The following is a 72,089-nucleotide window of genomic DNA, read 5'->3' on the forward strand; positions in this document are numbered from 1 at the left end:
GAATCGCAAGTCCACCATATTTAGCGGGCTTGCATTTAATTCATTGTCGAAATAAAGATTTACCTCTAAACTCAACAAGCTGTTCATCAACAGTTCTGTCAAAGCCTGGACTGCATAAGGAAGAAAGCCGTGAAAGGAATATTTCCCAGATGCAACAAATTTATCATGAATCCTGTGATCTGCCCTTGTTTCCTTATTGTTAAATGTGAGGGAACGTGTGATGGCGTGAAATCTTTTTAGACGCATTGTTGGCCTAAAAAAAAGGCCTACTATTTTTCTCATTCCACAGTTCACTCAAGTTCTCCCGCCCTGATGTGTAAGCTTCCGGATGTAATTATTAAAAGAAAGTCCTTATTCTGTGAATACTGCGATCGGCAACTGTAACAACCAATCCACTTATGTATGCCTACTCGCTGTAAGCAACACTTTTTTGTTATTATGTTATTAAAAATATTTATTAATCTTAATTTCGATATTGTTTAACCCTTTCAGACCCGAATTTTTTCTAGAGGAGAGAAAATTTTTCTTTATTTGTTCATTCTCTTAGGTGATTTTTTTAATGATTTCAAATGCAAGGTTTATGCAAAAATATGTGCCAGTTTTCAAAACATACCTTCAGTTTATGCACCAAAATAAATAATTAAGAAAAATTTTCTATTGAAATAAATATTAAAATAATCAGTCAATAATTGCTAAGCGAAATAACAATAACAATATTGTTATACAGTGAAATATAGCGAGCCAGTGACGTCCGTATATTTTGGTGGTGACAAGCTGCTGCGCACTGCTACATTGACTAGCTGATATGTTCATAGGGATGCCAAACAGTTGGCAGCACTTGCGCGAGATGATTATGTTGAACATTCACAATTGTATACCTCAGGTTTCCATTGGGAACAAATACTTCTGTTGCAGCTAAGACACAGTAAAAGTTAGTGTAGCTAATTGTAACCATTTAAAAGGTGGAATTACCTGGCACAAAGACTAGAAATAATAAAGAGTAAGTTCGGGGGGGGGGGGGAGGGGGGGGGGAAGATTCCTGAGAGCATTTTACTCTTGAGGCAAAGTTCCGGATTCGAATCCTGAACTGACACACAGGTTAAATCTGTTAGGAATTTTCAAAATAACGCACACTCCGTTGGAGAGTGAAAGGTTCTTTCTGGATCTGTAATATCCTGTATAATTTCTTGTTTACAGTAAAATCAACGTTAGAATTCCCACCTTGTACCGTTCCTCTGTAATACAAGGAATCGTAAAATACAAGACCAGATTTTAGATCTATCAGCTTTTCGCCGCACTTCTTATTACCCAGCTATATCCTGTTTGATATTTTAAAACTCCTCGTCCAACTACACTAATCTGTCTTCGCTTCCTGAAGCTCTACTGTTTATTATCCTTAAATAAAAAATAGAAAAAGCAGAATATTGATTCCAGTACGGGAACGCAGGCCTTGGTTTGGAACAGATCTGGATAACGTAGAGCTGTTAGTCAATAAAATACAGTAACGGAATAAATGTTGTTTTAAATCCTGAAGATGGCGCACGCACAAAAGAAACAGAAATAGAAAGAAACGCGGATGATAACATGCATTTCAGCACGATAAAAAATGGGAGACAAATAGTAGCAACGTTCATTATTAGATAACAAGGTAGATTATTCAAAGAAAGATCAATCAGCACAAACCATGATTAGCGATCTTCAACGAACGTATACATCGGCTACTGCCCAATGACGCATGCATATCTCTTGCAGCAAGGAGACCCACCAGAATGCAGTGTTTGCGGCGCCACACTTACGGTGTACCATGTTTTAACGTCGTTTGTGTTAAATGCTTATAGGGGGAAGTCTGTGGTCTACCGAGTGACTGCACCATCTATTTTAGTCGATGACAAAACAATGATACGTCAGTTGTTAAACATTTTTTGTGGCGTCAGGACTCCTGCTTAGTTTAACTGGGCGGAGATTTTAATATGTTTTTTTAGTGGCTGAGTCATCTATTTAGTTCCGCGATCAACCAGCCTTCTTACTGACCTTCACTGTTGTATAACTTCTTTTAACTTGTGACAACGGTATGTACATCTGCTGGAAAGTCTAAAGTGGCATTTTCGGTTGCTGTGGCTATTGTTATACGGCCTTTACTTTCGGTTTCAGCAAGAGTACTACTCATTCATGAATACCACGATATTGTGAAAGGATGCTGATGGCCAAGTTTTTTAACACACAATAATGTTGAATCCACCCAACCATCCACCCGTCCATCCGTCCATCCATCCATCCTCCCTGTTTCAGCCATGTAGATACAAACCAGTAAAAAATAAAAGAACTCAAAATGCTACAAGAATATGCAACAGATTCTAGTCTCCTAATGCAAAGAGATGATAGCAGTTGACTGCTAGGGAAAAACGTTGGCAGAACCTGTAGACGAAGTCTTAAATTGATTACAGGAACTCACGGCTGATAGTTAAATCACAAACCTCCATTAGGACAGAAATAAGTACGAGTTGAGGAAATGATGTTTAACTCTTTATTTTACACGTACAGAAATATTCTGAAAAAAGTGTTAAGTTACTTAAACTAGATGTATACGGTCACGTGAAGAATTTTACATGCATTTTTTTTCAAAATACCGTTTCTTGCATCTAAGTATCACATGGAAGCTACTATATAAGTACTACAATGTTTTACCTAAGGCTGAAAAAAATGGTTGTATTTTGCAGCATTTCATGTGAAATGTCTTAAAACAATTCATTTTTGGAACAAGGCACAGAGGCAGTCCACATTGTACACATTTCACAGACGAATACCTCTGAGGGCAGGCTTACACTTTCCCTTTTACCCCATATTCTGGCCAGTGACTAATATCATATGTTATAAGACTTTGCTTTCCGTTTATAGTCACTTTTTGTCGCATAAGAAAAGACAGCGCCACAATATACGAAGAAACGGCTACTCCAGCAACTGACGCTCACGTAACCTTACACGGTATCTGCTAAAGTTGCACACTATTCGGAAATTTTCGCTTTATTCAGAGCTCTAACGTTGCTTGCAAGCGCTATTGCCCATCCAAAGCCGAAACATTAAACATGTTGCAGGGAAGAGTGTGCGATTTTGATGTTCCTTGAGGCCAACATTGCCAGATAAAGGGTTAAACGTGTATGTCGCACCATACGAAAACACAACAAATTTCCCGATGAAGTACGTGAATGGTGGATCTGAATGTGTTCCCGCAGTAGAATAAGAACTCGAACGTAAAGTACTTCGAATAATTTAATGGCTACAATGCGGAACAATTTAAGATGTTGACATGAGAGGCGATAAAAAAGTAGAGTGAATTTAGTAGTTCTGACCCTTTAAGCTCAAACACACAGAGGACATTCGTGTAGACTTCTCTTAACTTGCGGAACTTTATTATACTTCCTTATTGCTTCAGTGCCGCTTAACGTCTGTAATATACAGGAGCTGGAGAAAGTGTTATAAATATCAAATTAATATGTTGGAAGGCCATCTTTTACACCCAAAAAGACGTGAATCCTGAATGGTACTTATTGATGGGTGTGTGTGATGTGAGGTTACTATCCTAGAAAATGGACTAACAACATGAAATCTAATTGATAAAAAACGTTTTGTGTAACATAGACTGTAGAGAGCGAGCTGAATATTTCAGTGCTTCTCCAGTCCATCACGATTAACTCTATGGAAATAATCTACCCGTTTAGCTGGAATCACCCATACCTAACAAGCCCCCCCATCCCCCCTCCCCCCCAACCCCAAGTCTGCTTTTCATTCAGCACTGTCTTTTTATTCCTTATTTACTTACTTTTTCCACTCGACTTACATGTTAATATGTTATGTCATTTCCTTGTCGGCTACATCGCATGGCGAATTCTTTCGCGCCTCAAATCGTAAGAGAAAATATTCGTAGCTGTAGTTCGTATTTTTTGTCAGTTTTTAATAATCTTGGGCTAAATCGGTAAATGAATATTATGATTACAGTTCCATTATATATTTATTTTGTATTCAGATTGTTTCACGAAAATTTAAAATATCTTCATGAATCCCGCACATAGAAGAAACATTGAACATTTGGAAAGAAGATGGATAATTACGCCTCTGAAGCGAAAAAAACAGTACAATTGTAATGGCAGGCCTCAGTGTCAGCAAACTGGTTAATAAGAAAGAGGGAAGAAGATCACTTTCGGTTATTATCTTTGTAGGTCAACGCTTGCGACTGCTTCGGGACGGATAAGTAGCGCGTATTCAGGGACGTGCGTGCTGAGCCGAGTTACTGCATTATTTAGTTACGTGCCGCCTGGTACCACCGACACGAGCGGAACATTGAAACTTCCTCCGCTATCGATCTGGTTACTTCGAAGCTGTATAGCGTGACCAGTTACACTAAATGAAATTATTCACTGCCTGTTTTGCCGCGTTAATATCCCACCACTGTATAATTAAAAGGTTTCGACAGTAATATAGTTTCATTTCGTATTGCTATCCTCATACTCAGGAACATAAATTCATTTGATCACTCCGGACACTACCGATACGATTTAGATAACATAGCTTCGCTTCAGGATAATGCTGAAACATTTACGCAGTTAATTAGCGAATGTTGTGCCTCTTCAGAGGATATCAAGAATCGCCGTGCCTCACAATAAAGAAACACATGCAGTTTTCGTCATTTACCAGGACGAGCCATCAGTTCAGCTACACTGTCGAAGAAAAAAAAATGTTGATGTATATTCAAATTTCGCAACGGTCGCATGAGTAGCGCCACTGTTGTTGTTGTGGTCTTCAGTCCTGAGACTGGTTTGATGAAGCTCTCCATGCTACTCTATCCTGTGCAAGCTTCTTCATCTCCCAGCACCTACTGCAACCTACATCCTTCTGAATCTGCTTAGTGTATTCATCTCTTGGTCTCCCCCTACGATTGTTACCCTCCACGCTGCCCTCCAATACTAAATTGGTGATCCCTTGATGCCTCAGAACATGTCCTACCAACCGATTCCTTCTTCTGGTCAAGTTGTGCTACAAACTTCTCTTCTCCCCAATCCTATTCAATACTTCCTCATTAGTTATGTGATCTACCCATCTAATCTTCAGCATTCTTCTGTAGCACCACATTTCGAAAGCTTCTATTCTCTTCTTGTCCAAACTATTTACCGTCCATGTTTCACTTCCATACATGGCTACACTCTATACAAATACTTTCAGAAACGACTTCCTGACACTTAAATCTATACTCGATGTTAACAAATTTCTCTTCTTCAGAAACGATTTCCTTGCCATTGCCAGTCTACATTTTATATCCTCTCTACTTCGACCATCATCAGTTATTTTGCTCCCCAAATAGCAAAACTCCTTTAGTACTTTAAGTGTCTCATTTCCGAATCTAATACCCTCAACATCACCCGACTTAATTCGACTACATTCCATTATCCTCGTTTTGCTTTTGTTGATGCTCATCTTATATCCTATCTTCAAGACACCATCCATTCCGTTCAACTGCTCTTCCAAGTCCTTTGCTGTCTCTGACAGAATTACAATGTATGAGGGTGCAAATTAGGTTTGCTTCAAATACAGTCTGTAAAGGTCGTGAGCGTTAGGTACCTTTGAGATTGGACGTAGTGAGTTGATGTTAGTCAGGAATGCCATTAAGGCGGTGACAAAGACGTCATTATCAACAGCTCATTGAGTTCGAGTGAGGTCATCGAATAGAGCTACGAGAAGCTGGAGGTTCCTTGTGCTATATTACAGAAAGATTTGGCAGGAATGTAGCCACTGTACTTAACTGCTGGCAGCGTTGGTCACGAGCACGTACAGTCGCAAGGAAACCGAGCCCCGGACGGTCACGTGGCACTACCGAGAGGAGAAGACCATCGTGTTCGGCGTATGGCTCTGCCGCACCGTACTGCATGTGTAGCAAGTATTTGGGCATCAGTTGACACCACTGTGACGCAATGAACGGTGGTTACTTCAAGGACAGCCCCGAGCCAGACGCCCTGTATTGTGCATTCCACTTACCCAAAACTACCATCATTTGTGATTTCGGTGGTTTCAAACGACAGCTCACTGGAAGATAGGGTGAACGTCTGTTGTGTTTTCTGATGACAGCTGGTTCTGCCTCGGTGCCAGTGATGGCCATCTGTTGGTTAGAAGAAGACCAGTTGAGGCTTGCAACCAACCTGTCTGCGTCCTAGACACTGGACCTATACTTGAGCTATGGACTGGAGTGCGGTTTCGTACGACAATAGAAGCACTCTCGTGGTTATCCCACGTACCCTGACTGCAAATTTGTACGTCAATCTGGTGTTTTGGCCTGTTGTTCTGCTATTCATGAGCAGGATTGCTGCGGGTATTTTCCAACAGGATAACGCTCGTCCACATACCACTGCTGTAACCCAATATGCTCTGCAGAGTGCCGACATGTTGCCTTGGCCTGTTCAATTGCCAGATCTGCCTCTAATCGAGCACATATGGGTCATCATTGGATGACAACTACAACCACATCCACAAGAAGCATCAAACGTGCCTGTATTGACCGACCAACTGCAACAGGCATGGAACTCTATCCCACATCCGGAACCTATACAACACAGTGTATGCACTTTTTGCATGCTTGCTTTCTACACTCTGGCTGTTACACCGGCTATTAATGGACCAGAATTTCACATTTGCAGTGGCTTATCTCGCGTTTACATTAACCTGTGATCTTGCAATGTTAATCACTTCAGTATGTTACCTAATCAAATATATTACCGAAATTTCATTATTCTATATTAATTACTTTTTGGAGTTGCAGTTTTTTCCGTCAGTATATTTTGGCTAGATGAGCAAGAAAGATGTGATTTTTGTCCACTTTCATAAAGCATTTCACATCATACAGTCATCTATGCCATAGCCTTTGGGAATGTTTACAGCAACAGGAGACGAAAAATCAGGAAGAAATGTATGCCTTGCACGATGCAAGAAACTCCCAAAAAAGAGTCTAAGTTGTTTAAATACGAGAAAGACTGTACACTTCGGAGGATTTTACCCTTCTTCGTTTTAGTTCCCAACTTTGCAATTAAATTATTTATCAGGCACATCACGATCACTCTACTGTATCCATTAGGATGGATTGATACGCTTCAAAGAGCCACAGTAAAATATCGGTTTGGCAAAATTTTATTTCCCAACGTAAACTCCATTTACGTCAATGCATTTTGTCCACAGAGATCTCCATATTTTTGTTTCACTCTGTCTGGAATTTCGATGCTGATTGTGCTCTGTCTCAACTCCACACATCCATGTTGACCCTCTGTGCTACCTACTCCATTTCCATTAGTTTGTTGTCCCAGTCTTTTCTTATAGCGCGGAATTCAGTGAAGTGCTTGATTGATCCATCGACTATCCCCTCCCCTGGCTTCATTCCATTTGTTTCCATTTCATTTCCATTACGGACATAGCTACCACGTTCATTCCTTTCCGTGCCCTGAGCCATTTGTGTATTTCTATGTATCTTTTAGTTGCACGTAACATACATCTCGGAACTAATCGCTTAGCAGCCCTCAAGTTTTGAAATGTTTCGGATTAAAAGTGTATGTCTCATTTCCGTAAGTGATCTCTGGTTAGATACACTGACTCTAAATTTTCATTTTCAGATGCATCGGTATCTTACACGGGAACCTGGCAGACTGACCCTCTCGGATTTTCTTAATACGTATAGAATTTTAAATTCAGTGCCTGATATCAATTTCCTATGTCAACACGCCACAACTCTCATAAACACTCGAAGAAAATGCCTCTTAAAATTAGAAGATTTCCAAGACCCGTCAAGTATAAAACATTTGATTCTGATTAACATAGACACGGCTAACTAAGACGCTCATGTAGAAGTCTACTGATCGCAAAGTCGCTAGTCTGGATCTTGCTAGTAGTAACTTAATTACTTTTGCAAGTACAAGACTTTATAACGGAGTACAAGAATTAAACATTAGAAGATCTTAGTGAGGTGAGATTCTATATGATGCCGAAACAATAAAAATAGTGCAGAAAGGTGGCATAAACAAATAACGAAAATAGGAAGAAGACTCGTTGGAAACATTCTTGGCTGAAGGACAACAGAAACAAATTACAACTGGCCACGACTTAACACAGAAAACCATGAACATGTAGAGAACGTAGCAAAAGAAAAATGTCGTTCTTCGTACATTTTGCTCCAATGCAAGATGCCAGACTACGAAGTAAGTCTACAGTAAAATTATGAAGCTGAAACGACAACCAGCACCTGTTACACAGACACTAGATGCTCTCAAAGAAGCAAACATCAACATAAAGGACGTACACAACACGAATTTATTTAGGAACAAAATTCAGAACTTGATCTTCAGAGAAGAAGCAGAAAGAAAAAGAAGACATACTTTTAATATCGAACAACCCCGAAGCGGAGATCGCAACATCTGAAACAACTGTAGGCGAAGAGGAAGTAAAACGCATGCAGCAAGAACTGAAATATTGATTTAACGTGCTCTGTAAACGGGTGTTCTAATAAAAAAAAATTATTAGCGGATGAAAATGCTAGTTAACAAATCATGTTTGTTGACACTGTCAACGTTGTAGATGAGCGATCTGTCCTAATTTCTGTAGATATCAACGATTAAAAATCCTCGAAGCCAAGATCGCAAATAAATTTAGTGGTGATTACTATTTTCAGCTACACACGATTCGTCTTCAGTTCATAAAAGAGAAACTTGGTTAGTGTGACTGCCATAATGGCTTAACACACCGTCATTAAATTTTGAGTGACACCATTAAATTATTCCACCCACACGTTCTATATGAATAGTATCACTCAAAATTTTATTGCAATGTGTTAACCCATTGTGGCTATTACACTAATCGAGAATGTTTTCTGTGACCTGAAGCTGGCTCTTATTTAGCTGAAACTCATAATAAAAATAAAATTTGTTTGCGATTTGGATATCGAGAGTTTTTAATCCTTAATATGTATAAAAAACTAATTAACAAATATTGTATCATAATTTTTAACAAAATTAGCATCATTCTACTTTTAGTTACTGATCACATGAATTTTCTAGTATTCGCGATATATTACAGTTTGGTACAAAAATGCGAAAAGTCAAACAGAAAATAAAATACTCTTTATTTCTAGAGATCGAGCAGTTAGCCTAATGACGCACAGTTTTTTTTTCATTTAACAGAAAGGCATTTCACGTGCCTGTTTAAAATTTAAATTTATTAACGTAAGAACAATAATTCAGAATACAATAGTGTTAATTAAATTCGAAAAAAATATGGACACGGAAATGGATTTGCGTATGCTTATGCCCTTTACGATGATTGCTAGTGGAGTGCAATGTTGTGTTTGTGTTGATGTGGTTGAGTTTGAAATACAGCAACCACACTTAAATGTAGTCCTATACACTGATGCGAATCAGAAATATAGAGACGCCCAGCGCCTCCGTTACGTCAGTTTTCGTACTGCAGTAACATTTTCAAGAGTATCGAACAGCAGGAAACATCCTCCCTTGTTATTGCCTTAAACACTGATTGTAAAGGAATACCAAATATTATGTGTCTTATTTGCAACTTCTGCGATACCTCCTTTATGCACTTCTGGCGCACTGTAAGATAGGATCGAAAGTATTTTTGAATCGTGACAGAATATCAGAAGTTTTTACAAATACTGTGTCGAAACTAACGTAAAGCTGCAGCAACAAATGATTCGATTGAGGACATCTGCTTAAAGTGCACAGAATGACATTGCGAACGTGCACTACGTAGTAAACAAAATGCTGCTCGACTCAGCGACGAACTTTGGACCCTGTTCTCACGAGACGCTGGTAAGCATAAAAGTACAGGAGTCAGTCTTCGCTTGTGTAGGCATTTCTTGTAATCCGAAACTCCGTCTCACCACCTGGCGCTGCGAAACAGTTTACGTGCACTTCCTCTAAAGGCTGAGTATCAATCAGCAACTAAACGACCTATGATCTTTCTCGTCCTCGTCTGCCCGTTTTTCCTTCCACAAGAAAATAGAAGTTTATTTTAGATGAATACAATTGAAGTAATGTACACAAAGACAAGTGTAGCTTTAGCTCAGAAATATCTATTACTAAATGCAGAAATTCCTCTTTTTAACTATTCAAATACTACATCGTAGATTGATGACTACGCCATCACACGTGAGACTCATAATAGATCGCGGCTTCGATTTATCTTATTTCTTTTCTGGAGTCGGCCACTGTGGCCGAGCGGTTCTAGGCGCTTCAGTCTGTAACCGCGCAACTACGGTCGCAGGTTCGAATCCTGCCTCGGGCATGGATGTGTGTGATGTCCTTAGGTTAGTTAGGTTTAAGTAGTTCTAAGTTCTAGGGGACTGATGACTTCCGATGTTAAGTTCCATAGTGCTCAGAGCCATTTGAATCATTTCTTTTCTGGTAATAATCATCGAGACTTTCACACTCGAAAATTTTGTGTAGCCTGTCTGAAAAAAACTCTTCCGCGGTTCGGATTCCGTGTTAGACAGTAAACTGTTGCTTGCATGGTAGAATCGCAGTCGAAGGGAGCCAGCAGAAGGTTGGTTAGTTTTATGTTCCATAGATCTTTTTCATGATAAACGTTATGTTTTTGAATGTGTATCAGTTTAACTAACTCTTTCTGTTCAGAAATTCCTCTATGGTATAGAAGGGATTCTTAAGGAAAAACAACTTTGGTTGGGTTCTGTTGTTTGGGGGAGGAGACCAAACAGCGAGGTCATCGGTCTCATCGAATTAGGGAAGGACGGAGAAGGAAGTCGGCCGTGCCCTTTCAAAGGAACCATCCCGGCATTTGCCTGGAGCGATTTAGGGAAATCACGGAAAACCTAAATCAGGTTGGCCGGACGCGGGATTGAACCGTCGTCCTCCCGAATGCAAAAACAACTTTAATTTGCATTTAGCTACTCTTCTGCTGTCACCCCTTTCATTTTAGTGGACAGCTTATCAAAAAGGTTTATAGCTGTGTATTTGACTGCTTTCTGTGCCAAAATGATAATTCAAATGGCTCTGAGCACTATGGGACTCAACTGCTGTGGTCATAAGTCCCCTAGAACTTAGAACTACTTAAACCTAACTAACCTAAGGACATCTCACACATCCATGCCCGAGGCAGGATTCGAACCTGCGACCGTAGCGGTCGTCCAGACTGTAGCGCCTTTAACCGCTCGGCCACTCCGGCCGGCAATGATAATTCAACACTATTATGTTGGTGAAGGCCTCTATCATTTTTAAACTGCAATGGATTGTTAACAACGAATTTCATTAGTGAATAAATGTACTTCGAGGTTATGGTTAATATTTCTACTTGTTTAAACAGATTCATGCAAGATATGTGTGTGGACTTCACACGTAATTCTAATTACTTTGTTTTGTGCAATGATGCAATGAATACGTTTTGCCTATGCGAAGAGCTAACGCAGGATAATTTCCTTTAGCACACTAGTTAATAAAATATGCAAAGTGTGTCAACATACTGATTTCTGTGTCCTCCAAGTTGGTTATTACGTTTATAAGTAGCTGAACCCAAATGTTCCAGCAAGTACTCTATGTGGTTTTTGTAATTTAATTTTTCACCAATATGTACACCCCAATACTTAGAGCTTCCCTTCCTGTTTATTATTTATTGTTGTTGAACAACATTCGTAATAGGTGGGGTATTTCCTTTCTTCAAATTTTAGGTCTATCCAGTTCGACAATAGCTGTTAATAACTGTGACAAAAACATCGTTCGCTGTTTACCCTGTTGCGGCTTCTTTTAACAACATGACAATTACGCTTGCATCATTCTGATTCAAAGAAAATGTTCATTAACAAAGATTAAGAAACAATATGGGGCTCAAGATCAATCCCTGAGGATCGCCCATTGTGATTTCTCTCCATAAAGATGATGTGTTCCTGTTGGATTACTCAAATGTCCCAGTGTAACTTGCTGCGTTGTTTATCAAATAGGAACTAAACCAGATGTGTGCTGAACCATTTATCCCATACAAATTTTGTTTAAATAATAAGACAATATAATTACAGATACAAGCACAGTCCCTGCATGTTCATCTTTTCAGAGATGGTTGCGCAACTCGGCTTCTCAGTACATAATATCAATAAACACCTTTCAGCCGTTTAATTTCTAAACTGTTATTTTATTTGGCTACCAGTTTCTGCGATTTACTACGGTTTCTTCAGACCCCTGGACCGATATGTCAAAATAGGGACCAGCATTCAGGTACTGGTATCTGTAGATTTCTGCTTGATACAGCGATCACTTCAACCATCATCTGCAGTATTTGACTGCTGGTCCCTATTTTGACCGGAACCGAGGTTGGAATCCTCCTACACTTCGGTCAGGGGGCCTGAAGATGTAGTAAATAGCCGAAACTGGTAGCCAAATAAAATAACAGTTTTTAAATTAGACGGCTGAAAGGCGTTTGACTTGAGGTGACATTTTATGATTTAACAATTTTATCATGTACCAACTGATGGTATAGAAAGCTTCCTCAATAGAGCAGCCTTTTTAAAATTCACAGTTAGTGACTGAAAAGGTAAGTATTGCGATTGTAGTAGTCACATTTGGGTGAAACTCATCTATCATGCTCATTTCGAGTCGGTGAACTCAGTGATCAAGATCCCCTTTTAAGGAAAAGTCCAGTTTTCGAGCAATAAGGCCATGCATTCATGAACCATATGTCCGTTTCGCAGGCAAACTGCAGGGCTATCCCTCGACGAAGGGTTGCACTTTTGTTATGTTGAACTAATCTGTTCAGTCGATTTTCGTCCCGTTCTTTCAATATCTTTTTCTGGCCGCAGCGCTGTCGGAGATTTGATGTTTTACCGGATTCCTGATATTCACGGTACACTCGTGAAATGGTCGTACAGGAAGATATCCACTTCATCGCTACCTCGGAGATGCTGCGTCCCACCGCTCCTGCGCCGACTATAACACCACGTTCAAACTCACTTAAATCGTGATAACCGGCCGTTGTAGCAGCAGTAACCGATCTAACAACTACGCCAAACACTTGTCTTATATAGGCGTCACCGACCGCAGCGCCGTATTCTGCCTGTTCACGTACCTCTGTATTTGAATACACATGCCTATACCAGTTTCTTTTGGGCTTCAGTGTACAATAAAGTTATATTGTTAAACTGTCCACTGCGTTTCCACTGGTTCCCCACCACCACACTCGCACCACTCCTTACAGAAGTGCCACTACAGAGTGGTCCATACAATGCTGTTCAGATTCGTTAGAGTTTCCTCTGTCACATATCCACAAGTCTGCCAGATTTAGGATCATGTCTTTGAAAACTGTCGAAGAAATCTGGTCATAAACAGATGAAATAAATTTACTTCTAATGCATTCTTCAAGCCTGGGAATAACAAGTATATATTAGCTCTAAGAGTAGACGTTTCACCGTTGGCTGTATTTAGGGGTTCGTTGGCGAGGATTTCTGAATTTCAGATTCATCAAATAAACTCCCTCAGTTCTCACAGTCCAAGAGTCAAGCAACAGTAAGATATTGTCTTTTAAATCTGGAATAAAAACATTTTTTAATCAAGTGGAGGTTTACCAAAGGTGCTAGCGTCAAGGAGTTTCCCTTTCCACATTCGCCGTTTTCTTCTTGAAAACAAATCCAGCATGCATCGCATCAGTCCAATAAAGCTGAAAAGGAAAACGTTGTAATGTGAAAACTTTTATCTAGAAGAATAACTGTATTAACACTGCGATCACAAATTCCTCGTTATTATGCTGTATATATACCTTAACAATCAACAGCATACCGTAGCAATTAACGGCGTGGAGACAGAGTGATCTAGGACGCGTAAGCATGCGCTCGTGCACTACTATTAGTTCCTTCTACATCACAACAGCAATGGGAACTGCTTGAATGAAAGTGCTTGAAAGCCCAAAGGCAAGCAGTGCAGTGATGTACTTGCATGCAACAAAGGCATATAGTTCACAAAATATAATGATACATTTATACTTCGAAAACTAGGTATTTCCTCAACAAGAGCCTACCACCACCGCAATAAGGGACAAGAACGAATACGTTACCTAAGTTTCACCCAAATACGACTCATTCAGTTTAAACACTACTCAGCGGAGTACATTACCTTCTCAGCAGTGAAGCAGTATCGTGTAAAAACCAATATTCTGGCGGTTGATGATGTCGTAAACTATCTTCAGCACAAAAAGATAAAACTAAAAGAGACAAAATTACACTCTGTGATCAAAAGTATCCGGACACACTTAGGCTTGATGACAGCTTACACTCGCAGGCATCCGTTCAGTCAGATGCTGGAAGGTTTCTTGGGGAATGCAGCCCATTCTTCACGGAGTGCTGCACTGAAGAGCGGTATCGATGTCGGTCGGTGATGCTTGGCACGAAGTCGGCGTTCCAAAACATCCCAAAGGTATTCTATAGGATTCAGGTCAGGACTCCGTACTGGCCAGTCCATTACAGGAATGTTATTGTCGTATAACCACTCCGTCACAGGCCGGGCATTACGAACAGGTGCTCGATCGAGTTGAAAGATGCAATCGCCATCCCCGAATTGCTCTTCAACAGTGGGAAGCAAGAAGGTGCTTAAAACATAGATGTAGGTCCGTGCTGTGATACTGCCACGCAAAACAACACGGGATGAAAGCCCCCTCCATGAAAAATACGACCACACCGTAACACCACCATCTCCGAATTTCACTCTTGGCACTACACACGCTGGTAGGTGACATTCACCGGGCATTCCCATACCCACACACTGCCATCGGATCGCCACATGGCGTGCCGTGATTCGTCACTCTACAAAACGTTTTTCCACTTCTCATCGTCCAATGTTTACGCTCATTACACCAAGCGAGGCGTCGTTTGGCATTTACCGGCGTGATGTGTAGCTTATGAGCAGCCACTCGATCATGAAATCAAAATTTTCTCTCCTCCCGCCTAACTGTCATAGTACTTGCAGTGGATCCTGATGCAGTTTGGAATTCCTGTGTGATGGTCTGGATAGATGTCTGCCTATTACACATTACCACCCTCTTCAACTGTCGGCGGTCTCTGTCAGTCATCAGACGTGGTCGGCCTGTACGCTTTTGTGCTGTATGTGTCTCTTCACGTTTCCACTTCATTATTACATCGGAAACAGTGGACCTAGGGATGTTTAGGAGTGTGGAAATATCGCGTACAGACGTATGACACAAGTGACCCCAATTACCTGACCAAGTTCGAAGTCCGTGAGTTCCGCGGAGCGCACCATTCTTCTCTCCCACGATGTCTAATGACAACTGAGATCGTTGATATGGAGTACCTGGCAGTAGGTGGCAGCACAATGTACCTAATATGAAAAATATATTTTTTTAGGGGTGTCCGGACACTTTTGATCACATAGTGTAGATGCAGCTCTCAGGACGAATCTTTCTCTGACTGGGGACAAATTACTACTGGTGTTCCACAGAGTTCGATTTTACACTGACAAAGCAAAAATAGAGCTCTTAATGCTCTTCGTTGATGAGTCAAACGTCATAATCAAGCCGAACACAGGTGTAACATAGGAAAGAACAATACACTAAGGTGACAAATGTCAAGAAGCACGCGTATGAAGGCTAATCAATAGTCACAGAATCAGCTTGTCCCGAAAACGGAAACAGCATTACTCCCTTTGAGGAGGTGAATTACAGGCGTGGCGAAAATGGTTAAAATGGCTCTGAGCTCTATGGGACTTAACTGCTGAGATCATCAGTTCCCTAGAACTTAGAACTACTTAAACCTAACTAACCTAAGGACATCACACACATCCATGCCCGAGGCAGTATTCGAACCTGCGACTGTAGTGGTCGCGCGGTTCCAGACTGTAGCGCCTAGAACCGATCGGCCACATCGGCCGGCTGGCGAAAATGGTTTGTCAGGAATTATGAAGCTCTAGTTTGACTATCCAAATCATTTATTCTAGTTATTACTGCGTTTTCGTAAGTTCCCTCTCCATATTTCTGTGAACTGTGCCTGATAAGAAGTCCAAAGCTTAGGATATTGACATCGCTTTTGAAAAACAGCTATATGCACATATACAGAAGGCGTTAGTATCGCGTACACTAGATATAAAAGGGCACGGCATTGGCGAAACTGTCATTTGTACTCCGCTCTTTCATGTGAAAAAGTTTCCTACATTATTAAGGCCGCGCGATGGGCATGAACGGACTTTGAAAGGATAATGGTAGTTGTAGCTAGTCGCATGGGACATTCCATTGCGGAAATCGTTTGGAAATTTAATATTCCGCGATCTACAGTGTCAAGAGTGTGAAGAGAATACCACATTTCAGGCGTTACCTCGCGCCTCGCACATCGTGGTTGACGGCCTTCACTTAACGACCGAGAGCAGCGGCGTTTGCATAGCGTTGTCAGTGCTGACAGACACCAACGCTGCGCAAAATAACCGCAAAAATCAATGTGGGGCGTACTACGATCTTATGCGTTAGGACAGTGTGGCGAAATTTGGCATTAATGGGCGATGGAAGAGATGACCGACCCTAGTGTGGTGTCACCGCCAGACACCACACTTGCTAGGTGGTAGCCTTTAAATCGGCCGCGGTCCGCTAGTATACGACGGACCCGCGTGTCGCCACTGTCAGTGATTGCAGACCGAGCGCCGCCACACGGCAGGTCTAGAGAGACGCCCTAGCACTCGCCCCAGTTGTACAGCCGACTTTGCTAGAGATGGAACTGGCAAATTACGCTCTCATTTGCCGAGACGATAGTTAGCATAGCCTTCAGCTACGTCAATTGCTACGACCTAGCAAGGCGCCTTTATTATTTGATATTTATCTTGTGATGCGAGTACCGTCAAGAGAGATGTTCACCAATTGTGGATTAAAGTTAAGTATTCTACCAGTTACCTCCTTTTCTTACTAGACTCAACTCCTATAACTGTTCCAGACCTCACGCCAGCCTGCGTGAGCTTAAACGCGTGCCTTTCGGCTACCAGTCATAGTGGATTGGCTGTCGGGCCAGTCCACTACACTAGTGCCTTTGTTAGTAGTACGACACCGCCTGCAACGCCTCTCCTGGTCTTGTGACCATATCGGTTGGGCCCTACTCGACTGGAAAACCATGGCCTGGTCAGATGAGTCCCGATTTCAGTTAGTAAGAGCTGATGATAGGGCTCGAATGTAGGCAGACCCCCACGAAGCCAAGGACCCAAGTTGTCAACAAGGCACTGTGCGAGCTGGTGGTGGCTCCATAATAATGTGTGCTGTGCTTACGTAGAATGGATTGAGTTCTCTGGTCCAGCTGAACCGATCATTGACTGGAAATGGCTATGTTCGGCTACTTGGAGAGCATCTACAGCCATTTATGGACTTCACGTTCCCAAACAACGATGGAATTTTTATGGATGACATTGCGCCATGTCACCGGATCACAGTTGTTTGCGATTGGTTTGAAGGACATATCTGGACAGTTCGAGTGAATGATTTGGTCACTCAAATTGCCCGCCATGAATCCCCTCGAACATTTATGAGACGCAATCGAGAGGTCAGTTCGTGCACAAAATCCTGCACCGGCAAATATGGATGTCTGTAGAGTCAGCTTGGTTCAGTATTTCTGCAGGGGCTCCCAGAGACTTGCTGAGTCGTTGCCATTTCGAATTTCTGCACTACGCCGGGCAAAACGAAGTCAGACACGATATTAGGAGGTGTCTCATGATTTTCGTCACCTCAGTGCAAATGAAAAGCCGACGCGCAGTCCGGTGACCAAGAAATTTGTCTCTTCAGACTTGGTGCCGTATACGAGATCGTTCGAATATAGACGGCTTGTCGAAGGAATCACCCCAACATTCATCTTAGTGATTTAGAAAACCACGAAAACCTTCATCTCGATGGCCTAGCTACTATTTTGAATCTCACTCCTCTCGAGTGAGACCCACGAATTTATAAGCTGCATCCTTTCGCTCGGTTTTACATTACCAGAAACGAAGCTGACACTAAGTGACCTCCTCTCCAAAAAAGTAACTACAAATAAACAAACACTATGACCAAAAGCGGTGTCAACATCCAAAACTTATCTGACACAGTCCACAGAAGTACGGGGAGAGAACTTTGGAAAACATATGTTACAACTAGGAATAAATGATTCGGGCAGTTAAACTAGATTTTCATAATTCTGGGCAAACCATTTTTGCCAGGCCTATAATCTTACTCGAAGGGAGAGGCACTGTTTCTGTTTTCCGAACAAGCTGACTCTGGGACAGCAGATTATCCTTCATCCGCGTGCCTCTCGTCGTTCACCGTTCCGCAATCTCGCGTGACCTGCCTGGGACCGGTTCTCGGACGTGTGCGGGTCAATGGCTCGTCCACAAGAGCTCTCATCACAGGTTGCCTTGCTCTCTTTCCAAGGAAAGCGGCCCGCTAAAGTTTATGGCTGAGCGTCTCTATCATTCGTCTCTAGTAAGTTCTGTTTACTCGTCGGACCTAACCATGTCTGATACGTGGAATCTTATTCTCTTACAACTTGAACAAGTAACTTTACTACGGCAATGCTGAACAGTAATTTAGAAAGCCTTTGTTGTATACATTCAAAATGAAATTCGACAGTAATCTGTGTTAGTTGTAATGGGACACTCCCCTCTAGCACTGCCTTTTTTTTTTCTTTATATAAATTTGCAATACCAAAAAGTACACTACTGGCCATTGAAACTGCTACACCAAGAAGAAATGCAGATCATAAACGGGTATTCATTGGACAAATATATTACACTAGAACTGACATGTGATTACATTTTCACGCAATTTGGGTGCATAGATCCTGAGAAATCAATAGCTAGAACAACCATCTCTGGCCGTAATAACGGCCTTGATACGCCTGCGCTTTGAGTCAAACAGAGCTTGGATGGCGTGTACAGGTACAGCCGCCCATGCAGCTTCAACACGATACCACAGTTCATCAAGAGTAGTGACTGCCGTATTGTGACGAGCCAGTTGGTCGGCAACCATTGACCAGACGTTTTCAATTGGTAAGATCTGGAGAATGTGCTGGCCACGGTAGCAGTCGAACATTTTCTGTATCCAGGAAGGCCCGTACAGGACCTGCAACATGCGGTCGTGCATTATCCTGCTAATATGTAGGGTTTCGCAGGGATAGAATGAAGGGTAGAGCCACGGGTCGTAACACATCTGAAATGTAACGTCCACTGTTCAAAGTGAAGTCAATACGAACAAGAGGTGACCGAGACGTGTAATCCATGGCACTCCATACCATCACGCCGCGCCGGGTGATCCGCCAGTATGGCGATGACGAATACACGCTTCCAAAGTGCGTTCACCTCCATGTCGCCAAATACGGATGCGACCATCACGATGCTGTAAACAGAACCTGGATTCATCCGAAAAAATGACGTTTCGTCATTCGTGCACCCAGGTTCGTCGATGAGTACACCATCGCAGGCGCTCCTGTCTGTGATGCAGCGTCAAGGGTAACCGCAGCCATGGTCTCCGAGCTGATAGTCCATGCTGCTGCAAACGTCGTCGAACTGTTCGTGCAGATGGTTGTTGCCTTGCAAACGTCCCCATCTGTTGACTCAGGGATCGAGACGTGGCTGCACGATCCGTTACAGCCATGCGGATAAGATGCTATCATCTCGACTGCTAGTGATACGAGGCCGTTGGGATCCAGCACTGCGTTCCGTATTACCCTCCTGAACCCACCGATTCCATATTCTGCTAACAATCATTGCATCTCGACCAACGCGCGCAGCAATGTCGTGATACGATAAACCGCAAGCGCGATAGGCTACAATTCGACCTTTATCAAAGTCGGAAACGTGATGGTACGTATTTCTCCTCCTTACACGAGGCATCACAACAACGTTTCACCAGGAAACGCCGGTCAACTGTTGTTTGTGTATGAGAAATCGGTTGGAAACTTTGCTCATGTCAGCACGTTGTAGGTGTCGCCACCGGCGCCAACCTTGTGTGAATGCTTTGAAAAGTTAATCATTTGCATGTCACAGCATCTTCTTCCTGTCGGTTAAATTTCGCGTCTGTAGCACGTCATCTTCGTGGTGTAGCAATTTTAATGGCCAGTAGTGTATTTTAAATCTTGTATGGGTTCAAATTACCTCAGCTGTTTCACTAAAAGAATTTCATATGAATACAATGTATACAATATACTGTATTTCAGGCTAAAATATATTAAAAATGGTTCAAATGGCTCTGATCACTATGGGACTTAACATCTGTGGTCATCAGTCCCCTAGAACTTAGAACTAATTAAACCTAAGTAACCTAAGGACATCAGACACATCCATGCCCGAGGCAGGATTCGAACCTGCGACCGTAGCAGTCGCTCGGTTCCATACTGTAGCGCCTAGAACCGCACGGCCACTCCGGCCGGCAAAATTAATTTGTTACAATCGGTATGTACAGTTAAAATTACTTCTTTTAGAAATATTTGAAACTACGAAATATCTGACGTATATTATTAATTGCACAATCTAACGCTAATTATTAAATTTATTTCTGGGCCCATTTATAAATTGCACAGTCTAACGCTGATTATTAAATTTAATTCTGGACCCATTTATAAAATAATAACACAACTTGGTGTAGAGTCCTCTTTCGTCAAGAAAGTTTGTAAACTCTTGTGCTTTATAATATCTTTGGAATATTGTGAGTACCGCAGAATGTAAGCAGTAGTGGGCGTGCCTCTTATGGAGCCAGACGTATTTATATGATCGACACTAACAATGTAATTTGGAATATAAAGTGGAAATTGTAAAGACGTTGTGATATTTAGTAAAGTGGCAAAGAATAAAATTCAAGAAATATAAGACAAATCTTATGACACAAATCTTCATCAGTTATTTGGTTATCAGGAACCCACAACGTTAAATCAAAATTTCAGACGCAAGAATGTACCCCCAGACGCAAGACTTAGAGACAACAACAACAACAACAGGTTCTAGGCGCTTCCGTCTGGAACCGCGTGACCGCTACGGTCGCAGGTTCGAATCCTTCCTCGGGCATGGATGTGCGTGATGTTCTTAGGTTAGTTAGGTTTAAGTAGTTCTAAGTTCTAGGGGACTGATGACCACAGATGTTAAGTCCCATAGTGCTCAGAGCCATTTTTTCAACAACAACAAGAGAAAATGAATATAAGTAAAAAGTATTTCAATTGTGTATCTTACGCCTCTCGAAGCTTTTGAAACTAATGAAGACACTGAGAGAAATTTAATAGTGATGTGTTGGAGGGTAAGATTACACAGTGATACAGCTTTTATTGACTATACGCGTTTCGATTGCTTGTACAGTCATGTTCTACTGGACACTATAGGATTTTGTAAGTGTTTTTTTTTCTGGATGTAGGCAGTCGCCCACATTTCATTAAATATCAGTATTACACAGTGTTTGTAACATAAACTACTGTTTGTAAACAGTGATATACTCAGAACCAGTGGTCTGCGACACGCCACAATAAGAGGACGTGTAGAACAGCGGAACCGTAACAAATAATTTAAATGACAAAAGAGGTGGTGTGCACGTAGACCCGACAGTGCCCTCTTTTGTGTACATCTACATCTACATCTACATCCATACTCCGCAAGCCACCTGACGGTGTGTGGCGTAGGGTACTTTGAGTACCTCTGTCGGTTCTCTCTGCTATTCCAGTCTCGTATTGTTCGTGGAAAGAAAGATTGTCGGTATGCTTCGGTGTGGACTCTAATCTCTCTGATTTTATCCTCATAGTCTCTTCACGAGGTATACCTAGGAGGGACCAATATACTGTTTGACTCCTCGGTTAAGGTATGTTCTTGAAACTTCAACAAAAGCCCCTACCGAGCTACTGAGCGTCTCTCCTTCAGAGTCTTCCACTGGAGTTTATCTATCATCTCCATAACGCTTTCGCGATTACCAAATGATCCTGTAACGAAGTGCGCTGCTCTCCGTTGGATCTTCTCTATCTCTTCTATCAACCCTATCTGGTACGGATCCCACACTGGTGAGCAATATTCAAGCAGTGGGCGAACAAGTGTAGTGTAACCTACTTCCTTTGTTTTCGGATTGCAGTTCCTTAGGATTCCTCAGTGAATCTCAGTTTGGCATCTGCTTTATCGACGATCAACTTTATATGATCATTCCATTTTAAATCACTCCTAATGCCTACTCCCAGATAATTTATGGAATTAACTGCTTCCATTTGCTGACCTGCTATATTGTAGCTAAATGATAAAGGATCTTTCTTTCTATGTATTCGCAGCACATTACACTTGACTACATTGAGATTCAATTGCCATTCCCCGCACCATACGTCATTTCGGTGCAGATCCTCCTGCATTTCAGTACAATTTTCCATTGTTACAACCTCTCAATATACTACAGCGTCATCCACAAAAAACCTCAGTGAACTTCAGATGTTATCTACAAGGTCATTTATGTGAAATCACTCTTACTTCGGAAGACTTCTCTCCATTGAGATTGACATGCTGCATTCTGTTATCTAGGAACTCTTCAATCCAATCACACAATTGGTCTGATAGTCCATATGCTCTTACTTTTTTCACTAAACGACTGTGGGGAACTGTGTCGAACGCCTTGCGGAAGTCAAGAAACACGGCATCTATCTTGGAACTCGTGTCTATGGCCCTCTGAGTCTCGTGGACGAATAGCGCGAGCTGGGTTTCACACGATCGAAACCCATACTGATTCGTACAGAGTAGATTTCTAGTCTCCAGAAAAGTCATTACACTCGAACATAATACGTGTTCCAAAATTCTACAACTGATCGACGTTAGAGATATAGGTCTATAGTTCTGCACATCTGTTCGACGTCCCTTCTTGAAAACAGGGATGGCCTGTGCCCTTCCCGTGCTCGTAACCGTACAGGTCAGTATTACGCAACGCTCAGTCGGTGCGGAGCCGTCATACAAACTGGAAACGTGTAACCAATCATAACTGTGCCCCTCCGACATGAAATTCCGGCATGTGAATGCGTTCGAACAGGGCAGAATGGTCTCCTGGAGGCGGTTCTGTCGTTCCCGTGACCTTCCGGCTCGTACAGGGCACGTTGCTTCAACAGTGAGGCGCATGTGGAACCAGTGGAGAGAAAAGGGCCGTACACAGTGCCAACGGGATACTGGACGACGCAATGTGACCACGGCGCGAGATGATTGCCATATTGTCCGCCTGGCCGCAACGGAAAGAACAGCTTCGTCCACTGTTTTGGCGCGAAGTTGGAGCACTTTAATGTCTCCGTCGACGATTCGACGCCGTCTTCTGCGAGCTGAACAGGTGGCACATATGTCATTGCGTCGGCTTCCATTGACCGGAACCCACCAACGCCGCAGACCGAAAGAATGCCGACGCTGGCGCGCAAAGTGGCAAAATGTCGTCTTTTCGGACGAGTCCCGCTTTGACTTGTCCTACAGTGATGGCCGCATTGAACGCAGTGGGCCACACTGTATTTTTGAGTGGCGTAGCGGCGAAACGCCAGATGTGATGGTCTGAGACGCCATTGACCCGACCTCGCCTCCTACGACTTGAGAACAATCTGAATAGTTACCGCTACATAAGGGTAGTTTGTCAGTCTGAGGTACTGCCCCAGCTGCAGACCGTTCCACATGCCATATTTCAGCAGGACAACACGCATGTGGCGAGGAATGTGCAAGCCTTCTTTGAAGAACAACGGGTACCACTGCTTCCCTGGCCTGCCCGTTCGCCTGACATATTGCCCACTGAACATGTCTGAGATATGGACAGTCGGTATGTAGTTCGTTCATGTCCTTTTGCAGACGCGCCTGCAAACCAGAGTATTCCTCAGCAGCATATTCAGACACTCATATCAAACGGATATTCATTTACATGGAATCGCCTTTAAACGTAGTATCTGTTTTCTTGCCAGCAATGATTAGTTTTGCATAATACTATAAACATATATTAGCCTAGTGAAGAATTATTGCATTAAAGATCCGTCTCTTTTTCAGTGCAGTTCTACAAAGCCAACTTGTCGTGCTGATTGTTAGATTGCTTTCTTTGATTTAGTTTACAAGTTGCAACACCTTCGACACTCTTCACGCTAATGAAGGCATGGTCTTTTCCGAATGTACTTCTGACCAAAAAGCGATTTTGTTTTCATAATTAAATATTTTCACAAAATTGGTCATCCTTTACTTCACCCACTTAGGCCGGTATTACACTATCATTTTCTTTGACAAAGATTTGATCAAAGATATGACCAAATATTCGTCAAATTTGTTTGGCGAAGATATTTGACGTGGCGCTAAAAAGGAGTATTACACTGTCATCATATTTTTCGTCAAAGTTCAAGATGGCTGACAACAACTTGTTATTATGCGCAGCAGTTGCACGTACCACAATTGCATTGTGGGCGCATTAGGAAGAGAAGTGGAAAAAAAAGAAGCTTACCTGGATGAAGCCGTGGGTTTTACGACGAGACGATAAAAGCATTCAACAAAATTTGTTACGTGAGCTTCTAGTGGAGGGCGTCAAGTCGTACATAAATTTGTTCAGTGAAGTGTCTCGTCATGTCACAAAGCACAATACTCACTTAAGAACTGCTACATCTGCAGAAGACAGACTTACAGTAAGACTCCCATTTCTTGCTACAGGAGAGAGTTAACTGTAGCTTACAGTACAGAACTCGAGTACCACAGTGCACTTTAACTAAAATAATACCTGAAACGTGTGAAGCAATTTATAAAGCACTAAAAGGCCAATATCTGAAAGTAAATAAATGTTCAATACACTTTATGTGCATTAAGAACTATTTTTATTGTAGATCAAAGTAACAATTACTTTTTGTGTCCCACAACTACAAAATAATAGATGAAGCTGATGAGGCGCTTTACAATATGAGGCATCCTGAGTACAAAAATAGATTAAGAACACTGGAGAGCTCATAAATATATACATATGATGAAATAAGTTAGTCCATCCATACTTCTGCTTTCTCGTGAGAGTAGCTTGAGCGGAGGTCATTAATTTTCTTTTTTATGTCGTCAGCTGTGCACCCGGGCCGTATATCACAGCCAATGACCTCCGCAATTTTTTTGTAGCTCTCCGATCTTCTTAGTCTATGTTTGTACTCAGTCTTCCTTACGTTGTAAACGCCTCATAAACTTCATAAATTTCTATTAATTTTGCAGTTGACAGCACACACGAATTAATCTTCGCAGCCGTGTTTACAAACACGCTACTGGTGACAGAACGCTGCAGCGATGCTAGCGCTCCAAGTGGTAACATATTGCAGTGAACAGAAGACAAACTACTTTTATGATCAAATCTACAGCTAGGCCCTAGATTTGATCATATTTATTTTACGACAGCCGAGATTTGACAAAGTTCCCTATTACACCATCAAATTTCTTTGACATAAATATTTGACGTATCAGCTTTGACAAAGAAATGTGATAGTGTAATACCAGCGTTAGGGATTGAATTTCCAAAAACAATGAAACAAATGGAGAAGTCAAATACCAATATTTATAAATGCAGCTTTAAAAATGCTTTATAGCTCTTTGGTAACGATTTATTTTCAACAAACTTAGTCACTATTTCATACCAAAATAGGGGTTGAATAACCAAAAATGATGAATCACGAAAGTGAGAAAGCAAACATCAGTTTTCTCAGTCCTAGCTTCAAAACTACCGTAATAGCAGCATATTTTCAAAAAAATCTTTTCTCTCGTATTCCACCTCCTTAGACGTGGATTTTCGAAAAATCCTTTCTCGAACGATGCTTGCAGAATAAAGTCAACACCCTCTGCAGATTTCAAGTTTGCATCCTTAGCGCTGCAGTCATGGACTGTGCGGCTGGTCCCGGCGGAGGTTCGAGTGCTCCCTCGGGCATGGGTGTGTGTGTGTTTGTCCTTAGGATGATTTAGGTTAATTTGTGTGTAAGCTTAGGGACTGATGACCTTAGCAGTTAAGTCCCATAAGATTTCACACACATTTTTTATCGTTAGCGGTTTAGGCTGGGCGATAATGAGTCAGTGAATCCGTCAGGACATTTCCCTTAAGTTTCCTTTCATATGCGGAGATATCTGGATGAGCGGACGAGGATTTTACTGCAGTCCTTCCGAATGCTAATCTAGTATCTCGTATAATTACTGCGCCATATCAACAGGGTTAACCAGAAATTCATGGAAAAGTTGGAATTTTGTGCAGGGGTATTTTCTGAACGTTTTAATACAGTAGCTCATGGTCTCCGGTGGCTCGTTACAGAGTAGTTTTATGATTATGAATTATTTGGTTCCCTATAGTCTTGTTTCTGTGAAAATATATTCGCAGCAGTGAAAGAGCCTGCAGTATGTAATCATGAAAACGTCCAACAAAAAATACAGAGTAACGCTATGACCTTCAGATGCGAAGGTATTGCGATGTGGTTGCCGTCGCTGTGGGAACAGCTCAGCATAACGCCATTGTGACGCTTTTCATGGATAGACGTATCCCTAGTAACACACGAATAACACTGACAAAAAGCAAACCCGAGACAGAACCAAGCATTAGTAAACGAAAACTTGAGGGTGATGAGCAGCAAAGTCGGCATTACATTTGTGAAAATCAGAATAAAGGCAGGGCTCCACCGAAAATAATGTACGATATATGTAGCATACTGTATCGAATTTGCTATGAAAGCAGTAGATACACATAACACATAAACAATCATGACGGAATTTCATAGTTTCTTTCATAACACGAGTAACAAAATAAGGCGTTTACATTTCTTAGCTGGAAATTGGTGTAAAGGCACTCACTACAATTTTGTGTTAATGCACTGTTAATACTTCGTCTAACCACTGTTCGTTCGAATTACATCAAAAATTCTCTTCGACACTGATTTTGTTAAGGAAATTGTGGCCCACTTTTCTCGTATCGCGCTTTTCAGCTTACAAATGCTCTCAAATTGCCTTCCGTTGCGATAAACACTCCTTAACAGTTATTCCCCAACGGTTTGCTAAGTGGTTAATACACGGGTTACGTGCAGGCCAGAGGAAGACATGAATATCTTTATCTTTAAAGCACTTTTTGGTTGTAGCAGAAAGACGCACATATGCATTATTTTGTTGAAAGATTATCGTTTCATTCTCTAGGTTCTCATCCATTCTAATCAATTCTGTGTCTAGCATCTCTAGAGTTCATTGTAGTGTTCAGATAAACAATGCATGATTTACCTTTAGTGGAGAAGGCTGCACAAATCATAACACTTACACCACCAAAATTGCTGCTCATTCTTACCTGCTGCTCTGTTCTCAGATATAATTATAGCGCATATCTGTATGCGCTGTTAATGTTCGTTTGCACATTTTCGACATGGTTTCTGCAGTTTCGAGAATACCAATTTGACTAGTTGCTAAGATGATTTGAAAATGGGTCCCGGAGCGAAAATAGGCATCGAGTTAATAAAAAAAAGGTGAAATTTGCAACTTTGGCTGGGTTTTCATTGTACTGATTGACAGACGTTGCTGGTCTACAATTATTCCAGCATGATGGAAGTTCGTAGATACCTCGGTATCACCCTCAAATGTTCAAATGGCTCTGAGCACTATGGGACTTAACTTCTAAGGTCATCAGTCCCCTAGAAGTTAGAACTACTTAAACTTAACTAACCTAAGGACATCACACACATCCATGCCCCAGGCAGGATTCGAACCTGCGACCGTAGCGGTCGCTCAGTTACAGACTGTAGCGCCTAGTACCGCTCGGCCACTCCGGCAGGCGGGAAATATGGGATAAACAGGTTAGTATACAATGAAACAACAGCCAATCTGTTGACACAAACGCCTATAGTAATGACAATACCCAGGTTCAAATACCGATACCCGCCTCACATCATCGCCAAAATGGTCAACGGCATGCGCACTAACAGCAAGGAACGAATCAAACAAAAAGCAGAAACCACGAGTATGCCATAATACCTATTAAACTAAGAAGAGTAAGAGGAGACATAAAACCAAACAAATGTAAAAGAAAGGTCTACAATATAAGCAAAAGAAATTACAAATGGAGCTATGCACCCAACCTTAGTCGAGGTTCTTGAGAGATTTCCCTCAGCTATAAAGTGGATGCTGAGGTTGTGAATTTCCTCTGATAACCAACTTCAAGAAAATCGAAAAAGAGCATCAACATGAATAAATAAATTGTGACAAACCAGCATGACCTAATGTATTAGCTCCTCCTTGAGTCCGCCATCTTCTATCCGAAGATGGAATGAAAGATTAAAAAAAATTGCGAGTTGATCTGGAAAGGGAATAAGTGGCAGTGGTACAAGCTTCCTTGCGTCTTGCACCGTATGGTGGCTTGCTGAGTACGCATGTAAAAATAGATGTAAACTTGGCGGAGGCAAACTTACAACTAAAAATCAAACAGGTGAGCACTCTCGCTTGCCTGTAACATAATAGGATTTACCATGACACTTCGTTCACATGAGAAGTTGTTCACGGAAATGTGACTCATGCTAGCGTAGGACTCATCGTGAGAACGCAACTTTAACTAAGGGGCCATGACTCAGATTTCACCGCAGTGATCCTTACATCTGCAAGCTAATTTAAATTTCCACTAATTCTGCTCACTACGTTATTTTAGTCGTATCACAATTGGTTTTCTTGCCTACTGAACACATTTGTCAGCAATTTACACCAAATATTGAACTTCTAGAAGATCTGTAAGACCTGGTAACATACAAAAGTAACACTCACTGACTAACGGACAAAAATCTGATAGTGACTGATCATTAACACTGATTTCTCACTAATGAGGCATCCAGCGTGTCGTTTTGCTTTCGACAAAGTCTAGGAAAAGCGTGGAAGATACTTAGATTTTCTCCTCCACCTGCCTCACAAGGACGAATTTCATTACAAATGGTTCAAATGGCGCTGAGCACTATGCAACTTAACTTCTGAGGTCATCAGTCGCCTAGAACTTAGAACTAATTAAACCTAACTAACCTAAGGACATCGCACACATCCATGCCCGAGGCAGGATTCGAACCTGCGACCGGAGCGGTCGCTCGGCTCCAGACTGTAGCGCCTAGAACCACAGGGCCACTACGGCCGGCAATTTCATTACATGACAGGCGAGAGATCTAGGAGAACACTATACACCAGTGCAAAAGTACCATTTCATGATCGCCACAGGCGTAAAGCAGCGCGCACCTCAGCAACGTTTACCCCAAGTGCTGATTTCGCAGTATTCAGCCATATCACCTCACAGTATTAATTCCACAGGGAGGCATAGCCTTATCGCAACCTACCAACGCTCTCGGTTCATCTACTGCCGCCCATATTTACCTTTCACTTCATACCGGCTGTTCCGAGCCAGCGAGGTGCAGTATCACTGTTTAGGGCCCCTTCCAGCGTAACTGCTAGGCCGAACTTTTACCTGTTAAAAGGGCTTGCGTTTAACTTTGGGTCATATTCGACATGAAGTTCTGTACTGTACGTGCCGCAGAAATTTCATAACGTGAGACCCGTATTACGAGGGAATCTCAGTGAACTGCTCAGAAGTTCTGTTGAATCGATGCGCATGATGTGGGAGTAGTGAAGAGTATCGACTTGTGCGTGTGTGTGTGTGTGTTTGTGTGTGTGTGTGTGTGTGTGTGTGTGAGAGAGAGAGAGAGAGAAGTTTTTTTCATAACGCGAGCACATATATGGGATGCATCATAATTAATAGCGAAAACTGACATGTTTGAAAATATACGACGGTAGGAATAAAAACGTTCCTTTAAACATGGATCTGACATTGAGCCTTTTGCAAAACACACTACTGGCCATTAAAACTGCTACACCACGAAGCTGACGTGCTACAGACGCGAAATTTAACCGACAGGAAGAAGATGCTGTGATATGCAAATGATTACCTTTCAGATCATTCCCACAAGATTGGGGCCGATGGCGAGAGCAAAGTTTCCAACCGATTTCTCATACACAAACAGCAGTTGACCGGCGTTGCCTGGTAAAGCGTTGTTGTGATGCCTCTTGTAAGGAGGAGAAATGCGTACCATCACGTTTCCGACTTTGATAAAGGTCGGATTGTAGCCTATCGCGATTGCGGTTTGTCGTATCGTGACATGGGTGCTCGCGTTGGTCGAGACCTAATGACTGTTAGCAGAATACGGAATCGGTGGGTTCAGGAGGGTAATACGGAACGCCGTGCTGATCCCAACGGCCTCGTATCACTAGCAGTCGAGATAATGGGCATCTTATCCGCATGGCTGTCACAACGGATCGTGCAGCCACGTCTCGATCCCTGAGTCAACAGATGAGGACGTTTGCAAGTCAACAACCATCTGCACGAACAGTTCGACGACGTTTGCAGCAGCATGGACTATCAGCTCGGTGACCATGGCTGCGGTTACCCTTGACGCTGCATCACAGACAGGAGCGCCTGCGATGGTGTACTCAACGACGAACCTGGGTGCACGAATGACGAAACATCATTTTTTTTTCCGGATGAATCCAGGTTCTGTTTACAGCATCATGATGGTCGCATCCGTGTTAGGCGACATCGTGGTGAACACATTTTGGAAGCGTGAATTCGTCATCGCCATACTGGCGTATCACACGGCGCGGCGTGATGGTGTGGGGTGCCATGGATTACACGTCTCGGTCACCTCCTGTTCGTATTGACGGCACTTTGAACAGTGGACGTTACATTTCAGATGTGTTACGACCCGTGGCTCTACCCTTCATTCGATCCCTGCGAAACCTTACATTTCAGCAGGATAATGCACGACCGCATGTTGCAGGTCCTGTACGAGCCTTTCTGGATACAGAAAATGTTCGACTGCTGCCGTGGCCTGCACATTCTCCAGATCTCTCACCAATTGAAAACGTCTGGTCAATGGTGGCCTAGCAACTGGCTCGTCACAATACACCAGTCACTACTCTTGATGAACTGTAGTATCGTGTTGAAGCTGCATTGGCAGCTGTACCTGTACACGCCTCTGTTTGACTCAATGCCCAGGCGTATCAAGACCGTTATTACGGCCAGAGGTGGTTAGGATCTATGCATCCAAATTGCGTGAAAATGTAATCACATGTCAGTTCTAGTATAATATATTTGTCCAATGAATACCCGCTCATCATCTGTATTTCTTCTTGGTGTAGCAGTTTTAATGGCCAGTAGTGTATACTAACTGCTTATAAATCATTTGACTGCACAACTTTTTACGTCTGGAAAACGCCAATCCTTTATGTCTGGCGGTTGCCATTAATAATAATAATACTGTATAAGGTCTGAGGGAATTTAGTAACAATTACGTAGTTATTGTTGTGTTGTGGTGTCAATTAGCTCGTTTCTCTGTTGTGAAGTGAATGATAAAACAGTTTATAGTCCATTATTGAAACTATCTACAGCTCAAAGAGGGCATTTTCGTAAGATATTTAAGAATCTGTGATGTATACATCTCAGTTTTACTCTCATAAATCTGTGTTATCAAATATAAAGTATGTTTAGTGGGTGGACTATGGGCGCAAGAATGTATTCATGCGTTCATTTCACAAAGTGTAAAGTCTATACGCATTAATGCTAGTACCCGAAAAGTATAAATTTGCTAACTTAATGTAGTCCGTGCTAGCCTTAGGCAATAGTGGTATTACTAATGATATTAAAATATTGGTTTCGTGACTGAAAAACAATCGAATCCTTTTTTTCACCCCTTAGCAAATTTCATTTTACCCTTTAGGGGTAATTACTCCCCCGTTGAGAACGAGTGCTTTAATGGGTATGGAGCTGATGCATACTTGTGTGAGTGTTATCAGCGCATCACAGAGCTCGAGAGGTTACAGAGTTTGAGAGGGGCCCCGTTTTGGGTCTCTATTTGGCCGGCTGGTCAAATCATGTAGTCACAGTATGAAGGCTTTCACGACCGGATGACATATCTTCTGGTAAACCTTCCGGGATGTAAGGTCGTGGTCCACGAAACTCTTCAGCTCCTAACGTTTCGTCCAGAGCTGCGCTGGACATCTTCAGAGGGGAGCTGAAGAGTTTCGTGGACCACAACCTTACATCCCGGAAGGTTTACCAGAAGATAAATCATGTAGTACCCAGATTTGTGTGTCATTCAGATGTGATCAAGTTCCAGTATTGGACTGCAAGGGAACGTGAGGGGAGGGATATTCGTCGTCAAGGCTCAAGTAGACCACGTCTAACTGCTACAAGGGAGTATCGCCGTAATGGACTCCAACACATCGTAATCCCATCACATCCGCGGCTGTCATCCGAGAACAAGTACTCCAATGGCTTGCAGAGGTACAGCAGTTTTACCCCTGGCGTCGTGATTTGGGGAGGCATTGGGTATGACTTACACAGCTCTTAGTGACTGAGAAAACTCTAATGGCATGACAGTGCGCCTCGGATGTCCTGCGTTCTCATGAGTTGTCTCTCACATGACAGTATTGTAGTGACATTTTTCGACCTGCTCGTCCCCTCAGAGCACGTGTCACTAAGAACTGTCTGTTTAATGTTGCTGTACTACTGCCCCGGTCCGTGTGCAATAGAAATTGTGTGGTAGCTGCTCAGACGTCAACTTCATCCCAGTGCCGTATCCAGGATATCTAGGGCCAGTTTCAACAGTTGTGGGCCGGCTCCGGAGAGGATAAACATGGCTGACAGAAGCAACCGTAAATAAATTTTCGATGTATGAGGTATACAGCCAACCGGTTGCATAAGTTTAATGTAGAAACCTTGACTAGGTTTAGACACCACTAAAGATATCTCCTTCAGAAGGAAGTCACATAAAATTACATAACGTTAGAATTGTAAACATATTTGATGAGCTAAGGAGCTCAGTCAGACAGCAGAAAATATAAAATAAAGTCCTCCATGGATACAGTAAAAGGTCAGACATAAGACTCTCCTATAGTTTTAACCTCATGTGATTTATATGACTTCCTTCTGAAGAATCCGCAGCTCGTGGTCGTGCGGTAGCGTTCTCGCTTCCCGCGCCCGGGTTCGATTCCCGGCGGGGTCAGGGATTTTCTCTGCCTCGTGATGACTGGATGTTGTGTGATGTCCTTAGGTTAGTTAGGTTTAAGTAGTTCTAAGTTCTAGGGGACTGATGACCATAGATGTTAAGTCCCATAGTGCTCAGAGCCATTTGAACCTTCTGAAGAAGATACCCTCAGTGTTATCGAAACCTGGTCAACGTTTTTACGTGAAACTGTGCAATCAGTTTGTTGTATAGTTTATACATTGAAATTTCATTTCGTTTCCTCCTCCTTTCGTGATTTTTCATTTTTGTTGTCAGGCAGCGTGTATCAGAAGCTATGGTTGGTGTAAAAAGGTCGCTCTAGCAATTTATGTTCCGCTGATTGCATGCCACTCTACTGTTTTCACATCATGCTGAGGATCTTGATGTGAGTAATGAGAATTTTCGTAAAAAAAAATCGCTCAATGCCCGACCGTTATTTTGCAGTGTTCTACTTTGGATCTGTGCATACCAGTAACTCTGTTCGCAGACGCTACTGACACATCAATCTGAAGCGCTAAATGGCGCAACGGTTTTACCATTCCAACTCGTTTAGTTCGCTTAAAATCGATACGCCACCTGCTGGAGTCCGAAGAACGAGCTGGTGCGTGCGCAACGATCAGAGCGTGCCTTCCCGTTAGCATTTCCCGCACAATGCCGAAAGCGTGGTGCATGAATCACCATGAATTTTATTATTGGACCCGGTATTTTATTCCAAAAAATTGTCATATTAGTTGCAAATAATAGGCAAGTAAATTTGACTGTTCTTGCTCCATTAAATTTCAGGTGTGCAGCGTATAAATCCTGATTCTTCTTCTAATATTACGGCTATCGTTATATGTAGTACAGTGTGAGCGGCATTCGTTCCATCCTTTTAAACTCGCTGACCACGTCACTACACGTGTGTCCATGTAGTCCACGCAGGATGGGGTGGCCGATGAACAGTCAAAAATTTTCATTGTAAGTGCTGGGTGAGTTCATTTGTTTGCTCAGAAAGGGAAGCCATCATTGTTTGCCCGCTTTTGGCCTGTCTTCTACATCCTGCGACGACAGAATCGAAGCGCATTTCCTCCAGTTTTTCTCAAACTATTTTACAGAAACTGTTTGGTAAAAATACTTCATTTTTGCGTTAACTGTAGCTTCATATGTTAGCTTCATGATGATGTGCCTTTCATTTCTTAATTACAGTTGGCCAGCCGGAGTGGCCGAGCGGTTCTAGGCGCTACAGTCTGGAACCGCGCGACCGCTACGGTCGCAGGCTCGAATCCTGCCCCGGGCACGGATGTGTGTGATTTCCTTAGGTTAGTTAGGTTTAAGTAGTTCTAAGTTCTAGGGGACTGATGACCTCAGCAGTTAAGTCCCATAGTGGTCAGAGCCATTTTTTTGTTGTGCTTTTTCATAAGTTACTGACTTTACTTTTCTTCAGTTCCTCAAACCACGTTTTCAGAATTCTATTGCAATTTGCGTCTGCAAAGAACGCTAGTGAGGTGACGTCGTGTAGACTCTGCTTTCTTTTGGCAAAAGAATAAGAAAATTTTAACATGGCAACAAGAGACTTGTTGATTTTACGCAAATCTCGCCACTCATGACGGTTTTCTGAAAGATACAATTAATTACAAACCAGGCGAAAAAATTGCTGTTTTTGTTGCATTTTCAGCGGAATTCTTTCTAGACACTAGCCAGAGAAGAGGTGACAGTAGATCTTTTTGAATGGTCACCATGCAAGTGTGGGCGTGGAGGGGCCTCACGTAATCTTTACAAAAAAATGTGAGCCTAGGCTTCAGTTTAGAATGGCACTTATTCTTCTTCAGCGCTTGGCATTTCACCTACAGCGGCTGCCGCAATGCCCTACGTGTGTCCTGTCTATTGCTCATCTGCAGGCTATATTATTCTCCGCGCACAGGCGCCAGGCGTTGATCGGTGGCAAGAAGACTTCTTAAGTAATAGAATCCAGTACATTGTCTTCGATGGTGATGTTCATCGGAGGTGAGGGTATCATCTGGAGTGCCCCAGGGAAGTGTGATAGGTCCGCTGTTGTTTTTTATCTACATAAATGATCTCTTGGATAGGGTGGATAGCAATATGCGGCTGTTTGCTGAATATTCCATTAGTAGTGTAGCGCTTGCCACAGTCACGTCGATTAAATATTTGGGCGTAACATTGCAGAGCGATATGAAGTGGGACAAGCATGTAATGGCAGTTGTGGGGAAGGCGGATAGTCGTCTTCGGTTCATTGGTAGAATTTTGGGAAGATGTGGTTCATCTGTAAAGGAGACCGCTTATAAAACACTAATATGACCTATTCTTGAGTACTGCTCGAGCGTTTGGGATCCCTGTCTGGTCGGATTGAGGGAGGACATAGAAGCAATTCAGAGGCGGGCTGCTAGATTTGTTACTGGTAGGTTTGATCATCATGCGAGTGTTACGGAAATGCTTCAGGAACTCGGGTGGGAGTCTTTGGAGGAAATGAGGCGTTCTTTTCGTGAATCGCTACTGAGGAAATTTAGAGAACCAGCATTTGAGGCCGACTGCAGTACAATTTTACTGCCGCCAACTTACATTTCGCGGAAAGACCACAAAGATAAGATAAGAGAGATTAGGGCTCGTACAGAGGCATATAGGCAATCTTTTTCCCTCGTTCTGTTTGGGAGTGGAACAGGGAGAGAAGATGCTAGTTGTGGTACGAGGTACCCTCCACCACGCTCCGTTTGGTGGATTGCGGAGTATGTATGTAGATGTAGACGTAGATGAAAGAAGTAAACTGTGCATGAATTATATCTGCGGCTGTGGAGTCGATCCACGCTAGGAAGTTGCTGTGTAACTCTGGGAGCCGCACCGTCGCAAGTCCTTGTAACAAGTCGGTTACAGGAAGCGCCGGGTTCCATGACTTATCCAAAATTGTGCTGCCATCTCTGTTAATCAGATTCGTCGTCGAGCGAATTTCATTTGCCTCTTTCACCAGAGTCCCAGAAAGATGGTGTGGACGCTAGAATTTCGACGTTTTCGTACAGCGTAGAGTCTCCAATACCAATGCAGTATTCTGCCACAGCTGATTTATTTGGTTGTAAGAGGAAAGTGTACCTGCTGTGTACATATTCCATGGACTGTACGAATGTGGCGTCTCAAACATTGGACAGAAGATTCGTACAGTCCATGTACTCGAAATTTAATGGCCCAGTCATTGCGCCACAAAAACAGTAAGATGCGCTACCGTTCTTGGTTGAAGACAGTAGAATCATCTTCTCATGTGTGCAGAAGATTTTCTTTTCTTGGACCACATTGCATCGACGTCTGTCATATAGCAATGATTATATTCCACACCATAATAATGAAATAAGTAATCATTGTTGCTTCATTTATTTTATAAATTTGGTAAGAAGTGTATTAGGTGTAGACTTCTCAGTCCTGACCTGAGATGTTTTCAATGAAAATTTTATACAGTGTGTTTATAAATTAGTTATACAAAAGTAGCTGTGGGAGCGGGAAGATAGACAAAATAAATAAACAGTTATGCCCTGTGCAGCAGTCGGCGGCAAAGACGTTAATTATTTGAGTACTGTTTATTCTTTGCCGTTGTTCTACGGGGAGATAATTTTCCATTGTTGATTATTCATTTGTATGTTTTTACGAGGAAGAGAATTATAAAGCTTTTATGTTATCGCATGTACTTATGTAGCGGCCACATAACCTTTAGTTGTGAAAAAGGTAAATAACCTACAGAAATGTTTGATACAGTATGTCCTCAAGTTGTGTTTACAAATGTTCAGTGTAGCTACTTTTTTAACAAGACAAATTCCCATCTGTAATCAGTTTCCTGCCAGATCCTATGAAGCAAGTCTTGATATATGGTGGCAGCTGCTTGTGCTGTCCATTGTCACAGCAAGTCGACGTTAAGTCTTGATATATGCTTGTGATGTCCATTGTCACAGCTCGCCGACGTTTTCGGAAGCGGAGGAACAAACACTCTTGTCTTGGATGTAACCCCACACACAGAAGTATATTAGGGCCAAATCAGGTGATCAAGATGGCCACGATACTGTTCGACCACGTCCAGTCCAAATCGACATATGAGATGAGTGACAACTTCACGATGGTAATGCGGTGGCGTTCCATCTTTGTGGAAAATAAATTCTTTGTCCATATTGTTAGGTAACAGGCGTGTTGTGGCGCCCTGAAAATATTCAAAGTTCGGAGATGGCGTGGCCGCTCGGCAAGCTGGGGCTCGTCTGCAACCACGTGGTGCCGAATGTTAGCCGGAGAGGAGGGGGGGAGGGGTAGCTCCACTGCGTGGTCCAGGCCGACCGCGTGGCTGGGAATTCCATGTTGACGCCGTGTCGAGGAGTGAGCTTTGTGTCGATTTCTAGGAGGATGCTAAGTTCACCGGACTTGGATACGATGTGACGTCATTATGACGTATACACGCTACATCGAAAACGATAGAAACCGTATATCGACTATTCGACTTTTGTGAACTTTCGAGAGGTTGTGACAGGGTAGCACTGTGCTCTGCGCCATTCGTTTAAATGTGTTTTGCGTTCCTTGCGTTTAAATCGTGTATTGTACTGTGTTTGTGTCCTGTGCGTTGTTTTTCGTTTGCTCGTCTCTAATTATGTGTTCAGCATTCGAGAGACTAATGAGAGAAAAGCTGAAAGAGTTCAGCATCGATGACGACGGGCAATTGCGTGGTTATTGTGAATCTCAAGCAGAAATTGATGTACTTCTGTCCCAGCTGAAGTGCGTCGGTTATTCGTACTCGGTGAGAAGAAGCACTCAGCAGCCAAAATCTTCAGATGCGTCAAGACACTAACCTTTGGTTAAGATTACATTGAGAAATCCACTTCCCCTCGTATTTCATCTCCAGTCGACGATTTTTCTTCAACAATGCCTCATATTTTTCTTTTTAAGTTCGAAATTCAATCATTCTACACACCAGTCATTACTGGACACTAAGGTACCTATCTGCGGTCCGAGTGTAAAATTACTTGGAATTATGGTTGATAAAAGATTATCTTGGGATGGACATATAAATTACTTAGCTAACAAACTTGCACGAGTTCTCTTTCAGCTATATAAATTAAGAAAAAAAGTCAGCAAGAGTATGCTGCTACAATCTAATATTTACTGACAAGACCAATTGTATGAAACCATACTAAAATATTGATAATAAATAAATATTATTTTCGGCACAAGCATTCAATACAACAATCACACAATCTAATCTGGTCGGGACATAAGAAGACTTCACTTTTTTACGAAACGTGTTGTCCGTGGTGTTTTCAAGGCCACGGTCTGGAATATTTTTATTAATATCCAGCTCTTTTACTTTTATTTTGGCGAAATACATATACGCTGCCACACTGAGCTGTTATCAGAATCGCACGTGTCAAAACAAACCACTAACTGACGACAGTTTAGAATCTCGAACGTTCGTAAAAGTCGATAGGTGTGTTAATAGACTAAAGCGTATATACGTCATAATGACGTCACATCATATCCAGGTTGGGTGAACTTGCACGAGTTCTATGCCGGTAGTGCCAAAGATGGCGGACTTTGTGAAAACATAATGGCAGACATTTCACAGTTCATGCAGAAATTAATAATAGCCAGAGGAATCATAATATCTTAAAAAGAAACATGTACATTACCATTATTTGCACGACGATTCTGATGGTGTAATCAGATTTTCAATATCTTTATTAGTTTAAAGTTTAGCATCTGACTGTAAATTATGCAAGTAGCACCCAACAACGAATTTCCAAAATCTAAAAGGTTCATCCAATTTTGTGTTGATCGATGTGTCTTTAGAAAGCTATTAGTGTAAACCTAAATTGGTATGAATTACAGGCATGTAACTTGAATAGCACATGAGTTATTGGAGGTCAAGTGGTCGATTACTGTTGATCGCGTGAGGCCGTAACTACTTCACAGTTACACGAAAAAAACGGTAGCAGCATGCTTATAAATATATTTTTCGTCTGTGTCTTTGTTTATATCCGATATGTACTATTCATGAATAAATTTGTCAAATATTTACTGTGTTTTACAAAGCACAGGGATATTAGGCTACTGGCTACTTTTGTTTCTATTCCTTTGATATATGTTTGTTTGATTTGTTTATGTATTTAATAATGTGTATTAGAGTGCTGGACGGGAAGGGGCGATGGATGGTCGCGGGAAATACTTGGAGATGGTTGAGCAGTTTGCACGCGGTCGTGCGGGAGAGAAATATTTCGTAGTGGCGACTTGTGCACTTGTGAGGTTTCCATGGATATTTAATTGCTGGACCATCGACACCAATAAGTGTTTTGCAGTAATAAACGGCATTCTTAAAGGTACTTCTGCTATCATACTCATCATTTAAAGCCGTTGAAAATAGTACCAGCGGATTTTATTTAACTGCAATCTTTCATTTATAAATTTCTATGTTATATTCAAAATTCGCAATTGCCGAGTGATAGGAACCTTCGACCATTCGATTCATGTGTATATTCAAATTGTATACTGTATAATCAGCAGTATTTGTCTTGTAATGCAGCAACTACGTATCCCAGCCCCTAGGCAATGAAACCAGCCAAAACTTTTAATATTTCAAGTCTGTGGGTACGTAGTTGAGGGCCACCATTAATTTTTTGTTTGAAAGCCCGCAATATCCTGTTGTAATTGAGCCATTAGATAATGTTCAAACTTGTGTAGGTACGATATGCGAGCTACAACCGAGTTGGCAAAAAAGAAAAAAATTCAGTATTGTTACAGCTTACAGCACGAAGAACATTTGCCTAATGCGAGTCCTGAAAACATGCTGGATTAAGTGACGTGGTTTCTGCTCACACCATGTCCTAACATTATTCCGATTCTCTTGACTACAGGTGTGGAAGGTGGCTTGTTCACTGAACAGAATCTTATTAAGAAAATCATCTTCAGTCTCCATTTTGTCAAACATTTGTACACAAAGCTCAGCTCGTTTTTCTTTGTCACTTTCCCTCAAAGCTTGCAACAGTTCCAGTTTGCAGGATCTGAATGGCAGGCGTTTCCATAATACCACCTCACTGTAACGCTATGTCTGTTCAATTCTAAGCTGGCATGTCTCGTTGATTTACCTGGACTACAAATGTAAGACTCTCAAAGTTGTTCAATTGCTGTGTCAGAGACTGCTGGCCGTCCCTGACCCGTCGTCCTATGTGATACACAGCCAGTTTTTACCGATTAAAAACAGTTTGTCTTTGAAATGGTGGATCGCGATATTTAATCCTGAATTGTCTCTGTACTGTATTAGTGAATTTGGATTCATGAAACCGTAAACAATACTTCGCATACTCCGCACATTTATATGACTCCATGATGACTGTTGGAATACGCATTAATGCGTACCAACCAGCGGGAATGTCGAGATCAAGCAGTGTTAGGCGGGAATAAAATTTGAAGATGTATTGCATTCAGTGCTGTATTAAACATTTCTGTAAGTTATTTACCATTATCACAATGCAAAGTTGTTTTCGTATAACTCATTCATAAACACCCTGCATTGATGGACAGTGCATTAGCGTGGCACAAAATAACATTAAAATAGTCATTTTAAAAAATTGGCCTGATTGACCAGAATTTTAGAACGTGTTTGAATATATACTATTTATGTTAGAAAACAGCTGAAATATGTGCAAATACCCAGAAAACTCAATATTAAAAAACCTAAATATTATGAAGTACAGGTCATTACCGAATGTAGTACTTACCGAATGTAATACAAGAGCTTCATGAAAATGATATTGTATTGTTGAAATGAAACAAATACTTATTCGATATTGTAGTGTATATCAGCGTATTACAGCATGCTCTAAACACATTGTAGTCCATAATTATTAAAACCAACATAAATTACCGTCATGTCTCGAAGACCTGCTGATACTGTGGTGAAGAGCATTCGTTAAGCAGGTACTGCAACCCCTTGGCAACATGTAGAAACGAAAACAAGTGATGCAATGAAGGTATATCGTGTAAAGAACATGGTTTGGTTAAAAAGTAGTGGTAACACTGCTGTAAATTGAAGTATATAGGTGACATGTCATTCTCGCTGTCTGTAGCTGATAGTAGGTCAGTTGAAGTTCTGCAGCAAGCGGCGACGGCTGTGTTTGAGTCAGCTGCAGTGTGTACTGTTTGAAAGTGCGAAAGGCCAGTTCGAGCACCTTAACATTATGTTTAGTAAACACGAACTACGTGCATGGATCAAGATTGGAATGGCACGTGGTTGGAGCACACGGCACTGCATTCCATCATCCTCCATGACTGCACGTGCCACACGGTGAATCCCATGCAGCAGCTCCTGCGTACATGGAGGTGGGAGATATTGGGAACATCCAACGTATTCAGCCGATATGAGCCCGTGCGATTACGACCTGTTCGCCAAAATGAAGGAACTGCTTCACGGCACGTGCTACAGCACAAGAGAAGTCATCATCCGTGCTGCGGTCCTTCCAAGAATTCGTCAGATATGGATGCGCTGATAGTGAACGACCCATTCCGTTTTGGTGGGGGACGATGATCGAGATGAGGGACGATTATATTGAGGGCTTGTAATGCGGCGAACGTCTCTCAGTAACGCCTGGTATGAATTATAACCGTGTTCCAACTACTATACCTACACTCCTGGAAATTGAAATAAGAACACCGTGAATTCATTGTCCCAGGAAGGGGAAACTTTATTGACACATTCCTGGGGTCAGATACATCACATGATCACACTGACAGAACCACAGGCACATAGACACAGGCAACAGAGCATGCACAATGTCGGCACTAGTACAGTGTATATCCACCTTTCGCAGCAATGCAGGCTGCTATTCTCCCATGGAGACGATCGTAGAGATGCTGGATGTAGTCCTGTGGAACGGCTTGCCATGCCATTTCCACCTGGCGCCTCAGTTGGACCAGCGTTCGTGCTGGACGTGCAGACCGCGTGAGACGACGCTTCATCCAGTCCCAAACATGCTCAATGGGGGACAGATCCGGAGATCTTGCTGGCCAGGGTAGTTGACTTACACCTTCTAGAGCACGTTGGGTGGCACGGGATACATGCGGACGTGCATTGTCCTGTTGGAACAGCAAGTTCCCTTGCCGGTCTAGGAATGGTAGAACGATGGGTTCGATGACGGTTTGGATGTACCGTGCACTATTCAGCGTCCCCTCGACGATCACCAGTGGTGTACGGCCAGTGTAGGAGATCGCTCCCCACACCATGATGCCGGGTGTTGGCCCTGTGTGCCTCGGTCGTATGCAGTCCTGATAGTGGCGCTCACCTGCACGGCGCCAAACACGCATACGACCATCATTGGCAACAAGGCAGAAGCGACTCTCATCGCTGAAGACGACACGTCTCCATTCGTCCCTCCATTCACGCCTGTCGCGACACCACTGGAGGCGGGCTGCACGATGTTGGGGCGTGAGCGGAAGACGGCCTAACGGTGTGCGGGACCGTAGCCCAGCTTCATGGAGACGGTTGCGAATGGTCCTCGCCGATACCCCAGGAGCAACAGTGTCCCTAATTTGCTGGGGAGTGGCGGTGCGGTCCCCTACGGCACTGCGTAGCATCCTACGGTCTTGGCGTGCATCCGTGTGTTGCTGCGGTCCGGTCCCAGGTCGACGGGCACGTGCACCTTCCGCCGACCACTGGCGACAACATCGATGTACTGTGGAGACCTCACGCCCCACGTGTTGAGCAATTCGGCGGTACGTCCACCCGGCCTCCCGCATGCCCACTATACGCCCTCGCTCAAAGTCCGTCAACTGCACATACGGTTCACGTCCACGCTGTCGCGGCATGCTACCAGTGTTAAAGACTGCTATGGAGCTCCGTATGCCACGGCAAACTGGCTGACACTGACGGCGGCGGTGCACAAATGCTGCGCAGCTAGCGCCATTCGACGGCCAACACCGCGGTTCCTGGTGTGTCCGCTGTGCCGTGCGTGTGATCATTGCTTGTACAGCCCTCTCGCAGTGTCCGGAGCAAGTATGGTGGGTCTGACACACCGGTGTCAATGTGTTCTTTTTTCCATTTCCAGGAGTGTATGTACGAGGTGCATTCAAGTTCTAAGGCCTCCGATTTTTTTTCTCCGGACTGGAAAGAGATAGAAACATGCGCATTGTTTTAAAATGAGGACGCGTTCATTGTCAATGCTCCCAGAGATGGCAGCACCATACGGCAGATGGAATTTTACCGCCAGCGGCGAGAATGAGAACTGTTTTAAATACTTAAAATGGCGATGTTTTCCTTACTTGAACAGCGTGCAATCATTCGTTTTCTGTATTTGCGTGGTGTGAAACCAATTGAAATTCATCGACAGTTGAAGGAGACATGTGGTGATGGAGTTATGGATGTGTCGGAAGTGCATTCGTGGGTGCGACAGTTTAATGAAGGCAGAACATTGTGTGACAACAAACCGAAACAACCTCGGGCTCACACAAGCCGGTCTGACGACATGATCGAGAAAGTGGAGAGAATTGTTTTGGGGGATCGCTGAATGACTGTTGAACAGATCGCCTCCAGAGTTGGCATTTCTGTGGGTTCTGTGCACACAATCCTGCATGACGACCTGAAAATGCGAAAAGTGTCATCCAGGTGGGTGCCACGAATGCTGACAGACGACCACATGGCTACCCGTGTGGCATGTTGCCAAGCAATGTTGACGCGCAACGACAGCATGAATGGGACTTTCTTTTTGTCGGTTGTCACAATGGATGAGGCATGGATGCCATTTTTCAATCCAGAAACAAAGCGCCAGTCAGCTCAATGAAAGCTCACAGATTCACCGCCACCAAAAAAATTTCGGGTAACTTCCAGTGCTGAAAAAATGATGGTGTCCGTGTTCTGGGACAGAGAGGGCGTAATCCTTACCCATTGCGTTCCAAAGGGCACTACGGTAACAGGTACATCCTACGAAAATGTTTTGAAGAACAAATTCCTTCCTGCACTGCAACAAAAACGTCCGGGAAGGGCTGCGCCTGTGCTGTTTCACCAAGACAACGCACCCGCACATCGAGCTAACGTTACGCAACAGTTTCTTCGTGATAACAACTTTGAAGTAATTCCTAATGCTCCCTACTCACCTGACCTGGCTCCTAGTGACCTTTGGCTTTTTCCAACAATGAAAGACAGTCTCCGTGGCCGCACATTCACCAGCCGTGCTGCTATTGCCTCAGCGATTTTCCAGTGGTCAAAACAGACTCCTAAAGAAGCCTTCGCCGCTGCCATGGAATCATGGCGTCAGCGTTGTGAAAAATGTGTACGTCTGCAGGGCGATTACGTCGAGAAGTAACGCCAGTTTCATCGATTTCGGGCGAGTAGTTAATTAGAAAAAGATTGGAGACCTTAGAACTTGAATGCACCTCGTATGTATTACAATCAGACATAGCGAATTTACTTTTTTCTGTAAGCCAGGAAAAAAAATTGAATTTTGCATGCAAATGTGTAATACTGTGTGTATGGCATTATTTGTCGGGAGTCCCTTCTGGGGTGTACAGCCGCCTGCTACAAGTTACTTGATTTGACGCCACTCCGATGACTGCACGTCGATGGTGATGAAGTGACGAGAAGGGCAACGCACACACACTCAGTCCCGAGCGAAGAACCTCTCGAACCCTGCCGCTGGGAATCGCACCCGGAATCCCGTGATCGAGAATCAGCAACGCTAACTACGAGACCACGAGCTGCTGACTTTAGCATTGTTGTTGTTGTTGTTTTTGCTGTGGTCTTCAGTACCAAGACTTGTTTAGCGCATCTCTCCATGCTACTCTGTCTTGCCCCAGGCTCTTCATCTCCGAATAATTACTGCAACCTACATCCTTCTGAATCTGATTATTGTATTCATCTCTAGGTCTCTCTCTTAAGATTTTTACCCCCCCCCCCCCCAAATACTAAATGCGTGATCCCATGATGTCTCAGAATGTGTCACATCAACCTGTCCCTTCTTCTAATCAATTTGTGCAATAGATTTATTTTCTCCCCTATTTTGTTAAGTAACTCCCCATTAGTTACGCGATCTACCCATCTAATCTTCATCGTTCTTCGATAGTGATACATGGGCTATGTGTGGAAAAGGACAAGTGAAAAATTGTTTCTAGAGTGTTCCACACGCGAATAGCACTACAAGTGACGGCTACTGCGGTAATTCCCTACGTGTTCACGACAAATATTTAATCCTATGTGAGATATAAAGTCACATTTGATGCTGAGTAGGCCGGAAAAATATCTTCTCATAAATACTACATTACTACCAGCTTTCGGCGGCCGTTATGTTTAACAGATATTTCCTTTAATTATAGTTTTCTGTTGTTATATCTCCAAGTAATACATCTCATAGAATTGGAAAATGTTTTGAAATAAATATCCTTTTGAAGCACAATTCACGTATTTTGCAAGTTATTCTCAACTCTGAAGGAATACGTCTGCTTCAAAACACAGAGGCAAGAAAAATGTGCTACAGAAAAATGAAAATCATCCAATTCAACTATTTTCACTGTAGTGCCTTCTTTGCTTTGAGATGCGCACAAGCGAATTATCTGAATAAAAAGTCACATATATTCCTTAACATTTAGTATAAGAGCAAGAATTCTAAATTTTACTCGTCCGTTGTGCAAGATGCAACACGTTGTGTAGTAGCACATTTCGAAAGCTTCTATCCTCTTCTCGTCTGAACTGTTTGTCGTCCATGATTCACTTCCATACATGGCTGCACTCCGTACAAATACTTAAAAAGACTTCCTAACACTTAAATCTACATTCGATGTTAACAAATTTCTCTTCTTCAGAAACGCTTTTCTCTACATTGCCAGTTAACATTTTATATCCTCCCTACTTCGGCCATCATCAGTTATTTTGCTGCCCAAATTGCAAAAATCGCCTAACACTTCAAATGTCTCGTTTCCTAATATAATTATGCTACGTAAGGACTCAGGAGCGTAATATATCAGCGCATCTTGTTAATCTCTTCGTGACTACGGAAAATAATGAAATCTTATAGGTTTTAAGGACATGAATATTCTGTGGCTGTTTCAATTTTCCAGGGGCTAGCCATATTTGTAAACACCAGTACCTCCTAAACGCAGCAATATCTGTTACGGGAAGAGGGCTATTAAGATCTGAAGACATTTCCGACCTTCGAAGTGAGTTAGCGACACAGCACTCCGCCGCTGATCTCGCACTTACGTAATGCTCGCTTTCTACCCGCGACGACCACTCGTTCCGCAGGTTATTGACTTACACGTCCAAAGGCTTTTTCCTGTGACCTGGAACCACGTTCGGGCCACTGAACTTTGCATGTGGCGTTTCGCTTGGGACTGACGGTTTCGCACACAAAAGAGAATTATCGCTGAATAACGTAACTGTCCAAGTTTGAATAGACGCAGCAGCATTCCTACAGATACGCCATTCAACTAAGCTGAGGGATTTCTTCGCGTCACATATTGGTTACGCCACTAATTTGATGTAGTTGGCTTCTACGGTATTTTAAATACAATTTTTTGAATATTTGAGTGTATTATTACTATTACATTTTTTTTCTCAGACTTAAGTCTGGTTAAAAATGGAACGTGACGCGGACCTTGATCAAGCGTGACTTCCTTGTAACTGTATAGTATATGTTATATTGCATTTAGGAACTTTCGGGTAATTGAACATGTATCAATAATTACAGATTTTTGTAGTTGTATATATATGTTTGGATGTAGCTGTATTGCATTGATGTACTGGTGGATATTGTGAGGTATGACTCCTGTAGTTGATAGTATAATTGGTATAATGTCAACTTTATCCTGATGCCACATGTCCTTGACTTCCTCAGCCAGTTGGATGTATTTTTCAATTTTTTCTCCTGTTTTCTTCTGTATATTTGTTGTGTTGGGTATAGATATTTCAATTAGTTGTGTTAATTTCTTCTTTTTATTGGTGAGTATGATGTCAGGTTTGTTATGTGGTGTTGTTTTATCTGTTACAATGGTTCTGTTCCAGTATAATTTGTATTCATCATTCTCCAGTACATTTTGTGGTGTGTACTTGTATGTGGGAACGTGTTGTTTTATTAGTTTATGTTTTATGGCAAGTTGTTGATGTATTATTTTTGCTACATTGTCATGTCTTCTGGGGTATTCTGTATTTGCTAGTATTGTACATCCGCTTGTGATATGATCTACTGTTTCTATTTGTTGTTTGCAAAGTCTGCATTTATCTGTTGTGGTATTTGGATCTTTAATAATATGCTTGCTGTAATATCTGGTGTTTATTGTTTGATCCTGTATTGCAATCATGAATCCTTCCGTCTCACTGTATATATTGCCTTTTCTTAGCCATGTGTTGGATGCGTCTTGATCTATGTGTGGCTGTGTTAGATGATACGGGTGCTTGCCATGTAGTGTTTTCTTTTTCCAATTTACTTTCTTTGTATCTGTTGATGTTATGTGATCTAAAGGGTTGTAGAAGTGGTTATGAAATTGCAATGGTGTAGCTGATGTATTTATATGAGTGATTGTTTTGTGTATTTTGCTAGTTTCTGCTCGTTCTAGAAAGAATTTTCTTAAATTGTCTACCTGTCCATAATGTAGGTTTTTTATATCTATAAATCCCCTTCCACCTTCCTTTCTGCTTAATGTGAATCTTTCTGTTGCTGAATGTATGTGATGTATTCTATATTTGTGGCATTGTGATCGTGTAAGTGTATTGAGTGCTTCTAGGTCTGTGTCACTCCATTTCACTACTCCAAATGAGTAGGTCAATACTGGTATAGCATATTATTACTATTACTATTGTTATTATTATTATTATTATTATTATTATTATTATTAGTAGTAGTAGTAGTAGTAGTAGTAGTAGTAGTAGTAATAATAATATTACAGTAATATGCACGGCAAATGAGATCACTGTGCTGTATTTCGCATTTTATGACTTCCCAAGCATGTAGGACCGCATGAGGTATCGGCGAATAATTTGTGCAGATCCCAGTAAATAAGCTTTTTGTTCGCAAATGACTATTTTATCAGTTCCAATGATTTTCAACTGCTAATTAACAATACATTTCGGCCTAATCCTAGTGTGCTGAGAATCACTGATACCTTTTTCACTGGTTTACGCCAGCCTCGCTGTAGTTCTATTTTCACGTCCTCGTATCTGGCAAGTTTCTCAACTTGCTTCTCATCGATTCTGCTATTATCTGGGATGGCAGTGTCAGTGATTCACACTTTCTTTTTCTCTACCATTGAAGATCTTAATGGAATAAGGGAGCAGCCCTCAAAAGTGTCCTTTTGTGTTATTTAGCATTTTATTAGATTGCCTGTAAGGTTATCAAAACAATAAGAGTTAGAAAATGTGTTATGTCTTAGGTTACGTAGGTACTGTCTTCACTTCCCGGAAATGTGGGACAGAATACATTGTTATTATTGTAAAAAACCTTCATTTGATTAATCAGATATAGATGATATTGTAGACGCAACACACATTTCCAAATACGACAGAGACAAAGTAAACAAGTAACATTATCTTCATTAGACACTCCAAATAACAACATGCTCATTACTTTCTTCTGTTTCATTTCCATTCTGTGGCTTCAAATTTTAATAAAAACTATGGCGAACCGGACGTACAAACTTCAATGTCGACATGATATCAAACAGTTTGACGGCCTTGACGGACCTACCGTTACGAGACTTAGGTTCCAGAACAGCGTCATTTATTTTCTGTGCTTTACCTTTTCCCTTCTGCAGACTTATGGTAGTGTTGAAGCCTACGTCACTGTCAGAGAGCCATAGACGGACTTTGTGCTCTTTCTGGAATCTTAGAACGTATGTTTTTCGTAAGGCCGCGCTCATGACAGAAGGGCTTTTGTTAGATTTTTCTGTTAATGGAGTTTAACAAAAATTTCTTTCTGCATTTCCACTACAGCGAACTGTTTGTTTTTCCTTACATTTCTGATTTGGCTTGCAAATTCCTAATGGTTTTAAACGTATCGTGTACGTCGCTTTAACTTTTAAATATGCCAAAACATGCATCATAAGGCAAGTACGTTTGGCCAGGCACCAAAAATTAATGTTCCTTTGCTTTCCGGCCAGTCTATTTGTATCTTGTAGATCCACACACACACGTAATAGGAAGGTTTCTATTTTGTCCCGCACAAGATTCACAATAAACAATGCGTTTCTATTGTTATGCGCCTTCTTCCTGCTGTTATCTTTAACTTTCTGGATTTCTCTTGTTCTTTTTGCCTTTAACTTATATATTTTCTTCATTTATAGCCAAATTATCACTTTCTGTGTCAGACATGTTGATTATAAACCCAAGATATAAAGCTACTTCCCCATTGGTCTGTTGGGAAATCAGTTAGCCAATCGGAACGCAGACAACAAATTATTATTATTATTATTACTATTATTATTATTATTATTTAAGCGAAAGAGCCACCAGGGACAGTGGAAAGTACATTAAAATGTTGATAGGCTTACTCCAATGTCCATACATTTGTTTCATTCATTTTTATCCATTTTAGAAACCTAAGACCAATTCTTATTCTTAGATTTTGTCTACTGGTGAACATGCCATTCCACAACGTTAAAGCGAAAATTTTACTTGTTCTGAATATAATCTTGAGTAATCCCTGCAAATTTAGATTTTTTTTATCCTCAAAAGCCATTTCATGGCGTCCGCATTTGCTTTACTTCTGTGTTTTTAAAATTCTCATATGTGTCTTGTTAAGTCTATCTGGTGTATTCTTTTGATATGCCTGTAAAATTTTGAGCCTGTTTGTGCCACTGTGATTGCATCTGTACCGTTTGATCTCTTGTTTGCATTTTAGCCTTTACTGATCGCAGATTAGATTTCGGTTCCAGTATTTTTCTTATAATTATTAGACATCTTTTTTCAATATTTTCGATATCTAATTTTCTGTACAAATTAGTGTTTATATGACATGAAGACAATTTGCCCTTATGACGAAATGAAAATGTTTCAGTTTTGTGTGTTTGGAGATGCTCTATGTGTTGTAAATATTTTGGGTGAAGGAGTATACAGTTTCCAGTTTTTGCATGTACATTTATTAGTTTTCTTGTAGCAGGGTACATCAATTACTGAACTCGCTTGATTTTGCCGAATTTTGTTTTCGTGTATCTCGATTAGGAATGCCATCCGTCGCAATGTATCAGGACTGTCACCGTGATTGATCTTCTTGTTGCGGCATCCTGACAAGACATCATTTTGTTCCGATCTTGCAAAATACTATTACGAACTTGGCTCAAGTACTGAAGTAACACCATTTGTTAGCCCAACATGTAAATGTAGCATTCGTTAACTTTATTTATATCAACAAGTTTATGTTGACAAGGTCATCTTAAGATGACGTTGCCTGTTGCGTATCGTGTATCGACAATGCAGGCACCTCTAGATCTACCGCTATCGTTCGAGAAAATACCAGACTTCTCCAGTAGTACGGGGCTGGACCTAAATAAGCAGCGCCATGCGGAAGAATCGGGCAGTTCCTATTTGAATAACGATGTAGTGAGACGATTCTTTGTAAACGTAATACGAACAACGAGTGCCAAGTTGTAACGTTTGAAGTGCGGGTATAAAGGGCGTGAAGTGTGTAGTGACGTGTACTTCGATGACAAAAGTGTTATTCGGCTGTTTACCGTTTAATAAACTTATCAAAGCTTACGAAAATGCCCAAGGATGGAAAGAGAAAGTGTCACTTTTCAGATGATGATACAGTAGCATTTTGTGACGAAAAGACTTAAGGACCAGGAAGCGTTGTGTGAGATTTGTAGCTGTTTTGTCTCAGTAACTCACAGAGGCAAGGCAGATGTGAGGCACCACGTTTCTAAGAGGCATCATACAAATAGATTCGCGGTAGCATTGACATCAAAGCGTATTTATGCATTCATTATTAAAGACGATACCCAGGAAGAATTGCTCGTTGCTGCTGCAGAACGAACAAAAGCTTATAAAGTTTTCACGCAATATCAACCCTTCAGCTCTCTTGACTGTACCATAAAACTGAACGCCGCAATGTCTCCTGACTCCAAAGTCGCCACACAGCATTCTACAGCCAGGAATAAAGATACAGCAATAGTCTCGCACCACACTCTGTGTCCGAATGCATAAAACAATTGCAAGAAGTTTCATTGTACGGCATAGGCTGCAATGCATCGAACAACATGGCTGAAAAGATGTTTCCTTTAGTTCTTCAATAGGTTACTGAAACTGACCTAAGGACATCACACACATCCATGCCCTAGGCAGGATTCGAACCTGCGACCGTAGCAGCAGCGCGGTTCCGGACTGAAGCGCCTAGAACCGCTCGGTCACAACGGCCGGGCTGATCCTCCACAAGCAACGCTCCGAAACGTCGCTTTTATCAGTAAAGCGGTTTAGCTGAAGAGCGTTAAGCGACTGTTTTGTCGTCGAGACGATAACGAGCGAAAATGCTGAAAGATAAACAACTTAGTGCCGACGTCAAGAAAGTTAACTGTCATGTGGTGCTGCGTGTGAAGTACCGATCTCACATTCGGAAAGAATGGGTTTCATATCAACGGTCAGTGATTCTGATTTGGCTTTCCCAGGATTTCTCTAGTTAATTCCAAATGAATGCTGGGTTGGTTCATTAGAAAAATCCAGAGCTAATCTAGTTCAGATGAGTTAGTCTAATTGATGACGTCCATAACAAAACATTGGCAGGCACGGTGGATGGCTGTACAGCAGTAGCGGATAAAAACTTTCAACATAATTTTTTTTAATTTATAAAGTAATTTCTAAGCTACGCTGATTTGACTGAAAGTTCATGTGTATCCTTTTCTTATTTCCATCCTCCTTAAAAAAAATCTCTTTTTTTCAGGATAAAGAATAGAAAAAATGAATCATTAAATACTGATAATTTGTACATCATAATAAATCTGTTGTTAGAATTACATGGGAATGAAAAAGAAAAAAGTCCGGGAGCGAGATTTGCTCCAGAGACATGACGCTTATTATTCGTTCGGCAGCAAACTCCTTGAATACTAGCGACTCTACAAAGTATTTGAGCATGCCTAAAATTTTCAAACCAGGTTTCTCGGAAACGGTTGAGAGTTACGTCTTCCAACTTACCAATAGTTTTTTGCACGATGACATTCACCATCATGTTGCCACCACTAGATGCTTTACAGTTACATGTACATTAATTTTTAATTACTGATTTATTTCGAGTATTATAAGGTCTGTTTGCTGGGTGTGCCAATGAGGTTATCTGCTGAAATTTGTCCCTCTCCAGAAAGATAAATTAAGTGTGCATTAACATTTGTGTTGTGTGGTTAACTAATCTTAGTGATTGTCGTCTTTTACTTGTGATTTTGCTGAAGCTATCATTATCTACTGCGTAGAACGCAAAGGCAAACATAACACCATCATTTTATAGGTTCTCATTGAGTTGTTTACATTCTAACTGCTAAGACAACACTTACTGCAGTCACTAAGATACTTCAAACACTAAGGAGACATACTTTTTACGTGTAACCATCTTAGATTAGATTAGATTAGATTAGATTAATACTAGTTCCATGGATCATGAATACGATATTTCGTAATGATGTGGAACGAGTCGAATTTTTCAATACATGACATAATTAGGTTAATTTAACAACATACTTAAGTTAATATAACAACTTTATTTTTTGTGTGTTTTTTATTTTTCTTTATTTTTTATTTTTATTTTTTTTTTTAATAATTTTTTTTCTTAATTTATATCTAAAAATTCCTCTATGGAGTAGAAGGAGTTGTCATTCAGAAATTCTTTTAATTTCTTCTTAAATACTTGTTGGTTATCTGTCAGACTTTTGATACTATTTGGTAAGTGACCAAAGACTTTAGTGCCAGTATAATTCACCCCTTTCTGTGCCAAAGTTAGATTTAATCTTGAATAGTGAAGATCGTCCTTTCTCCTAGTATTGTAGTTATGCACACTGCTATTACTTTTGAATTGGGTTTGGTTGTTAATAACAAATTTCATAAGAGAGTATATATACTGAGAAGCTACTGTGAATATCCCTAGATCCTTAAATAAATGTCTGCAGGATGATCTTGGGTGGACTCCAGCTATTATTCTGATTACACGCTTTTGTGCAATAAATACTTTATTCCTCAGTGATGAATTACCCCAAAATATGATGCCATATGAAAGCAATGAGTGAAAATAGCCGTAGTAAGCTAATTTACTAAGATGTTTATCACCAAAATTTGCAATGACCCTTATTGCATAAGTAGCTGAACTCAAACGTTTCAGCAGATCATCAATGTGTTTCTTCCAATTTAATCTCTCATCAATGGACATACCTAAAAATTTGGAATATTCTACCTTAGCTATATGCTTCTGATTAAGGTCTATATTTATTAATGGCGTCATACCATTCACTGTACGGAACTGTATGTACTGTGTCTTATCAAAATTCAGTGAGAGTCCGCTTACAAGGAACCACTTAGTAATTTTCTGAAAGACAGTATTGACAATTTCATCAGATAATTCTTGTTTCTCAGGTGTGATTACTATACTTGTATCATCAGCAAAGAGAACTAACTTTGCCTCTTCATGAATATAGAATGGCAAGTCATTAATATATAATAAGAACAACAAAGGACCCAAGACTGACCATTGTGGAACCCCATTCTTGATAGTTCCCCAGTTTGAGGAATTTGCTGATCTTTGCATATTACGAGAACTACTTATTTCAACTTTCTGCACTCTTCCAGTTAGGTACGAATTAAACCATTTGTGCACTGTCCCACTCATGCCACAATACTTGAGCTTGTCTAGCAGAATTTCATGATTTACACAATCAAAAGCCTTTGAGAGATCACAAAAAATCCCAATGGGTGGTTTTCGGTTATTCAGATCATTCAAAATTTGACTGGTGAAAGCATATATGGCATTTTCTGTTGAAAAACCTTTCTGGAAACCAAACGGACATTTTGTTAGTACTTCATTTTTACAGATATGTGAAGCTACTCTTGAATACATTACTTTCTCAAAAATTTTGGATAAAGCTGTTAGAAGGGAGATAGGACGGTAATTGTTGACATCAGATCTATCCCCCTTTTTATGCAAAGGTATAACAATAGCATATTTCAGTCTATCAGGGAAAATGCCCTGTTCCAGAGAGCTATTACACAGGTGGCTGAGAATCTTACTTATCTGTTGAGAACAAGCTTTTAGTATTTTGCTGGAAATGCCATCAATTCCATGTGAGTTTTTGCTTTTAAGCAAGTTTATTATTTTCTTAATTTCAGAGGGAGAAGTGGGTGAGATTTCAATTGTATCAAATTGCATAGGTATGGCCTCTTCCATTAACAGCCTAGCATCTTCTAATGAACACCTGGATCCTACTATATCCACAACATTTAGAAAATGATTATTAAAAATATTTTCAACTTCTGACTTTTTGTTCGTAAAGCTTTCATTCAATTTGATGGTAATACTGTCTTCCTCTGCTCTTGGTTGACCTGTTTCTCTTTTAATAATATTCCAAATTGTTTTAATTTTATTATCAGAGTTGCTGATTTCAGACATGATACACATACTCCTGGATTTTTTAATAACTTTTCTTAATATAACATAGTAGTTTTTATAATTTTTGATAGTTTCTGGGTCACTACTCTTTCTTGCTGTCAGATACATTTCCCTTTTCCGCTTACAAGATACTTTTATACCCTTAGTAAGCCATGGTTTGTTACAAGGTTTCTTACGAGTATATTTAACTATTTTCTTGGGAAAGCAGTTTTCAAATGCATTTACAAAAATGTCATGAAATAAATTATATTTTAAATTGGCATCAGGTTCACGGTACACCTCATCCCAGTCTAACTGCTGTAGGCTTTCCCTGAAATTTGCAATTGTTAAATCGTTGACTGAACGTACTACTTTGGAGGACTGTTTAGTATTGCTGAATGGAGCTATGTCATATATTGTAACTAGCTGTGCACCATGATCAGAAAGACCATTCTCAACAGGCTGAGCATTTATCTGGTTAAAATTATCTTGGTCTACAAAGAAGTTATCTATCAGTGAGCTGCTATCCTTTACCACCCGAGTAGGAAAATCAATAACGGGTGTCAAATTGAAAGAACCGAGTAATACTTCAAGGTCATTTTTCCTATTACCCTCTTTCAGAGAATCTACATTGAAGTCCCCACAAATAATAATTTGCTTCCCCCTGTCTAACACATAGCACAACAAGGAGTCCAAATTTTTCAGAAATAAATGAAAATTTCCTGATGGGGACCTATATACAGTTACAATTATAAATGTGCCTTTATTTAATTTAAGCTCACAGGCACATGCTTCTATATGTTTCTCTACACAAAACTTTTTTGTTTCTATACTTTTTGCACAATGATAACTTTTGACATATATGGCAACTCCTCCTTTCTCCATATTTTCTCTCATTACATGTGCAGAGAGCTTATAACCACTTTCATTTACCTTATCCATATCAGTAACAATGTGATGCTCAGACAGGCATAGTATATCTATTTCATTCTCAGCTTCTAAATCTTCTAAACAAACCAGAAGCTCATCTACTTTATTCTTTAAACTCCCAATATTTTGATGAAATATACTTACATTATTTTTAATTATACTTTTATGAGAACCTTTCCTTATTCTAACCTTTGCAGTACTCTCCTGTCTGAGTTTCTCATTGTGCTTAGGCCTAGTTCCTATACCAGTGGTCACATGGTGTTCAGAGAGGCAGATTATGTCAACTGGGTTGGGTGACTTTAATTCATCAATGCAATTACCTAGGACTGACATACAACTTGGTGGAGATAAAATTTCTGGTGATTGGTGAAAATTTATAATTGGTAGCTGTGATTGGTGATCTAATGTGCTAGAATTGTGCTGTTTAATTTCTTTCCTAAACTGAAGATTTGTTTCAATCCTGACCTCTCGTAGAACTTGACATCTTTCTGTCTTACCTATCCTAAAAAAGGTGCTGCTCCAACACCTGTAACCACTGGTATTTTACCATTCATGGCAGTGCCTCCCCCCCCTTAAATTTCCTGCTATTACCCCAGCCAGTTTCCCCTTCCCTTTCCTGTTGAGATGTAGGCCGTGCCTGGTATAGTCCCACCTACTGAGATAATCAACAGGAACCACACCAATATGAGCCCCCGCACCTGACCCAAGCAGCCGTTCCAACTCCAAATTAACTCTCCCAACAGAAGAGTCCAAATGAGGCCGGTCATGGCGTCTCAGGACAGATACAAATTCAACATTGGTGTGTCTCGATGCCGACGCAATCTTTACCAGGTCACACTCTATACTGTACCCAGGATCTCTGTCGATGCTGTTCCCTGGCCCTCCCACAATAACCATGGTGTCTTCCCTGGTAAATCCTTTACAGAGTGAACCTAAATCCTCTGTCACCTGATCCAGACTAGCACTTGGTTTGAAAAAATTTGTGACCTGGTATTCTGGTCCTAATTCCTCCTGCAGAAGTTGGCCTACACCTCTGGCATGAAAACTGCCTAACAACAAAACTTTCTTCCTTTTCGATGACTTTCCTACATTCTTTTTCAATTTCCTATTGAAAGTTTGTTGTGTCCTGTCTACACCTACCTCTGCTTGAGGCTCATCAGTTTCTAACTGAAGCAACAGGTCAAACTTATTTTTGACATTCACCACAAAACTGTCAGACTTAGTTCTAGGCCTGTTCCTTCTGCTACCTGTTGCCACTTCCCACCTCTCTTTGCCCTTCTCCCTCCTTAACCTGTCCAGATCTTCCCTAGCCTGATCTAGCTCAGCCTGAAGGGCAGCAATTTTCCCCTCCTGTTCCACTATCTTCCTATCTCTGCTGCAAATCCTACATAACCACTGATGAGCCTGATCCACTTTCCCAACACCCACGCCACTGCAGTCCCCCCAGTGAAAAAAACTACTGCATCCATCACACCAAACCCCGGAACTAACAATTCTACGGCAAGTCAGGCACTTCTCACTCATGGCAAAAATAATACTTTAGCTAGAATAAATCAATTAAATTACCGAAAATCAAAAAAGACGTTACAAGAATTAAGCCTATTCACAAATGTATATAAGCAAGTTTCTGATTTAAAATTCCGCTGTTTTTCTGAGATCTGTATTAAAACAACGAAGGTATACGCTATTTATTATATATTTCACTCGATGGAATGAAAAAAAGGACAATTAAACGAGATACTTTAACTTTGATTCTCGAAAAACGTTACGAGAATTAGGCCTATAAACAAATGTATATAGGCAAGTTTCTGATATAAAATTACGCTGTTTTTCTGAAATCTGTATTAAAACAATGAAGTTATACGCTATTTACGGTAGTTTACTTATTTGTTACCGAGAAACTAGTTAAATTACCGTGAAACAAGAAACAAACACGTTTACAAAATTTAAGCCTAAGCGCGACTTCGCGAAGTTACGATCTTTTCGTGTTTTCTGAAAAAATACGCAAAGAAAAGTCAAACCTTTAACGGCAAGACTAAACGATACACTAATGCACGTATTTAATTTGTTGTCGGCGTTAAACTAAATTATATTCCTGTCTAAATCACTTAACTTTCTGGAAATGGTTTCTGGCGTCACTTACTCGGCGGCCACCTTGGAACAATTATTTCATGGCACACGTTGTACACTGCTATTATTTAGCATTTAATGGTTTATTCAGTTTCATTAAGTCATATTTTGCCTTAGATATTTTTGACTTAATGAAGCCCCTTTAACATTAATGAAACAAGCATTCCACTATGAAAAATATTTGGAAGAAATTTATATTATTACCTTTTTTGGGCTGTCATTTAGCAACTTGTTAGTATGTACTGTGCCATGAGAGATAATTTCTGGTTTTTTAAGTTCATTCGATGCCTTCTATCCATTTTATGTAATGTTCGCGATGTCCTGGAATGAGTGGACAGTATCTTTAATGTGGGTGGCTAAGCCTGATTAAGCACACTTATTTGTGGGTAGATATTTGTGTGCCCTCCGATTTTTTTGGGAGTATCTGTCCCTGTTTGGCCTACTCAGAGCCTTTAAATGTGCTCCACACTATTTAGTAAATGCGTGATGGTGTGTATTTATTTGTACGCTTTTTGATGTTGCGTCTGAGTCAGTGTTGCTGTTTGTTATGTGTTATGTAAACGCTGTAATTGTTGTGCAGCTTGAAAATATTTGCTATTTTATGGGAGAGTATGCAAGCTGTGGGTTTCTTTTCTGTTTTCTGTGTAGCGGTTGGTTTATTATTGTTTTCTCTTTTCTGCATGAGGTTGCCAAAAAGAGTGTCTGTATAGCCATTTTCTACAGCTGTTTGCTTAATCGAGTTCATCGTGCTTCGAATATTTATCCAGTGATATGTTATTGGCTCTGTTAAATAATCCAGCACGTTTCTGTGTTGTTGGGTGACAAGATGAGCTGTGTATGATTGTGTCTGTGTTGTTTTTCTGTGGGCTTTGAAGGCGTGATTTTTGCTTTCTGATGTTAAGGTCTAGGAAGTTGATGCTATTGTAAGGTGGTTATAATTTTGCACCTACAAGCACTCATCCACATACTTTGCTGTGATGTACAAACACAATTAGGTATCATGTGATAGGTTGTACATCGTATATATGTATTGCATGGGGGCTTATTTTATATAATTAATGCAAATATTTTTAGTAGCTGTATGTCCGATTACGCAAGTCTCGTAAACGGCTGGCCCTGACTAGTTTTAGTACGCAATCTGACTGCTTAGAATGACAACAAAGAATGTAAGAAAATTTTCGTTAACACAGTTAATTAATTAAGTCCCCAGCAACTATAAAACCTACGAAACCAACAAAGCACAAGTGTAGCTGTTCTGTATGTGGTAGTATGACTCAACGTACATCTGGCACGGTTCTTCTTCAACAAGACAAGAATTTTTAAATAGCAATTATACTGACGTGATAAAAGAAAATTACAAATACCATAATTGTGCAAGAAAGCCAAAATTACACTCTAATACAAGAACACAAGCCAGATGCTTTGTTGACTGAACCTGTAATGACACATTATTCAGGGCACACAAATAATAAAACAACATAATATTTATTACCTTCATATATATTGACGAAAAGCACTCAGATCATTACAATATCTCCATTGGAATAACATCTGCTATCTCTCCCATCAAATAACTGCATAAAACATGGAACAAACACTCTCCACTATCACATCTCACTCCGACTTCACGACAAGCAGTGTCCACCACAACTTCTCGGCAAGAACTGCTTGCCGCTACGTCTCAATAATCACTGCCAGTGGAGGGGGCGGAACAATACTCTCTGGCGCGATCTCTGGCACTGCGGCTCAGTGTAGCCACCTTTCAGTATATATAAAGGAAACTGACATTGTCACGTATGCCTTGTAAATAATTGTTAACGCTTATTGCATGAAAGGTGACGGTGTGTCTTTATTATCAGAACGGCATGATGAATGATTGCCTACACTAATAGAGGTTGGAACGAGAGTGGAAATGAAAAGCCGGCCGGAGTGGCCGTGCGGTTCTAGGCGCTACAGTCTGGAACCGAGCGACCGCTACGGTCGCAGGTTCGAATCCTGCCTCGGGCATGGATGTGTGCGATGTCCTTAGGTTAGTTAGGTTTAATTAGTTCTAAGTTCTAGGCGACTGATGACCTCAGAAGTTAAGTCGCATAGTGCTCAGAGCCATTTGGAAATGAAACAGCAGGCGGAACTCAAGCCCTGGGTAGAAGGCCCATACAGATGTGGTGGTGCAGCTCCACACAGGAAGTGCCAAGAAGGACCGTCTGGACACTTGAGCGCCAAGACACAATACAGGGGCGGCCGGCCGCTATCGGCCGCTATTGTAGTAGGGCCGGAAGGATAACCGGCTAATACTTCCAAACTCTGCAAATCGTGGACGCAAGTGAGAGGAACGAAGAAGCGGCACCTCGGAAACCATGCAGGCTGGGTTATTTCCAAGGATTTTTACTCAGAAGCGTACCATTGTACGAGTATAGGTTTTTCCTCGCAAACTTTCCGCGCTGGACGACAAAAGACTAAAATATGGTTGTTCGATGTTCGGAAGAATCTGTAGAGGGAGAACATTCCGTGGTTTCGGGAATATGATTCGTTTCGGAATTACGAGGGTGGGGAGCCGAGCCTTGTTGGGAAGCCAGCGGTGGAGAGACGGTCTTCCATTGTGAGCGCCCGTGTGTGACAGTCGCTCGGTATCAGCTTTGTTGGTACAGACGGACTTGCTGTCTTTGCTCTCAGGAGAGTTTATAGTTAGAACAGTTAGACACTGTACTGCTGCGAACCTGTACGATTCTGGACTTCACCTCCGGGTTGAAAGTCGTCGTCGAGTACGCAGCGTTCAGTAATTGAGAGCACTTCTTCTGCCTATACTTATGTTGAGACGTTATCTGCACTCCGTCCTTGTGGCTAGGAGTTCACGTTTCTCGTCTGTAGAACAGAGAGAGGAGAAGACAGTATTAGAGTATATTAATCAAAGGACCGCCTTCTGCCGTCCTAGTGTTTGAAAGAGTTTATTTGTGGTTGGAGTTCCTCCATCGTCGCAGACGAGTACGAGAACCATCACTTCGACGCACCGGACGCAGTACATACGGTGATATCGCAAATTGCTTCGTGCTATTAGGGCTATAAAGCTAAACAGCAGTGATCACGTTAATTTATTTCCACCGAGGTTCCACAACGCCGTAGATCTTTGAAAATAGTGTCTTCTAGTGTTTGGTAGACGATGTCAGTCATTTCGCGGTATTGATATTAGTTCGCGCAGTCATAATAAGGGGCAGAGTTGAGCAATTGACTAATAATTTTAGTTAGGAAATACAGACAGTTGTACTTAAAGGGTTGCTTTTAATCTACTGGGTGATCAAAAAGTCAGTATAAATTTGAAAACTAAATAAATCACGGAATAATGTAGTTAGAGGGGTATAAATTGACACACATGCTTGGAATGACATGGGGTTTTATTAGAACCAAAAAAATACAAAAGTTCAAAAAATGTCCGACAGATGGCGCTTCATCTGATCAGAATAGCAATAATTAGCATAACAAAATTAAGACAAAGCAAAGATGATGTTCTTTACAGGAAATTCTCAATATGTCCACCATCATTCCTCAACAATAGCTGTAGTCGAGGAATAATGTTGTGAACAGCACTGTAAAGCATGTCCGGAGTTATGGTGAGGCATTGGCGTCGGATGTTGTCTTTCAGCATCCCTAGAGATGTCTGTCGATCACGATACACTTGCGACTTCAGGTAACCCCAAAGCCAATAACCGCACGGACTGAGAGGTCTGGGGACCTGGGAGGCCAAGCATGACGAAAGTGGCGGCTGAGCACACGATCATCACCAAACGACTCGCGCAAGAGATCTTTCACGCGTCTAGCAATATGGGGTGGAGAGTCATCCTGCATGAACATCGTACGTTCCAGCAGGTGTTTATCAGCCAGGCTGGGGATGATGCGATTCTGTAACTGGCGTACCTCTCACTCATCACGGTAACAGTCACTGACGTTTTGCTGTCCAGCGCCATCTGGCGGACGTTTTGTGAACTTTGTTTTTTTGGTTCTAATAAAACCCCATGTCCTTCCAAGCATGTGTGTCAATTTTTACCTCTCTATCTACATTATACCGTGGTTTATTAAGTTTTCAAATTTATACTGACTTTTTGATCACCCGCTATAATAAATATGTATTGAACAACAACATTTATCATTTGGTAGTATTAGTTGCCTCCATCATTCATTTATGTTTAGAATGTAATTTACATGTTAAAAAAGGGCATTAAGAGATCCTAAGATCTGCTTCAGGGGTATAGTCAGACATATCCATATCATCATTTTAGCGTTCATTATTTTCGTTCAAGAGCAAATTTTGTATTTCTATGCTGTTTATTGAGTGTACCAAGGCGTTCTGAAGGAAAAAGTTGCAACACAAAGAAGGACGTGTGCTACATAAACTAATGTTGGTAGGCATGTTGCCGGCCGCGGTGGTCTAGCGGTTCTAGGCGCTCAGTCTGGAGCCGCGCGACTGCTACGGTCGCAGGTTCGAATCCTGCCTCGGGCATGCATGTGTGTGATGTCCTTAGGTTAGTTATGTTTAAGTAGTTCTAAGTTCTAGGGGACTGATGACCATAGATGTTAAGTCCCATAGTGCTCAGAGCCATTTGAGCCATTTGTAGGCATGTTTCTACATCTGACACATATAGAATTTCGCTCCAGCTGCGTAAGATTGGTGCTACTAGCGCCACTATGAGGATGCATATCAGTTTTATTGTAAATACACTATGAAACGGTCGTGACCGTTAGTTACCTTTGAGGTTGGACGTGGTGAGTTGATGTTACACAATAACGCCTTTAAGACGACAAAGACGCCACGTCATCGAGCTTAAACGAGGTCATGTAGTAGCGCTGCGAGAATCTGGTTGTTCCTTCTGCGATACTGTAGAAATATTTGGCAGAAATTTGGCCACTGTATACGACTGTTGGCAGCGGTGGTCGCCAGAATGTACGGTCACGAGAAGACCGAGCTCCGGACGGGAAGGGGCGCTACAGGAAGGTAAGACCATCGCATTCGGCGAATGGCTCTGGCGCATCGTACTGCATCTGCAGCAGCAGTCTTAGGAACAGCTGGCATTACAGTGACACAAAGAACTGTTGCAAATCGGTTACTTAAAGGATAGCTCTGAGGCAGACGCCCAGTAGCTTGCCTTCAACTGACCCCAAACCACCGCCGTTTGCAACTTCACTGGGTCAAACGAGAGCTCTCTAGAGAGCGGAACGGAGGTTTGTTGTGTTTTCTGATGAAAGTCAGTAGTGCCTTGGAACCAGTGATAGCCGTGCGTTTGATTAGGAGGAGGCCAGTGCAGCGCCTGCAGCCAACCCATCTGCGCACTAGACACACTGGACCTACACCTGGAGTTACGGTCTGCAGTGCAGTTTCGTACGACAGCAGGAGCACTCTCGTGGTCATCTCACGCACCCTCGCTGCAAAACTGTACGTCAGTTTGGTGATTCTACTTGCTATGCTGCCATTCTTGGATAGGAATACAGGGGGTGTTTTCCAACAGGATAACGCTTGCCCACATACCGCTGCTGTAACCCGACATGCTTTACATGTTGCCTTGACCTGCTCGATCACCAGATCTATCTCCAGTTGAGCCCATATTGGACATCATTGGATGACTACTCCAGTGTCATCCACAACCATCATTAAACAGCCGGCCGGTGTGGTCGAGAGGTTCTAGGCGCTTCAGTCCGGAACCTCGCGGCTGCTTCGGTCGCAGGTTCGAACCCTGCCTCGGACATGGATGTGTGTGATATCCTTAGGTTAGTTAGGTTTAAGTAGTTCTAAGTCTAGGGGACTGATGACCTCAGATGTTAAGTCTCATAGTGCTTAGAGTCATTTGAAGCCATCATTAAACGTCCCTGTATTGAGCGACCAAGTGCAACAGGGTGGACTTCCATCCGGAAATTGACATCTGGCACCTGTACAACACAATGCACGCACGTTTGCATTCTTGCATTCAACATCCTGGCAGTTACACCGGTTATAAAGATACAAGCAGTTCATATTCGTTGGAATGGTGAGACGTTTCGATAAGTCTTCGCCGGCCGAAGTGGCCGTGCGGTTAAAGGCGCTGCAGTCTGGAACCACAAGACCGCTACGGTCGCAGGTTCGAATCCTGCCTCGGGCATGGATGTTTGTGATGTCCTTAGGTTAGTTAGGTTTAACTAGTTCTAAGTTCTAGGGGACTAATCACCTCAGCAGTTGAGTCCCATAGTGCTCAGAGCCATTTGAACCATTTTTGATAAGTCTTCACCAGAAGATTGTGGAAGTGAAACTCATCGAAATTTGGAACCGTGTGCGCGAAATCACCCGGCTAGAAATCGAGATCATTATAGTAGGTGGAAAAACTTCTCTTTAGTTTGAGGTGGGAAATGTGACTCATAAAAGTATGAGTAACTCTAGAAATGTAAGCACTACGGCTCAGTTACTCAGGAAGAGCTGTGCGTTAGCAAGAAAAATAAAATGGGAAGAGCGAGTTATAGCGCCAAGAAAAAGGCTAGGACTGACTGTATATTGAACTATGAAAATTCAAAGTAGTAGGGCAGTACTCATACAAATTAACTTAATTTTTTGTCGGCCATTGAAGTAAAAAGATATGGTACACACGAAATGTATTTACAGTTGCGAATACGAACAGCCATCAGCTATGTATCGAAATGAAGACAGTGAAAATTTTTTCCGGACGCGGACTCGAATGGCTCAAATGGTTCAAATGGCTCTGAGCACTATGTGACTCAACATCTTAGGTCATAAGTCCGCTAGAACTTAGAACTACTTAAACCTAACTAACCTAAGGACATCACACACATCCATGCCCGAGGCAGGATTCGAACCTGCGACAGTAGCAGTCCCGCGGTTCCGGACTGCAGCGCCAGAACCGCACGGCCACCGCGGCCGGCCCGCGGACTCGAACGCAGATTTCCCGTTTTACGGGAGCGGTCGCCTTAACCTTTTTTTTCTAATTTTTTTGTTGTGTATGATCGGGGCGGACGTCCCAGGACACACGTTCAGGTTGTTCATAGAGCAGTTCACTGAGTTTTTTTTGTTACAGAGGGTAGCTAACTCATTTGTTTTGGCTATCCATGCGTGACTCAGGGCTAGACCCAAACTTTCTTGTGTCGTCGTTCCTGCATCACAACCCGTTCTCGTACACACATTATGTATTCCCCGCACAGGGGAGGACATTTAAACTGCCTGTCATGGGCGCATAAATACGACATTCCTGTACCTGTGTTCTTAAGACGAACGATACAATGTTCTTTCGGACACGCACGTCAACCGAAGTGTCTGTCGAGCGTAAAATCATTGCAATTGTTGAAAGTGATGTGGATATCTGCGGTTCGCAGATCGTCGTGTGTGTACATGTTATAACTGAAAATACACGAATGCACGTATGTCCCAAGAAACATTGCATTATTCTTCTTAACAACACAGGCACTGCAATATCGTAACAAATATGGTGTGCTGTATCTCCAGACCCACTTGGATAAACACCTTACTTGTTGAAACTTCCTGGCAGATTAAAACTGTGTGCCCGACCGAGACTCGAACTCGGGACCTTTGCCTTTCGCGGGCAAGTGCTCTACCATCTGAGCTACCGAAGCACGACTCACGCCCGCTGCAGAGTGAAAATCTCATTTTGGAAACATCCCCCAGGCTGTGGCTAAGCCATGTCTCCGCTATATCCTTTCTTTCAGGAGTGCTAGTTCTGCAAGGTACGCAGGAGAGCTTCTGTAAAGTTTGGAAGGTAGGAGACGAGATACTGGCAGAAGCAAAGCTGTGAGTACCGGGCGCGAGTCGTGCTTCGGTAGCTCAGATGGTAGAGCACTTGCCCGCGAAAGGCAAAGGTCCCGAGTTCGAGTCTCGGTCGAGCACACAGTTTTAATCTGCCAGGAAGTTTCATATCAGCGCGCACTCCTCTGCAGAGTGAAAATCTCATTCTGGACCTTACTTGTTGCTGAGTGGGTGGTCTGTGTCACTCTCCTACGTACCCCCTTTCCCCCTCTAGCTGTCATACGTGAAGCAGGGTTCAAATACCCATCTGGCGTTCCATATTTAAGTTCCCCATCTTTGCCCTACATCGCTTAAGGTGAATGCCGGGATGATTAATTTGAAAGGGCCACGGTCGTTTTCCTTCAGGATCCTTGTCCAATCGGAGCTTTCGCTTCGTTTCAGATAAGATCCCTATCAAAAAAATGGCTCAAATGGCTCTGAGCACTATGGGACTTAACATCGGAGGTCATCAGTCCCCTAGAATTTAGAAGTACTTAAACCTAAGAACTTCGCACACATCCATGCCCGAGGCAGGATTGGAACCTGCGACCGTAGCGGTCACGCGGCTCCAGACTGAAACGCCTAGAACCGCTCTGCAGATCCCTATCGACGAGAAATTTAATCCTTTCTTTGCTGATAACACGTCTCACGTTAGAGAGCTTGCTAGCTTATTTGTTTGTGTACCATACGCCAATTGAATCAGCAAACATACGTATGCTATTTGTCTACGAGGTGTGTGAGAAAAGTAATGACACTGACAACACCGCGAGTGATTTGGCAACGCTTTGTTGTTCTACTTGTGCACACAGGTATGTTCATCCCTTCCAGATGCTCAGCCCGAATTTCACCTCCGTACAGCCGTCACGAGAGTTTTGAGAGCACCATCAGTGAAGTTGTGTTTCTGCTCTATGTTACGAAAATGGAACATCGGAATTCAGAGCAACGTTATGCCATCAAGTTTTATGCTAAACTCGGGGAATTAGCGAGTGTGACTTTTGGAAAGTTGAAACGGTCCAATGGGGCATAAGTTTTTCGATGGCACAAATCATTTTTGGTAGACCTCGCTCAGGGAGACCTTCAAAAACCGACGAAAACGTGGAATCTGTGCGTACTCTTGTGAGATCAGACCAACGTTTAACAATAAGGATGATGGGTAACACTTTCGACGTCCGCTCCCGGTAGCTGAGTGGTCAGCACGACAGAATGTCAATCCTAAAGACCTGGGCTCGATTCCTGGCTGAGTCGGAGGTTTTCTTCGCTCGGGGACTGGGTGTTGTGTTGACCTAATCATCACAATTTCATCCCCATCGACGCGCATGTTGCCGAAGTGGTGTCAGATCGAAATACTTGCACCCGGCGAACGGTCTACCCGATGGGAGGCCCTAGTCACACGACATTCACATTTACCGTACATCAAATTTTGGCCGAAGTTTTGTACATGCGGAAGGTTGATGTGTAGAAGACCCTCACAACTGAGCAGAAGAACAATCGAAGAAACCTGTGCGTTGATCATCTTAAGAGGTTTAAAGTGACCACGAATATTTTTGTCCTGTGATCACAAGCGATGAATCCTGGATTTTTGAATACAATCCTTAGATAAAGCAGCAAAGTGAGGAGTGGTCCACTGAGGCATCCCCTTGGCCGCAAAAATCTCGAATGAGCAACTCAGAAATCAAAACAGTGCTGATTTGCTTTTTTGACAGTAGGTGTGTCGTGCGTAAGAAATTTGTTCCTCCAGGACAAACTGTCAATCAAGTAGTTTACAAATGTGTCCTTGAAAGTCTCAGGAAAAGGGAGATCGAGTGAGACCGGATTTTCCAAACAGGTGGACACTGCATCATGACGACGCCCCGTATGTACAGTCACATCCATCATTGAGTTTATCACCGCAAGCCGTACTCCTGTTGTTCCACAGCCCCTCCATTCACCTGATCAGAGTTATTGTGTCTTTTTTCTTCTCCGAAATTGAAAAATGTCTTAAAAGGACGTCATTTTGAGACTCAGGAGAACATTCAAAAGACTGTGACCAACATATTAAAGGCGCTACCAGCTGACACCTTTCAGCGCTATTACCGACACTCGGAATGACTGCGCCGCTGTGTAGCTGCCAAAAGGAACTACTTTGAAGGAGGCAACATTAGTGTTTGACAAAAATAAGAGACTTTTGTAGAGGAAAAAATCAGTATCATTACTTTTCTCGCTCATCTCGTATGCATACGGAATCAGATTTTGAGCAAGATGTATGAGACAGGTGAAATACCCTCAGACTTCAAGAAGAATATAATAATTCCAATCCCAAAGAAAGCAGGTATTGACAGATGTGAAAATTACCGAACTATCAGTTTAATAAGTCACAGCTGCTAAATACTAACGCGAATTCTTTACAGACGAATGGAAAAACTGGTAGAAGCAGACCTCAGGGAAGATCAGTTTGGATTCCGTAGAAATGTTGGAACACGTGAGGCAATACTAACCTTACGACTTATCTTAGAAGAAAGATTAAGAAAAGGCAAACCTACGTTTCTAGCATTTGTAGACTTAGAGAAAGCTTTTGACAATGTTGACTGGAATACTCTCTTCCACATTCTAAAGGTGGCAAGGGTAAAATACAGGGAGCGAAAGGCTATTTACAAGTCTATTTACAATTTGTACAGAAACCAGATGGCAGTTATAAGAGTCGAGGGGCATGAAAGGGAAGCAGTGGTTGGGAAAGGAGTGAGACAGGGTTGTAGCCTATCCCCGATGTTATTCAATCTGTATATTGAGCAAGCAGTAAAGGAAACAAAAGAAAAATTCGGAGTAGGTATTAAAATTCATGGAGAAGAAGTAAAAACTTTGAGGTTCGCCGATGACATTGTAATTCTGTCAGAGACAGCAAAGGACTTGGAAGAACAGTTGAATGGAATGGACAGTGTCTTGAAAGGAGGATATAAAATGAACATCAACAAAAGTAAAACAAGGATAATGGAATGTAGTCGAATTAAGTCGGGTGATGCTGAGGGAATTAGATTAGGAAATGAGACACTTAAAGTAGTAAAGGAAGTAAAATAACTGATTATGGTCGAAGTAGAGAGGATATAAAATGTAGACTGGCAATGGCAAGGAAATCGTTTCTGAAGAAGAGAAATTTGTTAACATCGAGTATAGATTTAAGTGTCAGGAAGTCGTTTCTGAAAGTATTTGTATGGAGTGTAGCCATGTATGGAAGTGAAACATGGACGATAACTAGTATGGACAAGAAGAGAATAGAAGCTTTCGAAATGTGGTGCTACAGAAGAATGCTGAAGATAAGGTAGGTAGATCACGTAACTAATGAGGAGGTATTGAATAGGATTGGGGAGAAGAGAAGTTTGTGGCACAACTTGACTAGAAGAAGGGATCGGTTGGTAGGACATGTTTTGAGGCATCAAGGGATCACAAATTTAGCATTGGAGGGCAGCGTGGAGGGTAAAAATCATAGAGGGAGACCAAGAGATGAATACACTAAGCAGATTCAGAAGGATGTAGGTTGCAGTAGGTACTGGGAGATGAAGAAGCTTGCACAGGATAGAGTAGCATGGAGAGCTGCATCAAACCAGTCTCAGGACTGAAGACCACAACAACAACATGCGCTGAGTTGATGCCAGAGTTCTAAATGGAGGATCTGGCCCAGTACCCCTGAGATGAATGAAGTAAATCGCTTACAACGGCCGATAAAGAGGCTTGGCCAAGAGTTTATCTGAATAGGTGAAATAAATGCCAAACACAACAGACGCGTAGTCGTATTTTCTCACTGCTATTATTTACGCGCAAATTATGCTCGTCTCAGTATAAATCACTTAAAATTAACCTACACTTCAACCTTCTGGGCAGCTATGGTAATAAAGTACCAGTGCGCTAGTGAGGTTTTTCTGTTGTTCGACACCGATTAATGGAGAACCAACTTTTTGCGTTAGTAGTTAATTAAGTATGAAAGATTCATTGTCTCTGACTCGTCAGCCAGGTATATGGAGTCTTGCAAGGTAGCAGAACTCAAGAACGTGCTGACAACGATAGACGTTCGCTGACACATCGCCGTCTCTTTTTCTGCTCCATACTCCTTATTCTGCACGCTTCTTCCTGTTGTCTTGGCCGATGTGACGAAACAATTACTTTGCGGCCTTCTTCTCATCAGCGTACTTTCCAGCTTAAGAACTGTGTAACTGGCGCACTGCAGTACGAATACTCGTGGATCTCCTGATATTCTAGCGATGAAAAAACTATTGAACTCCATGGGAGATGAGACAAGTAGAAAGGCTACACAAAAGTACGTGTTAAAGTCTAAAAAATGGAATCTGGTAAAGGGTATCTTGTTGTACAACATTAGCATTTGCCAGACTGATATTCGGGCACATAACACATAATCGGTGCGTTGTACTGTGATCATGTTCATTAAACGGCGGGTCTGTCAAGTGTAAAATCTTTATGAGTGCTAAAAGTAATGTGAGTCTCTGCGGTAGACGGGTCGTTGCGTGTACATGTTGCAACTGTGAAACGCTAAGTGACAACACTTCCTACTTATGCAGGGCAGCCGGCCGGAGTGGCCGTGCGGTTCTAGGCGCTACAGTCTGGAACCGAGCGACCGCTACGGTCGCAGGTTCGAATCCTGCCTCGGGCATGGATGTGTGTGATGTCCTTAAAGTTTAGCGGCACTGTTGTTTCCGCATGCGTGATTACATGATGTGGCACAATTCACAAGATGGGAATTTGTAGCAAGCACTCAAATATGAATTTAAAATACCTATATCAGTTCCAAATCTAACCCTCTACCACCTCCCTCTCCTCGCCCCCACAGACACACAAACACTGACAGTCAGTAGTATCTTTATAATTCTAGCCATCAGTACCAATGTCTGTCCTGAAACTGTAAGGACACTGCAGAACAAAGGGCTAGAAAAATTCCAAATTGGTTATTACGTAATTTGCTTTGTACATATTACGGTGCCCATCATCATACTACATATGACATATAGGAACCCGCCTCTGTGGCCAAGCGGTTCTAGGCGCTTCAGCCCGGAACCGCTGCTGCTACGGTCGCAGGTTCGAATCCTTCCTCGGGCATGGATGTGTGTGATGTCCTTAGGTTAGTAAGGTTTAAGTAGTTCTAAGTCTAAGGGACTGATGACTTCAGATGTTAAGTCCCATAGTGCTCAGAGCCATTTGAACCATTTGAACCATCAGTCCCCTAGAACTTGCAACTACCTAAACCTAACTGACCTAAAGGCATGACACACATCCATGCCCGAGGCAGGATTCGAACTTGCGACCGTAGCGGTCGCGTGGTTCCTGACAGTAGCGCCTAGAACCGCTAGGCCACTCCGGCCGGCCTTAAAACATCAGTGTAGGCCTGTACTGTAATAGTACCATGGAAAACAACAAGGTGTGCCAGCCCCCTCAATGAAAAACACAACCACACCATAACACCACCGCTTCCGAATTTTACTGTTGGCACTACACACGCTGGCAGATGAAGTTCACCGGATATTCGCCATACCCACACCCTGCCATCAGATCGCCACATTGCGTATCGTGATTCGTTACTCCACACGTTTTTCCACTGTTCAATCGCCCAATGTTTACGCTCCTTACACCAAGTGAGGCGTCGTTTGGCATTTACCGGCGTGATGTGTAGCTTATGAGCAGCCACTCGACCATGAAATCAAAGTTTTCGCCCCTCCAGCCTATTGTCATAGTACGAGGTCATTCAAGTTCTGAGGCCTCCGATTTTTTTTCTAATTAACTACTCACCCGAAATCGATGAAACTGGCGTTACTTCTCGACGTAATCGCCATGCAGACGTACACATTTTTCACATCGCTGACGCCATGATTCCATGGCTGCGGCGAAGGCTTCTTTAGGAATCTGTTTTGACCACTGAAAAATCGCTGAGGCAATAGCAGCACGGCTGGTGAATGTGCGGCCACGGAGAGTGTCTTTCATTGTTGGAAAAAGCCAAAAGTCACTAGGAGCCAGGTCAGGTGAATAGGGAGCATGAGGAATCACTTCAAAGTTGTTATCACGAAGAAACTGTTGCGTAACGTTAGCTCGATGTGCGGGTGCGTTGTCTTGGTGAAACAGCACACGCGCAGCCCATCCCGGACGTTTTTGTTGCAGTGCAGCAAGGAATTTGTTCTTCAAAACATTTTCGTAGGATGCACCTGTTACCGTAGTGCCCTTTGGAACGCAATGGGTAAGGATTACGCCCTCGCTGTCCCAGAACATGGACACCATCATTTTTTCAGCACTGGCGGTTACCCGAAATTTTTTTGGTGGCAGTGAATCTGTGTGCTTCCATTGAGCTGACTGGCGCTTTGTTTCTGGATTGAAAAATGGCATCCACGTCTCATCCATTGTGACAACCGACGAAAAGAAAGTCCCATTCATGCTGTCATTGCGCGTCAACATTGCTTGGCAACATGCCACACGGGCAGCCATGTGGTCGTCCGTCAGCATTCGTGGCACCCGCGTGGATGACACTTTTCGCATTTTCAGGTCGTCATGCAGGATTGTGTGCACAGAACCCACAGAAATGCCAACTCTGGAGGCGATCTGTTCAACAGTCATTCGGCGATCCCCCAAAACAATTCTCTCCACTTTCTAGATCATGTCGTCAGACCGGCTTGTGCGAGCCCGAGTTTGTTTCGGTTTGTTATCACACGATGTTCTGCCTTCATTAAACTGTCGCACCCACGAACGCAATTTC

The sequence above is a fragment of the Schistocerca cancellata genome, chromosome 7, assembly GCF_023864275.1.
Source record: "Schistocerca cancellata isolate TAMUIC-IGC-003103 chromosome 7, iqSchCanc2.1, whole genome shotgun sequence".
Classification (NCBI taxonomy): domain Eukaryota; kingdom Metazoa; phylum Arthropoda; class Insecta; order Orthoptera; family Acrididae; genus Schistocerca; species Schistocerca cancellata.